At 38.3% G+C, this 72089-nt stretch overlaps 2 protein-coding genes and 1 long non-coding RNA gene across 3 annotated transcripts; all 3 read left to right on the top strand.

Moving 5' to 3' along the window:
• Nucleotides 1-21601: 21601 nt before the first annotated feature.
• On the top strand, nt 21602-24052 carry LOC131254097 (peroxidase RIP1-like). The gene is made up of 3 exons (XM_058255112.1): nt 21602-21814; nt 22518-22712; nt 23490-24052. The coding sequence occupies exons 1-3, from the start codon at nt 21602-21604 to the stop codon at nt 24042-24044; spliced, it is 963 nt and encodes a 320-aa protein (XP_058111095.1). The 3' UTR covers nt 24045-24052.
• Nucleotides 24053-35100: 11048 nt separating this feature from the next.
• Nucleotides 35101-37782, top strand: LOC131254096 (peroxidase RIP1-like). Its single transcript, XM_058255111.1, has 3 exons — nt 35101-35322; nt 36037-36231; nt 37002-37782. Exons 1-3 carry the CDS (start codon nt 35110-35112, stop codon nt 37554-37556), a joined length of 963 nt encoding a protein of 320 aa, XP_058111094.1. The 5' UTR covers nt 35101-35109; the 3' UTR covers nt 37557-37782.
• Nucleotides 37783-53025: 15243 nt separating this feature from the next.
• On the top strand, nt 53026-56201 carry LOC131254095 (uncharacterized). Its single transcript, XR_009175495.1, has 4 exons — nt 53026-53106; nt 54468-54656; nt 54825-54923; nt 55330-56201. It is a non-coding gene; the product is annotated as an uncharacterized LOC131254095 (long non-coding RNA).
• The last annotated feature ends 15888 nt before the right edge of the window (nt 56202-72089 follow it).

Raw genomic sequence — 72089 nt, 5'->3', positions numbered from 1 at the left:
TCCTGGTGGATAGATTCAGGAACTACTATTTACATATGCACTTCTATGTAGGAATTACTACAGGCCAGGCCACCAACTGATGCAGAGCGCTCAGTATAAGTAGGCAATGGTGTCAAAGTTGACGTGGAGGCAATAGGAATCTATAGGCTTAAGTTGAAGTCTGGTCATTTTTTGAATTTAGTAAATACATTCTGTATGCCGTCTATAAGGCGCAATTTAGTTTCAATTTCCTGTTTGGATAATTTGGGATATGCGTTCCACTTTGGAGATAAAAGTTTTAGTATTTACACTACCAAAAAATCAAGCAAAGGCTATAGACATTGACAGCTTTTAGCTACGGATTAAATCCATAGCAATATAGCTACGGATTTAATCCGTAGCTAAAGCCTAAGTGATATGTAGCTAAAGCATACCTCCTCACCTAAACCATATTAAACATAGATGGTGCTTAAGGGGATCCATGGGGTCCATTGAAATATATGTGTTTGATCTAAGCCATCCAACAATTCTGATATATAATTTTAGTGCATGAGCCCAAAAATTATTTAGATTAAATGTCTAAGTGGACCACACCATAAGAAATAATTAAAATTAAATTTCTACTGTTAATATGTTGTGTGGTCTCCTTACATATTTGATCTAACTCATTTTTTGTATAAGCACTTAAAATAATAATTTAAAATTAATTGACGGAGTGGATATATGAAATACATCACAGTGGGCCCCACAGTCCTAAAACGCAACGTCCCCAAGGAGCCGTCCGTCACCTACCCCCCTCCATAATCCAAACCCCCTCCCAAAATAAAAAAACCCATCCTCATCCACCATTTTCTCCCGCGCGCAGAGACGAAAACTCTCTCCATCTCTCTCTCTCTCTCTCTCTCTCTCTCTCTCTCTCTCTCGCACTCAGTCTCTCTCTCTCTCTCTCGCACTCAGTCTCTCTCTTTCCCTTGCCCTCTCTCGATCTCCCGCTCTCCCTCACCCTCTCTCCCTGTCTCTTGGCCGCATGCACCCATCTTCCCAAAACCCAAACCTAAAACTCTCTCTCTGTCTCTCTCGCGCGCACCCTCTCCTCTCTGTCTCTGCCTCTCTCGCACCCTCTCTCTCTCTCTCTCTCGCACCCTCTCCCTCCTCTCCTTCTCTCTCACTTCCTCTCTCTGATCTCTCCACCCTACCACGCAATCCACATCCAGTCGGTGGTGGTAGGGTCATCACACAATCCTCGTCCTTTCTCGCTCTTGCCATCTCCTTCTCGCTCGCGACCTCACGACCAACAGCTCTCTCTCTCGGCAGCGGCAGTGGTATTTTCCTCTTCCTCTTCTCTGTCTTCTTTTTCTTTTTCTAATAGGGCTTCGAAATTAAAAATCTCTAATTGGAGATTTTTGAAATTCCAAATCCCTAATTGGGGCTTTTTGAACTTTCAATCCCTAATTGGTATTTCTGATTTTGTAATTCCTTATTTCTGGAGGAGCTCTATCCCAAATTGGGATTTTGGATGGTTGATCATCATTTACCGTGTCTGGAGGTGAGGAACTCGAAATTGAAAATCCCTAATTAGGGTTTTTTTTTTGTTCTCATCATGGATAATGGATTGCTTATGATTGTAACGAATCACTTTCAACAGATGATCCTAACCCTCCATATATGGCTTACAACTTAGATAGAAGATGGCTAGCTTTTAGGTGGATAGGATCATCTGACTGGTGTGATTCTTTCATGGTGTCCCATAGGTTGTAAGTTTGTAACTATGGACAGTCCAGATTCATTCCTTGAAGACAGTTGCCTAAGCAGAAATTGTTGATAGCACTATATGATGGCTGATAGATGGATTTTTATGATAGTGGTTGGTTTAGTTAGTTGATTTTGTCATAAGAAGCTCAGATATAGTTTAATTTTAGTTGCAAGAATTCAAATGCAATTTGGATATATCTGCAGCTTTGATCCCACCTCAAAATGACCCAATCCCCCTTTTCTGCTGGAAATATGTTGATTTTATGGTTTTTTATAGCATTTTTATGGTTGAGGATTATTTTTTTTCCTTTTTTAATTCGATTTGATGTTGATTTCATCAAATCTGATGGTTTAGTTCTGAAATTCTTTATTCTTATTTATGAAGAAGGCAAGGTAGTAACTCCCAACTATGTTCTTATTTATGAAGACAATGACGGAGATCGAATGCTTGTCGGCAATGTGCCATGGGAGTATGTCTATTATATTTGATTTTGCATTTCTGTTATGACGCTGTGTGTTTTCCGCTGCATCTCGATCATATTTAAAATAAAAATGCAACTCATTCATACATGTGTGACAGTGTGAGTTAGGATGATCATCAAATGACTGAAATTCTAACTCTCCATTCTTGTAGGATGTTTGTTAACATCGTGAAAAGGTTGTATATCATCAGTGGCTCTAGGGCACCACTTCATGATTTCCCTTTTATTAAAGCTTGCTGCAAGTGAAGTTAAATTAGCAAATCTTGAGAAAATTATATTTTAGTTGTTTGTTTGTTTTTAGTTGGAAATCTATGTGTGGACTGATCAGATTTTAAGCTTAAAAAAAGAATATAATCTGCCCATTCTAAGGTTAGAAAAATCTATTAAGATCCTGCAATGCTTTGGACTGAATATTGATTCTGGATCAAGCTCCTAGATTTAATCTCCATTACTTGTGTATGCATGTAAATGTAAACGGACACTTCTCCTATTTGTTAATAAAAATTCTAAGCATGTCATAGTGAGACATTTCTATGCATCATAACCGCTGAAACTTGAATTTGGGGACTACTAAATGGACTCCATTTTTGCTTGCTTTGTTGTCCCAATAAATCTTTGTGGTGGGCTGAGTTTCATGGGTGCACTCCTGCTGAATTTTAGGGCAACTTGTATAGAATGACAGTCCTAATAAAAAACATGACTAATCTAGAACACTTGGTGTATATTCCATGTCACTTATTATCCAAATAAAGTGTTATTTCTGATCTCATGAAATTCCCGCCTGAATTCATCTTTTGTTGCAAACTGCTCTAGAAAGTAGAAATCAACTATTGTTTCTAGCTTTCTATGCATTGATTATCTATAAAAATATGTTCTTTGTTATTATTATTATTTATATGGGATATGATTGTAGGATATGCATTTCTAATATATTAACTGTAGAAATTAGATAATTTATATTTTTAATCCTGTTTCATCATCAACAAGGGCAATTAAACGAAAATACTGAATTGACATGTCACCCCTGTCATGTGTACTATGGAAAGGTCTCTTTAATCCTATACTGGTTCCACCCGCACACCCCCCCCCCCCCCCCCCCCCCCCCCCCCCCAAAAAAAAAAAGGTCAATGGCCCCCATTTGGTTAGCGGAGAATAAATTTGGGCTAGGATTACCTAGCAAAATAAAAAATTAGAGTGAACATGATTTAAGATGAGTCCTACTGGATGGACAGTGTCAATTCAATTGACACATGACCATAACCCATATATGTGCAGTAAAGGGATGACCATAACCCAAATTTAAGGAGCTCTAAGTTATTCATTAGTGGGGCCCATCAGTGTTATGTACTGCAGCATGATCATCAGATGGTCCACGTGTAGCCATTGATGAGTTTCAAATATCATCATTTTTTCCATATATAATGTGGCATACTTAGTGTTAGGCCTGACCTGATTTTTGTTCCGTGGTTAATTTGCTGGGATCTACCTGGTGAACAGCCTGGATCCCGCTTATAGGTTTGGAAAAGGGGAGCTACCTGTTGTTGGAGCCTGCATTGAATTATAGTCAATGTTCTTGCCATTATATAAACTGGAATAAGAATTCCAGCAGTCCTCAACAATAGCAGCTATTTGTCAGAGAAAAAAGAGATGATCAAAACATTATAATTCAAGGACGAATGCTAACATCGGATGTTATCTGCACTTCCATCAGGTGGGTCCCATCACTAACATGCCCTGGCCTAAAAATCAGGCCAGTCAGCTCATCAGGTGGGCCATACATGCCCTGGCCCAACAACTGCATTCCCCTGGTGATACTCAAACTGGATGGTCAGAATTTTCTAACATGATCTTGACCTTTAGCTTGACTCCACCGTATCAACAGTTCCTATTACTGGTTGGCTACTTGTACCATGAAAGGTCACCAAATCACTGGTTGGCTGCAAGGCACATGCAAAGGTTACTTTCGAAATTTGATTTTTGCAGTGTGATTACAGTTTGTGGTGCATGCTTCTTTAGGATTTGTTGACCCACTTGGCCAATTGGGGATTCCATTATAGCTTTGTGAAGCTTTTATTTTTTTTGCTAAATGCAGCATTCCAAAATTGCTAGTTAGATTGCACAAGGATTTGCAGGTGAGAATCATGAACATGGTTTTGGAAGAAGTGGGCATCTATAGAAGACCCAGTTCCAAGTAGTTGTAGGATGGAGGAGTTTAAAATTCATCAAGACTCCTCTTCTAATCCAGCACATTTAAAGGTTCTATTCCTTTTTTAAAATCAATGCACATTTAAAGGTTCTATTCCTTTTTTAAAATCAGTGCACATTTAAAGGTTCTATTCCTTTCAGGTGGATGTTGCATGTGGGATGACTGGAGCTGCATATTTCAGATTCAAGCATTTGGTACGTCTCTTGTCAAGAATGCACATGTGTAGTTCTTCAAACAATACATTATGTGATATCGTGTTCATGATATCTATGTTGTAATTGCAGTTATCTATAATAATAATAATTTTTTTCATTATAGTGCATTCACAATTGTTATCATTGTGATTACAGTTATTCATTATGTGACAAGTTTTTAGGTGAGATGAACGAGTTTCAAAACAAAACAGTCTGCGGTTTGGAGAAGAGATCGATTCCTAGGATGCATGTGTCTTTCAAGGGTCATTTGCACCTTGGAAGCATACAATAAAAGGTAAGGAAAACCCTCAAGTTCTCTTTCTTGAATCATGATTGGAGTGGCCTGGCCATTTGGACAGGCCGTATTTATGAACCGCTACTCGAAATTAATGGAGCAAACCCGGATGTGCGTCGGAGCTATCCGGATGAGCGGGGGTCCCTGGAAGGTGGGAACCGCTGTTATGACCATGATGAAGCTGTCCATTTCCTATGGACAGCATTGGAGGGGCCTGGCCATTTGGACAGGCCGTGTTTATGTATTTGATCGAAATTAATGGAGTAGACCCGGATGTGCGTCGGAGCTATTCGGAAAAGCGGGGTTCACTGGAAAGAGGAAAGAGCTATTATGACCATGATGAAGTTGTCCATTTTTTATGGACAACATTGGAAGGGCCTGGCCATTTGCGCTGGATGGCCGTATTTATATCTGTATTTGAAGGGACCATACCCTTAACCTAAAATAAAACCTATGACCTAAAACCTTAACCTATAACCTAAACCTCAACCTTAACCTAAACCTAAACCTTAACCTAAAACCTAAAACCTAAACCTAAACCTAAAACCTAAATGTATTCTCAAATCCCTAAACCTAAACCTACACCTAATCCTAATCTTAACTCCCTAACCTAAACCTATACCTAAACTTGAAAACACAAACATAAACCCGATCCCGAACCCAAACCCGATTTCTTAAACCTAAACCTTAACCTATTCTCAATTCCCTAAACCTATATCTTATAACCTAAACCTAAACCTAAACCTAAACCTATAACCTTAACCTAAACTTAAACCTTAACCTAAACCTATAACCTTAACCTAAAACCCAAACCTATAACCTAAACCTAAATCAAAACATATAACCAAAACCAAAAACAAAACATATATCCTAAACCCAAACGCATTCTCAAATCCTATAACCTATAATCAAAACCTAAACCTAAACCTAAACCTAAAACTTATAACCTAAACCAAAACCTATAACATAAACCAAAGCCAAAACCTATAGCCTAAACCCGAACCCATTCTTAAATCCAAAAATCAATAACCTAAACCGTTAACCTATAACCTAAATCAAAACCTATAGCCTAAACCAAACCTAAACTTAAACCTAAACCTAAAACCTAAACCTAAACCTATAACCTAAACTCAAATCCCTAAACCTAAACCTAAACCTAATCCTATAACCTAAACTCAAACTAAACCTTAACTTATAACCTAACCTAAACCTATACTTATAACCAAAAACTATTCTCAAATTCCAAAACCTATAACCTAAACCTATAACCTATAACCTAAACCAAAACCTATAACCTAAACCAAAACCAAAACTTATAACCTAAATACAAACCCATTCTCAAATCCCAAAACCTATAACCTAAACGTAAACTTTAACCTAATCCTATAACCTAAAATCAAATCCCTAAACCTTAACCTATAACCTAACCTAAACCTATACTTATAACCTAAAACTATTCCCAAATCCCAAAACCTATAACCTAAACCTAACCTTTCCCAAAACCTATAACTTAAACTCAATTCCCTAAATCTAAACCTACACCTAATCCTAATCTTAACTCCCTAACCTAAACCTAAACCTAAACTTGAAAACCCAAACCTAAACCCAATCCCGAACCTGAACCCAATTTCTTAAACCTAAACCATAACCCATACTCAAAACCAAAAAGCTATAACCTAAACCTAAACCTAAACCAAAACTTATAACCTAAACCCGAACCCATTCTCAAATCCCAAAACCTATAACATAAACCTAAACCTTAACCTAAACCTATAACCTATAACCAAAACCAAAACCTATAACTTAAACCAAAACCAAAACCTATAACCTAAGCCTGAACCCATTCTCAAATCTCAAAACCTATAACATAAACCTAAACCTATAACCAAAACCAAAACCTATAACCTAAACTTGAACTCATTCTTAAATCCCAAAACCTTTAACCTAAACCTAAACCTTAACATAAACCTATAACCTATAACCTATAACCTAAATCAAAACCTATAACCAAAACCAAAACCAAAACCAAAACCTATAACCTAAACCTGAACCCATTCTCAAATCCAAAAATCTTTAAGCTAAACCTATAACCTAAACCAAAACCTATAACCTAAACCAAAACCAAAACCTATAACCTAAATCAAAACCAAAACCAATAACTTAAACCCGAACACATTCTCAAATTCCAAAACCTATAACCTAAACCTAAACCGTAACCTAATCCTATAGCCTAAACTCAAATCCCTAAATCTTAACCTATTAACCTAACCTAAACCTATACTTATAACTTAAAACTATTCTCAAATTCCAAAACCTATAACCTAAACCTAACTTTTCCCTAAACCTATAACCTAAACTCAATTCCCTAAACCTAAACCTATTTCCCAAATCCCAAAACCTATAACCTAAACCTAACCTTTCCCTAAACCTATAACCTAAACTCAATTCCCTAAAGCTAAACCTACACCTAATCTTAATCTCAACTCCATAACCTAAACCTAAACCTAAACTTGAAAACCCAAACTTAAACCCAATCCCGAACCTGAACCCGATTTCCTAAACCTAAACCATAACCCATTCTCAAATCTAAAAGCCTATAACCTAAACCTAGACTAAAACCAAAACCAAAACTTATAACCTAAACCTGAACCCATTCTCAAATCCAAAAACCTACAACCTAAACCTAAACCTTAACCTAAACCGTTAACCTATAACCTAAATCAAAACCTATAACCTAAACTAAAACCAAAACCTATAACCTAAACCCGAACCCATTATCAAATCTCAAAACCTATACCCAAAACCAAAACCAAAACCTATAACCTAAACTCGAACCCATTCTCAAATCCCAAAACCCAAACCTAAACCTAAAACCTAAACCTAAACCTATAACCTAAACTCAAATCCCTAAACCTAAACCTAAACCTAATCCTATAACCTAAACTCAAATCTCTAAACCTTAACTTATAACCTAACCTAAACCTATACTTATAACCTACAACTATTCTCAAATCCCAAAACCTATAACCTAAACCTAACCTTTCTCTAAACCTATAACCTAAACTCAATTCCCTAAACCTAAACCTAGACCTATAGCCTAAACTCAAATCCCTAAACCTTAACTTATAACCTAACCTAAACCTATACTTATAACCTAAAACTATTCCCAAATCCCAAAACCTATAACCTAAACCTAACATTTCCCAAAATCTATAACCTAAACTCAATTCCCTAAACCTAAACCTACACCTAATCCTAATCTTAACTCCCTAACCTAAGCTTAAACCTAAACTTGAAAACCCAAACCTAAACCTAATCCCGAACCTGAACCCAATTTCCTAAACCTAAACCATAACACATACTCAAATCTAAAAACCTATAACCTAAACCTAAACCTAAACCAAAACTTATAACCTAAACCCGAACCCATTCTCAAATCCCAAAACCTATAACTTAAACCAAAACCTATAACCTAAACCCGAACTCATTCTGAAATTCCAAAACCTATAACGTAAACCTAAACCTTAACATAAACCTATAACCTATAACCAAAATAAAAACCTATAACCTAAACCAAAACCAAAACCTATAACCTAAGCCTGAACCCATTCTCAAATCCCAAAACCTATAACCAAAACCAAAACCTATAACCTAAACCAAAACCAAAACCTATAACTTAAACTTGAACTCATTCTCAAATTCCAAAACCTTTAACCTAAACCTAAACCTTAACATAAACTTATAACCTATAACCTAAATCAAAACCTATAACCTAAACCAAAACCCGAACCCATTATCAAATTCCAAAACCTATACCCTAAAACAAAACCAAAACCTATAACCTAAACCCAAACCCATTCTCAAATCCCAAAACCCAAACCTAAACCTAAACCTAAACCTAAAACCTAAACTCAAATCCCTAAACCTAAACCTAAACCTAATCCTATAACCTAAATTCAAATCCCTAAACCTTAACTTATAACCTAACCTAAACCTATACTTCTAACCTAAAACTATTCTCAAATCCCAAAACCTATAAACTAAACCTAACCTTTTCCTAAACATATAGCCTAAACTCAGTTCCCTAAACCTAAACCTAGACCTATAACCTAAACTCAAATCCCTAAACCTTAACCTATAACCTAACCTAAACCTATACTTATAACCTAAAATTATTCCCAAATTCCAAAACCTATAACCTAAACCTAAGCTTTCCCAAAACTTATAAGCTAAACTCAATTCCCTAAAGTTAAACCCACACCTAATCCTAATCTCAACTCCCTAACCTAAACCTAAACATAAACTTGAAAAATCAAACTTAAACCCAATCCCGGACCTAAACTCGATTTCCTAAACCTAAACCTAAACCATAACCCATTCTCAAATCCAAAAACCTATAACCTAAACCAAAACCAAAACCAAAACTTATAACCTTAACCCGAACCCATTCTCAAATCCCAAAACGTATAACCTAAACCAAAACCAAAACCTATAACCTAAACCCGAACCCATTCTCAAATCCCAAAACCTATAACCTTAATCTAAACCTTAACCTAAACCTATAACCTATAACCTAAACCCGAACCCATTCTCAAATCCCAAAACCTATAACCTAAACCTAAACTGAAACCTAAACTTAACCTAAACCTATAACCTATAACATAAATCAAAACCTAAACCTAAACCTAAAACCTAAACCTATAACCTATAACCTAAATCAAAACCTATTACCTTTCCCTAAACCTTAACTTAAACTTATAACCTATAACCTAAATCAAAACCAAAACCAAAACCTAAAACCTAAACCTATAACCTATAACCTAAATCAAAACATATAATCAAAACCAAAACCAAAACCTATATCCTAAACCCAAACACATTCTCAAATCCTATAACCTATAACCTAAACCTAAAACCTAAAACCTAAATCAAAACCTAAAACCACAACCAAAACCAAAACCTATAGCCTAAACCCGAACCCATTCTCAAATCCAAAAAACCTATAACCTAAACCTAAACCTTAACCTAAATCAAAACCTATAACATAAACCAAAACCAAAACCTATAGCCTAAACCCGAACCCATTCTCAAATCCAAAAAACCTATAACCTAAACATAAACCTTAACCTAAACCGTTAACCTATAACCTAAATCAAAACCTATAACCTAAACCAAAACCAAAACCTATAACCTATAACCTAAACCCGAAGCCATTATCAAATCCCAAAACCTATAACCTAAACCGAAACCAGAACCTATAACCTAAACCCGAACCCATTCTCAAATCCCAAAACCCAAACCTAAACCTAAACCTAAACCTAAAACCTAAAGCTAAACCTATAACCTAAACTCAAATCCCTAAACCTAAACCTAAACATAATCCTATAACCTAAACTCAAATCCCTAAACCTTAACTTATAACATAATCTAAACTATACTTATAACCTAAAACTATTCTCAAATCCCAAAACCTATAACCTAAACCTAACCTTTCCCAAAACCTATAACCTAAACTCAATTCCCTAAACCTAAACCTAGACCTAAACCTAAACTTATAGCCTAAACTCAAATCCCTAAACCTTAACCTATAACCTAACCTAAACCTATACTTATAACCTAAAACTATTCCCAAATCCCAAAACCTATTACATAAATCTAACCTTTCCCTAAACCTATAACCTAAACTCAATTCCCTAAAGCTAAACTTACACCTAATTCTAATCTCAACTCCCTAACCTAAGCATAAACCTAAACTTGAAAACCCAAACTTAAACCCAATCCTGAACCTGAACCCAATTTCCTAAACCTAAACCATAACCCATTCTCAAATCCAAAAACCTATAACCTAAACCTAAACTAAAACCAAAACTTATAACCTAAACCCGAACCCATTCTCAAATCTCAAAACCTATAACCTAAACCAAAACCAAAACCTATAACCTAAACCCGAACCCATTTTCAAATCCCAAAACTTATAACCTAAACCTAAACTTTAACCTAAACCTATAACCTATAACCTAAACCAAAACCTATAACCTAAACCAAAACCAAAACCTATAACCTAAGCTTGAACCCATTCTCAAATCCCAAAACCTATAACCTAAACCTAAACCTATAACCTAAACCAAAACCTATAACCTAAACCAAAACCAAAACCAAAACCTATAACCTAAACTTAAACTCATTCTCAAATCCCAAAACCTTTAACCTAAACCTAAACCTTAACATAAACCTATAACCTATAACCTAAATCAAAACGTATAACCTAAACCAAAACCAAAACTTATAACCTAAACCCAAACCCATTCTCAAATCTAAAAACATATAACCTAAACCAAAACCTATAACCTATACCAAAACCAAAACCTATAACCTAAACCCGAACACATTCTCAAATCCCAAAACCTATAACCTAAACCTAAACCGTAACCTAATCCTATAACCTAAACTCAAATCCCTAAACCTTAATCTATAACCTAACCTAAACCTATACTTATAACCTAAAACTATTCCCAAATCTCAAAACCTATAACCTAAACCTAACCTCTCCCTAAACCTATAACCTAAACTCAATTCCCTAAACCTAAACCTACACCTAATCCTAATCTCAACTCCCTAACCTAAACCTAAACCTAAACTTGAAAACCCAAACTTAAACCCAATCCCGAACCTGAACCCAATTTCCTAAACCTAAACCATAACCCATTCTCAATTCCCTAAAGCTATAACCTATAACCTAAACCTAAACCTAAACCTAAACCTAACCTAAACTTATAACATTTTTCTAAACCTTTAACTTAAACCTAAACTTAAAACCTAAATGTATTCTCAAATCCTAAAACCCAAACCTACACCTAATCCTAATCTCAACTCCTTAACCTAAACCTAAACTTGAAAACCCAAACTTAAACCTGATCCCGAACCCGAACCCGATTTTCTAAACCTAAAACTTAACCTATAATCAAGTTCCCAAAAGCTTTAACCTATAACCTAAACCTAAACCTATAACCTAAACTTAAACCTTAACCTAAACCTAAACCTTAATTATAACCTATAGCCTAACCTTAATCTAAACAAATAACCTAAACCTAAACCAAAACCTATAATCATATGGTGAGACCATTTCTTTTGTGTCAATTTCATTCCTCTTTGAGTTTTTTTTTATAAATTTATTAAGAAAAAAAAAGGTGGTTATACATGATGTATTTCTTTCACTGTCTTTCTTTTCCTCAATGGGTATTCTAATTTATGAGTGACATGACTGTTTGTAGGATGATGGAATATACAAAGCTATTGAAATTTCAGGGTGAAGTCGAGCACATTTCTCTAATGAAGACAAAGATTTGTATTTTCAGCATTATTGTAATTGTAACTGTAATCGATTGTAATTGTAATTAATTGAACGAATGAATGATGTAATTGATTGAATAAAGGATTGTAATTGAATAAATGAATGATTGTAATTGTATGAATGAATAATTGTACAGGTGGTAATTGAATAAACAAATGATTTAATTTTTCAATATACAAAATAGCTACGGATATTGACCGTAGCCACTAATCAGACTGGTATAGCCTTTTTAATTTTGACATATTGCTACGGGCTTTCAGCTACAAATAATATCCATAGCAGTTTGAAGTTTTTACTACAGATATAATTGCTACGGATTATATCTGTAGCTGTTTAACCTATAGCTACGGATTAAATCCGTAGCCACTAATCAGACATGTGTAGCCTTTTCAATTTTGGCCTATTGCTATGGACTTTCAGCTACAAATAATATCCATAGCTGTTTGAAGTTTTTGCTACAGATATAATTACTACGGATTATATCTGTAGCTATTTAACCTATAGCTACGGATTAAATCCGTAGCCATAGGTTCCAGACCTATTGTTATGGCACCTACGACGACGGTCATGTTATGGACTAGCTACGGACTAAAACCGTAGCTATAGGTCTATAGCTACAGATTTTATCCGTAGCCTTTGCCCCCTTTTTTTGGTAGTGTTACTTTAATTCGATTAAAGTTGGAACTGGCTCTTTAGTAAACAACTTATACTAGTTAGACTTGATTGCCTCTCACGTTTATAATATTAATTCCTTACATGGAAATGTAGTGGGATCCAAGTGAAGACTAGACTATGAGAATTCTTCCATATTGTGGCACAGGCGGCTATGCCATATATCTCGTGAGAGATTAGACAGACTTGTGCAAGAAGAAATTTTGCATTCTCTAGACTTCTCTGACTATAAAGTATGCATTGATTGCATAAAAGGGAAACAGACTAGAGCGAGAAAGAAAGGTGCAACCAAGAGTGTAGATCTATTAGAAGTTATACATACAGATATCTGTGGACCATTTCCTACAGCCTCATGGAGTGGCCACAAATATTTTATTACCTTTATAGATGACTACTCTTGTTTTAGGTACTTATACCTTATCAGTGAGAAATCCAATGCCCTGGATGCTTTTAAAATCAATAAGGCCGAGGATGAAAATCAACTTGATAAGAGAATTAAAATTTTCAGATCTGACCGTGGTGGTGAATACTATGGCAGATATGACGAATCAGGACGCAATCCAGGGCCATTCGCTAAACACCTGCAGGATTGTGACATTGTTGCTCAGTACACTATGCCTGGTACTCCAGAGCAGAATGGAGTTACTGAGAGACGTAATCACAACCTTATGGATATGGTGCGAAGTATGCTCAGCAATTCAACATTGCCAGAATCTCTGTGGGGTGATGCGATTAAAACTGCAGTTCGTATATTAAACAGGGTTCCCAGCAAAGCAGTAAGCAAAACTCCTTTTGAGTTGTGGAATGAGAGAAAACCAAGTCTCCGATATCTACATGTGTTGGGGTTGTTCTGCTGAGGCCAAAATTTATAACCTGCATGAAAAGAAGCTTGATCCTAGAACTATAAGCTGTTTCTTCATTGGATACTCAGAAAGATTAAAAGGCTATCGATTCTACTGTCCTTCCCACTCTATCAGGATTGTTGAGACTGGGAATGCCAGATTCAATGAGGACACTGAAAACAGTGGGAGCACGAATATAAGAAATTTTGTATTTGAGGAACAAAGGACTGCGACTCCTGTCATAGTCAATCCAGATCATATGAACATTAATGATGCAGTCGATTCTGCAGTCACTACAGAGCACCACGTAGAACCTCATATCACAAACCACTGATGAGGAAAATCAAGATCAGACCCAACAAGCTGAAATATTAAGAAGATCTAAAAGAGAGGGAAGGCCTGTAAATCGAGACGATTACATCGTATACTTACAGGAACACGACTTTGACATAGGGGTGGAAAAGGATCCGAAATCCTTTACACAAGTCAAACAAAGTGTTGATCCTTCTCATTGGTTTAAAGCCATGAAAGATGAGTTGAAATCCATGCAGGACAATAAAGTATGGGATCTTGTAGAGTTACCCACTGGAATAAGGCCGATTGGTTGTAAATGGATTTTTAAAACCAAACAGAACTCCAAAGGTAATGTCGAACGATATAAAGCCAGACTTGTTGCCAAGGATTTTAATCAATGTGAGGGCATTGACTTTAAGGAGACTTTCTCACTAGTATCCAAGAAAGACTCATTCAGGATCATAATGGCTCTTGTAGCTCATATAGATTTAGAGTTATATCAGATGGATGTAAAGACTGCATTTCTCAATGGGGATCTGAATGAGAATGTGTACATGTTGAAGCCCGAAGGTTTTGTAGCTACTGGCTCAGAACATTTGGTTTGCAAACTTAAGAAGTCCATCTATGGGTTGAAACAGGCATTGCGACAGTGGTACCTTAAGTTTCATGAAGTAATTTCTTCATATGGTTTTGTGGAAAACACTATAGATGAATGCATTTACATTAAAACCAGTGGGAGTAAGTTCATTATGATGACTTTGTATGTTGATGACATTCTGTTAGCTAGCAGTGATACCAGGATATTGAGAGACACCAAGAAATTCTTATCTCAAAGGTTTGAAATGAAAGACCATGGTGAAGCTTCTTACGTCATCGGCATTGAGATTTGCCATGACAAAACACTTGGACTGCTCAGCTTGTCACAGAGGGCCTATATTACTAGGGTACTCGAAAGGTATGACATACAAAATTGTGCTTTAGGAAAGTCGCCTATTGTGAAGGGCGACAAATTTAGTTAATTTCAGTGTTCAAAGAATGATTTAGAAAAGAATCGAATGAAAGAATTTTTGTACGCATCAGTAGTAGGGAGCATCATGTATGCTTAAGTCTGTACGCGACCGAACATTGCCTTTGTCACTAGAATATTGGGAAGATATATATCTAATCTAGGAATGCAACATTGGATAGCTACAAAGAAAGTATTACGTTATCTTCAGAGAATGAAAGACTTCAGACTCACATACAGAAGGTCTGATCAATTGGAGTTGATCGGATATTCATATGCAGACTTCGCAGGCTGCGTTGATACTAAGAAATCTACTTCAGGATACATCTTCATGATGGTGGGAGGAGCTGTGTCATGAAAAAGCGTGAAACAGTCTACCAAAGCTTCATCCACTATAGAAGCTGAATTTATTGCCTGCCATGAGGCATCTAATCAGGCACTATAGTTATAGAGTTTCTTCTCAGGTTTGCGGGTACTGGAGCATATCCCGAAACCTTTGAGAATATTTTGTGATAATTCGGCTGTTATTTTCTTCTCTAATAATAACAAGCATTCGTCAAGGTCGAGACATATCAACATCAAGTATCTTATTGTAAAGAAAAGGGTTCAGAATCATCAAGTGTTCGTGGAATTCATCAGCACTAAGCAGATGATTGTAGATCCGCTCACTAAAGGGCTCCCTATCACGTCATTTCAGGAGGATGTAACATCCATGGGAGTCATTGATCCCACAGATATTTTCAGTTAGTGGGAGTTAAGCGTACTTTGATTTTCACAGACACTTAGAGATCTCGTTTTATACAGTTTATTTGGATGATTTTGATATAAAGATTCATTTCTACTTCTCTATATATAAGTGCAAATTTTGAGTAAGTAGAACTACAGTCGTGTCTCATTGGAGACATGTAAAAGCTTCAGGACCTCTTAAGGATAGGCACATAACACACACTAAAGTGTGTAATCCTTATACCACATTTTCTACTTCGTGATCTATGTCGTTAAGATTGAAAGTATTTATGATCGTGCTTAGACTCACTTCGCTTAAATTAAATGTTGTGATGACTACCGCGTTTCGATACTGACTGTCTTGATGGACCAGATTGAATAGCATTACTCATACTGTCCAACTTTTTTCATTGGTTAACCATTTGGATATTTTCTTAATAGATCAAAACTTGTTTTCAAAATAATTCTATATAACTATCATTGACGTTGCTCAATGAGGCCCAAGTGGGAGAATGTAAGAACTCTATTTAGTGGGCCTCACTGATCAACGGTCTGGATTGTCATACAGTTGGACTGGATAATTGATTAGACCAGTGGGCCCCACTTCAGGCGATGCGCTGCACAATCTATCTCCGCAGCTCTACGTACTAGGGCTGGAATGTTATAGCCATCTTACGCAGACAGCAGTTTGAGTTGAACTAGAATACTACAATGTGGAGCATGGGAGAGAGAGAGTTGTGATGGGTTTCAAACTCTCTCTCCACAAACTCTATATTAGAGAGATGGGTCCCCGATCCTACACTACAACAGAATTCGAGTCCCATCTATTGTATTGCAGAAAGGGTGTAAAGGAGAGGAAGATCCTAAGCTCTTCAGGAATTATCGGTATTCTGATATTCTTATCTAGCTTCCATGGCGGCGTCACAACTAGGTAAGCTATCTGACCCCTGATCGCCATGTCCCATGCACAGACAGATCCGTGGGCCTATTCCGCATATAGATTAAGTCCCACATGATTATCCGTTTTCGATGATCTTAGGCTTATTGAAAATGGTGCCTATCTAAATCCCAAGCATGGGTCTCATTCTCTAACATAGATGTTTGCTTGGCCAAGCCCATTAGCCCAATCTAATCATCAAGTGAGCCATTGTTGCACAAAAAACATTGAACGGTTTAAAAATACTTGCGATGCATTACCATTCAACATACACGGAAGCAGATTGGGTGGTGGCAAACTTGGTGGTGTGTTGACATCACCAAGTCTCGTGGAGCCCACCATAATCTACATGTTATATCCACACTGTCTATACATTTTGCAAGATTATTTTATAGCATGGGCCCAAAAATGAGATAGATCCAAAGCTCAAATGGACCATGCCACAAAAAGCAGTGGGGATTGAATGCCTACCATTGAAAACTTCTTGGGTGCCATAGAAGTTTTGGATCAAGCTAATATTTGTGTTTTTCCTTCGTCTCAGTCTACGTGACCTTATGAACATGTTGGATGTCAAATAAACATCATATTGGGCTCTAAGAAGGTTTCAATAGTGGGTGTCATTGTCCCTGTTGCTTTATATGGTGTGAACTCTATATACTTGAGCTCTGAATCTATCTCATTTTTGGGCCATTTGCCAAAATAGTCTCACAAAATAGATAGATGGTGTGCAGATAACATATACATCATGGTGAGGCTTATAGAACTCGGTCATGTCATTGCACCATAGAGGTCACCACACCACGTAATTTGCTTCCAACTTACACATATGGTTTAAAGGATTTTTTAAAATTTTTTATTAATGACAAAAATCATTTTCCTAGTAAATCCGGATCCTCTGCTTGCCACAAGTATAGATTTCCTGCTTGTTGCAATGTGATTGGCCCCATCATCACTGATGGTAATGCAGCCATTGTCCATCACTGTCAATGATGATGTGAACTAATCACATTGCAACAAGCAAAAAATTCCTGCTTGTGTCAAGTAGAGGATCTGGACCCTTTCAATCTCGTTGTAGATCGAAGGTGTCCTTAATTTTTAAAAAATTTTGGATTAATTTTAAACCCTTGGTTGTATCACTCTTCCTGTCGGTTTCGACCGGCAGCTTCTGGGTGGCCCAAGCTGTATTATGCAGAAACTCATCCCATGTACGGTTAGGAGGCTGAGCCCCACCCCTGTGAAATGGCCAGCCTTGCCGTACAACTAGTTGCATCTTATATCTCACGTGCTGACAGTATCACACATGTAGGACAACCACACCATGCATAAGGTGGGCCTCATAAAGAATATCACCTGGATGAGCATCCATTGTACTGTTCAAAATTCCGACAAGTCTCCTTTTCGCTCCAGGTGATCGATCTTCATGGTGGAGCCCATCTAGTGCATGGTCCGGATGTCTCATACCTGTGACACATTGACACATTAGCCCACTTGCAACCACTTGTATATTATCATTCCTCATTGGGTTAGATCACTGACTGTTCAGTGTATGGTCTATCACACACCATATATTCAATCCAAGGCCAGGGAGGGATGGATGTGATGAGGTCGATCACTGTCTTCTTCAAGGATAACTACTCCAAATCCAGTAGCTTCTCTGAATCCTCAAAGAAATTCCTCGAATCTATGATGAAAAAATAAAAATATATATAAATAAATTCTAATAAATTCAAAAATGAATTAATTGATGATTAAAACAAAATTACAACCCTTTAAATAATAATCTCAAACCTGTGAAGAAGTTTCAGAATCAAATTCCAACTCCTTTTTTTTTCTTTCTTTTTAAAAAAAAAAACACAGTTCGAATAATTCATTTCACCGGAAAATATTCAGCCATTCAGGAGGGTCCTTACAAAAAGGAGAGGACCCTTCCTATCGTATAACTCAATCTGCAACAAAAAAAAAAACCCCCACCCGACAAGGGAAGGAAAACGGAGAAAACAAAAGGACCCTATCTACGTAATCCTAATATTCCCCATGCCAGCTTTATCCAGGAGAAGGGCCCAACGCACCAGTCTTGGAAGGACGGCGCATGAATTGTACAATCTATTTGAGCATCCTTCACTCACCATCCTGGCCAATGCATCTACAACCGAGTTCCCTTCTCGGTAGATGTGGCTGAATTGAAGCTCAAGGGAACACCGAAATAGCTGAATTTTCCCCAACTTGTACCAGATGTTCCAAGAGTTGTGGCAAACAGGATTTTCGACCGAAATAGTAATGGTCTTCGAATCAGATTCCACCATAATTTTGGAAAGACCCAGATTAGAGCAAATAGTAATGTCGTCTAGCATCGCTTGGGCCTCAGCAATAGTGTTTATAGTATGGTCGTAGTTTCTGTGAAAGGCCAAAATAATGTTGCCTTGGTGATCCCGGCAGACTCCGCGCCCCACCCCCTGCGTTCGGACCTGGGTTACCCCTGGAAGATCCATCAACGTTTAGCTTCACCCAACCCAAGGGGGCCTCGACCAAGTGACCTTGGTGCATTTTCTTGCGGGGAGGGGGTGGGCTTTATTGATCCTGAGGGCTTGGAGAGTGATGGTGTGAATCATGGAGTTCCTATCCGGGGCCTAGATGCTTGATCCTAAAAACATGACTTATTATGAATAGTAAACTTACTATTTATAGAATTTAGGAGTTGTGTCCAACATGAAAAGTGCTTAGAAAAATTAGTAAAATAACATGGTTAAGCCAAATAGGACACTTACTATTTTTGGTAGAAAACCATGAAGTCTAGCAGGAATCATGTCCATCTATAAATAGTAAGTTTACCATTTATAGTAAGTCACAAATTTTAAAGAGTTTGAGTTGGAGTTTGATTATGAAACTTCTTTTAAGGTTTAGCATCACTATTTAAAGGGTTGTAAATTAGTTTTTATCATTAATCAATTAATTTTTGAATTTCTAGAATTTATTTTTATTTTCTTATTTTTCCAAGTGGATTTGAGGTATTTCCGTGAGGAGTTCAGAGAAGCTCCATGGATTCGGAGTAGTTATTCCCTTGAGTTGATCAGCCTCATCATGTCCATCCCTACGTTAACAACCTTACATAGCAGGGTTGGTTAGCTAAAGTACCTTCTCCTACCCAAAACATATATGGTACGTCCAGTAACTTATTCTAGTTTACAAGATATGCCTGCTTCAGGGTTCTAACAGTCCTTATCACTTTTACGTCCAATGGGGCCTTCTCTGATCCATTTTGGACAAGAAAATGTCTGCGACCCATTCTATATCAACACTAATCACATTTTTCAATCCTAACGGACAGGGCCAATGGTTTGGCAATTCAGACCATTGGGTCTGATGGAGAATGACCCAAATATCTCTCATATTGGACGATCCCAATCGTGAATATTTTGAGCTATTTTCTCAGATTAGACGACACCAACGGTGAATATTTGGCAATATTTCTTTCAATTTGAACCGTTGTTTTGTGTCTTCTAAATAACTATCTGTAGGCTGAAAAACAAGGTCTACAATTGTGCTGTCACGTAGAATTCGACCACACTATTTTACTTTTAACTATCCATTTGATAGCTATTGATTGCGTGGTCAGAACTGCACCATCAATGTGATTTTAAATATATACTCCATCAAAAGTGGGATGTACAACTCACATGATCTAGATGGTCGTACATCAGGGCCATGTGTCAGGAGAACGAGTCACCACCATCACTTTTTTTTATTTTTTTCTTTTTTTTTTTTTGTAGTAGAACGTGGAGCGGAGCCACCAAGTATACTGAAAGAAGAAAATTACATCCAATCAGGGCGGTCCCGACAAAAAGAAGAGAACCGCACGTTTCGTATCAAATCAAAAAACCAAGGCAGAGCAGAATCTACGCACAAAAGACTATGGGCGAATATTTCCAACCCTGGCGAAGTCTAGGGCCAAGAGTCACCACCTTCACTTAAATGATGCAAAACTAACGTAAAAGTCTGCCTCCTCCTCTCTATTATGGAGCATTTAGCCTATTTTATACCTGAATTAGTCATTTTTGTGCCTTGATCTTCGGATCTGTCTCATTTTTGTGCTCATCCTGTAAAATAACCTGAGAAAATGGATGAACACCGTGGATAAAGCCAATACAGCACGGTGGGCCCCACAAAGCCCCTGCGTGGACCGATTCCGTCAGGGCGGGGCCAGGACGCAATCAGCGGAATATCATTTTACTCCACCACACGCTTCCTCGCTAATAGATTTTTTTTTGTTTTTTATGCAAGGATGTATTTATTTATGCATGGTTTCGTCACGTTTGCCGACTCCACAATCGCAAAAGAGCCCTGCCCATCCACAGCAGGCACACGTGCCAATATATAACACGTGTGTGAAATCTCATATTTCCATCAGGTGGGCTACAATTTTAAGATCTTCTGACCATTTCATGCCTAAGATGGCCACCACGCAAAAATAAATGGCCAGCTACAAAAGTAAAAAATTATCATGAGCTTAAGTTCTTTTCTTACATTGTGGCCCATCCAAGGAATGGATCAAGCCGGATTTTTAAAGCACTAGTCTAAGCATTACTCCTACCAGATGGAAAGCTCATACGCGTATCTTTCATAGTTTGATAAAGTAAAGTAGTAGAAATGAATAGATATTGTTTTATATTAGCATCATTGGATCCCACCTCAAGTAATGAGACTGTGTCAATAAGTGGACCATCATTTTCTCACATTAATTAATGAAATCTGGTCTTTAATTAATATTAAAAATAATCTAATCACAACTATATAAACACACTATCTCCAATACACCAAGCATCCATACATTTAGGAACCATTGGGTCTATCAGGTTGTAGGCGTCGCCATGTCTGCTTACCACCCACTCTTTTTCATGGCCTTCATTGCAATCATGGCCATTGCTTTCCATGCAAATGCACAACTTGACCCTGGATTCTATGACAAGGTGTGCCCGCAGGCACTGCCGACTATCAAAGCGGTTGTCAAGCAGGCGGTCGAACGTGAACAGCGCATGGGCGCGTCATTACTCCGGCTGCACTTCCATGACTGCTTCGCCACTGTAAGATTGGACCATGACCTAAAGTACTTGAAGCACCCACATCACATTGTTCTTAGCCACATGGGCTAAGGTCGAGTCAGGGGTTGACTCGTCCAAGTTGGGCTAAGGTCAGGGCGATTTGCACTATTGACTTGTGGGGTCAAGCCAGATTGGGCTTGACTGGTCTGAGTTGACTTGAACGAGTCACATCTGACTCGGGCTAGTTGTCAATCCTGAGCTGTTGATGGGCTAGGCCTGGAGTAGGTTTGTAGGTTTGGACCCAGATCTTGAACTGGTCAGCTGGGCCCTATTTAAAATTTTATTTTTCTTCCCATTGAAAGCCTTACACAGTTCTTGTAAATGTCTTGGTGTAGACAAAATGACCAAACTACCCTTCCTTGGAGGCCATGGACATTGTTGGTCCTTGGTGAGTTTGATGGTGCAGTGCCATATTCATGCACTTAATTATATCTAATAATCTTTGTTGGTTATCAAGATCTCATACGTGTGGGACATGGCCCACGACTATAAGATCTAGGCCATTCTTCTCTGGGCCTACCATGAATATGTAGTGCTTCAGATTCCAGAAGTTTTACGGTCAGATGATGGGAGCATTAGATGATTGGAAAATTTGAAATGCACAGTGTCTTCGATTATTGTTATACTCCGTAAGAAGTATTATTGCTGTGAATTTTTTTCTTAATTATATGTGGTTTGGATGTAGGGCTGTGATGGGTCCATTCTCTTAGACGACACTCCGACGTTCACCGGCGAGAAGACAGCATTGCCGAACATAAACTCCGCTAGGGGATTCGAAGTCATCGACGAAATCAAGGCCGCTGTGGACTCGGCCTGCTATGGGAGCGTTGTATCATGTGCCGATATCTTGGCCGTCGCAGCTCGTGACTCAGTCGTTGCGGTGAGTCACTCAATCAACCATGCGGCCCACCCCGCTTGGATCAATTTTTTTTTTCTAATTATTGATTATAAGCGTAGATTATTAGTTAGGGTGAAAAGCACCCATAATTTTTCTCAGAAAAATGCGTTGTATGGGACACATGGACAGACATTCATCCATCTGGACCATCCATTTAGATTGACCTACTCAGCCAAAATCATAGTTATTGTATGATCCTAACCATCCAATCGATGCTTGCAAAATGATGGCTAGATAAGTTACAACAAGCAAGGTCCTATCATGCATCAAACTAGATGGTCCATCAGTTGCACCCCACCTTTTATGATCATGTAATCCAAGAATAGCTATTATCTAGCCATGGTTTTCTTCCCATCATTGGTTCCAGAAAGCTGACTTTTTAAGGAGAAGGGTCACTGATTGGATGGTTAAGATCATCTGATTGCTATGGTCTTTCCATGATGACCCATGAAGAGTTGTCTAGACTGAATGAAAGGCCCATATTCATGTTTTGGACTGTCCTTGCTTCCAATATAACTTGCACCCTGCACGACTCATTCCGAGTCGGGATGGAGTCATTCTCCCAACCGAGTTTCATAGTGAATCAGCTCGAAATCCAGTCGAGTTGAGTTGACTCATCAGAGTTTTGAGTCAACTCACTGAGTTTTAGAACTCTGGTATCAAGATCACTCCTCCCACATCTAAGTCGTATCTTACACATATAAATACACATTTTTACTCTCCTAAGATATTTATTTCCTCCTTATAATCATCCTGCAGCTGGGAGGCGAAACGTACATTGTACCATTGGGCCGAAGAGACTCGAGAAGCGCCAGCAAGGACGAAGCAGACAACCGCATCCCAGCGCCGTTCTTCGACTTCCCGGCGCTACTCTCGAACTTCCAATCACATGGGCTGACCCTCGAGGACCTTGTCATCCTATCCGGGGCCCACACCATTGGCCTGGCCCGGTGCACGACTTTCCGCAACCACATCTACAATGACACCAATATCGACCCTTACTTCGCCGGCTCGTTGAAGGCCCAGTGCCCGGTGACTGGAGGCGACAACAACACCGTGCCGTTGGATGCTACGACAGCGTCGTTCGACACAGTCTACTACAGTGGGCTGTTGTATAGGAAGGGGTTGCTACATTCCGATCAAGAGCTTTTCAAGGGTGATGGGAGTGCCAGTGATGGCCTGGTGAGGTACTACAGTGCTAACCCAACTGCATTTTGGGCTGACTTTGGTGTGTCCATGGGCAAAATGGGAAAATTGAACCCCCTTACTGGGTCTGATGGGGAGATTCGTTTAAACTGTAGGAGGGTGAATTAATTCCATTCGTCAAGTGGGCCACTATGGTACTTTGGGGCCGTTCATCAAGTGGGCCCATAATGGTCCATTGTTTAGTTTGTCATTCGATGCACTTTTTTGGGTAAACTATTTGTAGGAGTAAATACCCATTTTTTTTACTATATTATATATGTTTTCTTCATTAATGCTTTACTTATTGATCATTGTTATTATATTTACATGGCTTATATTCATGGTTTATACATGAAATGGATACCTTGGGGTCGGATTCCTTGGAAGATTCCATCCAAGTCAATGTATTACTAGGCTTGTTAGGCTTTTTACACCTAAGATTTGTGAAGAGTTTTAATGAAGATTTGATGGACTGCTTTGATTTGTTCATACTCTTTCATTTACCAATATGTAAGTCTCTTATATGGATAATGGTGAGTTGGGTAATTGAGCATGTTCTATTCGAATAAGGATTTTCAACAAATAATCTAAGGTCGTTATGAGTTTAACCTTTTATCAAGATTGCAATGATTGATCAACGTGGCCAGCTAAACTAATTTTGTAAATTATTATTTTTTAACAATTAATTTTCAAATTATCATATGTATTGTTTTATAAAACTAACGGTTCGAAATTGTTTTTAAAATGATTAGTTATAGTTATTGGATATGATGAGCCTATGACAATAAGCCTTAAGACAATATGTAAAAGGATATATGTATGATAGTATCGGATAAGGTGTCATGTACATTAATGCGATGTGCATGTGAAAATGTCCAAACTTGAACGGGTTCCACTCAATCAAAGTTCTTGTGTAGTTATTATGTAAGTATATTATATGCATTGCCTATGATTTAAGTAACTTACAAGGATTATCATTAAAAAATTCTCTTTTATGACAAGAAAAGTGTGGTGCCAAATTCTTATAAGTTTATAAATATATGAAAGCAATTTAAAAATGTTCATAATATTTTATACTCGAGAAAATCTTATTTGCAGCATGGAATATGTAGAAACCCTGAGGTGGCCAGTTTGTGAGAAGAATAAGGAAGAAACAAGAGCGTTGATCCTCTTTTATTTAATATAAAGATACAATTGATTTTAGATTTGTGTTAATTCATGCATGTTTTTAAATAGATTCAGTTCAATTGGTATTGCTTCATACTATGATCAGATGCTTTTATTATTCGATATGATGTACCTTTGATGCCATTGCGAAGTTTATACGAGCATAAGAGTATTAAATACATGCGAGTGTACCTAATAATGTGTTGATTATAAACCCCATGTAGTGGAGCCCATTGGAGTGCCCACAAGTGACATGTTCAAAATTGGTTTACACGTTTTGAGTTCTAAATAATTAAGTCATTTAATAGACTAGTTAGCATACAAGATTCTTGCCCTAATATTCGGTAAGATCCCCTACTTAAATTACTAAAAGATCTCGTACGGTGGGTGAAGCTATATTTGAAACAAGATTATATATATTGTAGAACACACACTCCAAAATAATCTCTCTCTCTCTCTCTCTCTCTCTCTCTCTCTCTCTCTCTCTCTCTCTCTCTCTCTCTCTCTCTCTCTCTCTCTCTCTCTCTCAACACATTTTCTTCTTAGATAGGGTACAGTGACCTTTGCACCATTATTAACTGGGGTTAGCCGACCTTTGTTCATTGTTGGGGGGGCCTCTATCATTACTAAAGCTGCTAAATTACTCATACATTGTTTCACAATTCTCTTGTACAAAGCATATATTTGGAGTTGGTTCAGATCATTATCCAAAACATAGCGTCCAATTCAAATTTGTTTATGCTAGGTAAAGTGTTCACGCAATCGGACGCTAGATATGCCACTACCTACCCAATGTGATCTCATGGTTTTATTTGGCACAATCATAACTGTTTATTTTGTTCCTGCTCATCATAGAGAAAAACTTTGAAACTATAAATGTGGCATACAGTTAATGAAATTAACAAGCCTAAATTCTAATTCTAAGTGTAAATGTATCGTAACCAAAAATCAAGGTAATTTGATTATCAGTGGACAATTATTGGATGGTTAAAAAAGAAAAATATCCAAGGGTCCTATTCATTGCTCGAATGATGGATTAAGTGAAGATGACCTCGTTGGAAACGGCTTGGCTACTCCCCCGCCACAAGCCAATGATTGGTGGTCGGTGCTCTATGGGCCCCACCATGATGTAAGTGTTTCATCCATGCCGTCCATCTATTTTTCTAGATCATTTTATGTTATGGGACTAAAAACGAGGTACATCCCAATCTCAAGTGGACCACATTACAAGAAACAGTGTTGAATGAATGTCAACCATTAAAAACTTTTTGGGACCATAAAAGTTTTGGATCAAGCTGATCTTGTTTTTATTTTTAATTTTTTCCCCTTCATCTGGGTCTGTATGACCTAATCAACAGATTAGATGTCAAATAAACATGACCGTGGGCCTTAGGAGTATTTTAATGGTGGATATCCAATCACTATTGTTTTCCTGTGGGGTGGTCCACCTGAGATTTTTATCCCTCTCATTTTTGGGATAAATCCATAAAATGATCTGTAAAAATGGATGAACGGTATGGATGAAACACATACATCATGGTGGGGCCCACAGGGCACCGACCACCGGCCACCACGGTGCTGGCAGGGGGAGTAGCCAATCCGTTTCCGACCTCGTTTCCTCGCTGAGGTCTTTGGATTGATTTCCCAAGTATGGGGTGTACTAAAAATGTCGTGTGTACCAACAAGCTAACAAAGAAAAAAAAAAAAAATCCAATGGTCATTTTGTAAAAAATTAAGTGTCCACGAATCAGAGGTTAGGATTGCTCCTATTATCTGATATAGACTGTGAATTGGCAACAACCGGGTGTAAGTTTTATTTGAGGTAACATATGCCACGTATGCAATCAAGTTCCTATAATCTCCTCTTTTATGCGAGACGACTTTTGGCTTGAAAGCTTGAGCTTTAAAACCGTGAATGGGATTGATTCATAAGAAAGGCTTTGATTAGGGGTGTACATCGAGTCGAACCGAGTCGAGCTGGCCTTAACTTGACTCGGCTCGGCCACTAGCTGATCTCAGCTCAACTCGGCTCGGCTCGGTCCTCAAGCTTGACTGGCCAGCTCGGCTTGGTTTGGTCAGCAACTCGGGCCAGCTCAGGCCGAGTTCAAGCCAAGATCGAGCCGAGTTCGCCATTGAGGCATTTTCACAAACACCTGGACTACACCTTCAAAATATCACTGTATTTGACATAATAGCAATGGTTTTACAGGTATTTATCAAACACCTTCTAACCAACATAAAAATTAAGAAGAAAAAAAAAGGGTGTTGGTTTCATATACATACCTTCCTTGCCACCAGCCACACTTCTTTGAGTCATTTCATCAAAAACTTGGTGAGCAACATTAATATCTAAGTCACCGAGTCACCGAACAAGCTCGATCCAAGTTCCATTCGAGTTGGGTTTGATCCGAGTCGAGTCAAGGTGGGGTCAACTCGAACTCATTTTCGTGCTAAAAAAACCAGCTTGACTCGGCTCGAATTTAGCTTCGAATCAAGCTTTTTCGAGTCCAGTCGAGCGAGCTAACCGAGCTAGCTCAGTTCGTGTACACCCCTAGCTTTGATACTCTGACAGATTAGGATGAATGATACACCGGCACATAGGAATTAATAAGATATTGCTAATTTGGAAACTAAGGGAAAGTTAAACACCAATGATAGTTTTAAATTTAGCTGTAGTGCGAGCCAAAAGTTAGCGGTTATTTGGGTTTCTGATTAAAAGATCGGTGGACATTTATTGGACGGTAAAAAAAAATAATAATAATCAAAGATTTCATGAAAAAGTGTCCACGAATCAAAGGTTAGGAGTGTTCAATCAATTTGATTTTGGACTAGCAATAGTGTTGGGTTCCACAATGTAGCTGGTTTTCACTTGATTTAATATATTCCAGGTGTACAGTTTGTGAGTGCCAGCGTATCAAACATCACAGGCTTCTTTGATTTAGTTGAGAAAATGTTTTATATTATGGTATGGGACAGGCAGTAACAAATTACACACATGGACTCCAAAAAACTTAAAATAAACTGTCCGTATCATGGTTCCCAATTTAGATGGCTAGTAATCCTAAAATAATTTGATTAGAGTTTTTAAATGACTAATTTATGGGTATTTAATGGATGGTCAACATGAAAAGAAATTAGTGGTCTGAATTCAACAAACCAACTCCATTAATCAGAGATCAGAATCACTTAATAAATCCGATTTTTAAAATAGTAGATATTTAGGAGCGGATCCTGCAACTTGGACTGTTTAATTTAATTTAATATTTTCTTCACTCCAATTTCTCAGTGCCTGTGTATCAACTATCTGGCATTAGCAATGCCAGAGTATCAATTTCCCTTTATGATTTTATAATTATTGACCGACCGAGTCTTCATTTGGGTGCGGGAGGAATGCCCTGGTACACTGGATTGCACTGAACCATGGATGGAGAATGACCCAAATATCTCTCAGATTGGACGATCCCAACCGTGAATATTTTGAGCTATTTTCTCAGATTAGATGATCCCAACCATGAATATTAGGCAATATTTCTGTGGATTTGAACAGTTGTTTTGTGTCTTCTAAACAGCTATCTGTACGTATGCTGCAAAACAGGGTCTACCATTGTGCTGTCACGTAAAATTCGACCACTCTTTTTTACTTTTAACTATCCATTTGATAGCTATTAATTGGGTGGTCAGGACTGCACCATCAATGTCAGTGGAATGTATAATTTGTTGGGTTTTTTTTTTTTTTTAAAAAAAAAAAAAACCACTCTTCTAATGTGTGGCTGCAGCCACCATGAAACAGGAAAATAAAAATTGAAAGAGAGAGAATGAGCTAAACTGCTGAATTTTTTTGAATGCTATGGAAATGATTACACTGGTGCCATTTATAGACTTTTCTCCTAATGTGAAAAGACAAAAAAAATCCTTATCTAGATGCTTGGCAGCTAAAGAAAGAAAAAATTCAAAAAGAAATCCATTATTTATCTTAACACAGCTAGCAATCTATACTTAGAAAAAAATCTAATCTCACAGCTAGCTCACACGGTATGCACAACTAGTTTAAATATCCTTACACAGTTTTGGATTTGCACAAATCCACCACCGTGTCCAATACTCCCTTTCAAACCAAAACTGGCTTCATTCCAAGTATTGAACTAAGTCTCCTGAATGTGTCAGTCGGCAATGCTTTGGTGAAGATGGCTGCCACTTGTTCAGTGGTGTGACAGTATTCCATCTTAATTAATTTCTGCTTTACTTGATTTCTAAGAAAATAATATCTTGTGTCGATGTGCTTGCTCCTTCCATGCTGAACTGGATGTTTGGCAAGTTCGATTTCCAACTTGTTGTCCACGTATATAACAATAGATTCCTCTTGTGGATGCTTAAGCTCCTTTAGCAGATTCCTTAGCCAGATCGCCTCACATACTGTGGATGAAACTGTTACGTACTTAGCTTCACATATGGACAGGGCGATCACACTTTGCTTCTTTGAATTCCATGTGAATGCTGTCGATCCAAGATAGAAAGCATAGCCTGTGGTGCTTTTTCTTTCATCTTGGTCACCACCTCAATTACTATCAAAGTATCCATACAGCATTGCCTCATCATCGTACGAATAAAAGAGACCAAACTCAATAGTCCCTTTGATATACCTCAGTACTCGTTTTGCAGCTAGCTAGTGTGACTCTTTTCGCACTTCCATATATCGGCTTAGAAGCCCAACACTGTAGACTATATCTAGCATAGTAATTGTGAGATACCTTAAGCTTCCGATTAGGCTCTTGAATATGGTTGAGTCGACGTTTCTTCCTCCTCCATCTTTTGTGAGTTTCAGGCCTGTTGTAACAAGTGTATTTATGGCTTTACAATCCACCATCTGAAACTTCTTAAGAAGTTCCTTTGTGTACTTCTTCTGAGATATGTAAATGCCATCGACTTGTTGCTTCACTTCAATGCCTAAGAAGAAGGACATCAATCCACCATCAATCATCTCGAATTCTTTGAACATAGCCTGCTCGAATTCTTCAAACATCATCTGACTGTTCCCAGTGAATAACAGTTCATCAACATATAAACAAGTTATAAGTATATCACTATGGGCATTCTTCTTTATATAGATGACATGTTCATACGAACATTTGACAAAACCATTTTCTTGAAGATAACCATCAATCTGTGCATTTCAAGCATAGGGAGTTTGCTTTAACCCATACAGAGCTTTCTTCAACCGATACACCTTGTGTGCCTCCCCTTGCATGACAAGGACTTCAGGCTGGTCAACGTAAACTTCTTCTTCGAGTACTCCATTTAAGAATGCAGATTTCACATCCAGTTGGTAGATCATCCAACTGTGATGAGCTGCAAGGGAGATTATCATTCTAACAGTGCTAAGGCGAGCAACTGGTGCAAAAACTTCTTCATAGTCTACCCCATATTTCTATTTGTAACATTTTGCTACGAGCCTTACCGTATATCGTTTGACCTTACCATCGACATTCCGCTTGATTTTGTACACCCATTTGAGACCAATGGTCTTCTGACTTTTGGGGAGTGAGGTCAATTCCCATGTTCGATTCTTTTCAATGACATGAATCTCTTCTTCCATAGCCTTTCTCCAACATTCTTCATTTATAGCCACCTCGAATGTGAGAGGCTCGTGGTCTTCACATAGGCAGAGTAAATTCACTTCCTCAGTTTCTATGTAAATGTCGTTGAGGCTTCTCATTTTTATAGGTACCAAGGGTGAAGGAGAATTGGATGGAACTGTGCTAGCTGAATTCTGATTTGATGAAGTGCTTCTAAGGGAGATGGGATGTACTCTTGGACTTTTGCGATCTGAAGGGTGTGATGTGGGTGTCTGCTCCTGATTCACATGTCTTTCTTCTTCATATTCTTTGGCCTCAACCTGACTTTCTTTGGCCGAATCTTCGTGGTTCTACTTCCAGGAATCTTCCTCATAAAGCACTACATCTCTACTTACCACCGTCTTATTGGTTAGTGGGTTATAGAGCTTGTACGCTTTTAATTCTTCACTGTAACCGATAAAGATGCACTTCTTGCCACGATCATCAAGCTTTTTTCTTCTTGCTTCTAGAACTTGAGCGTAGGCGACACACCCAAAGATCTTAAGGTGCACCACGCTCGACTTATATCCACTCCATGCTTCCTACGGTGTTTTGAATCTGACACTCTTGGTCGGACACATATTGAGCAAATAGGTAGTACATGCAACTGCCTCTGTCGAGAAATTCTTTGTCAGACTGTTCTCCTTCAGCATGGTTCTCGTCATGTCGAGGATGGTGCAGTTCTTCCGTTCCGTAATTCCATTTTTTTATGGCGTGTACGCTGCAGTGTGTTGTTGCTTAATGGCATGTTCCTTGCAATATTCTCGAAAAACATTTGAGGTGTACTCCCCACCTCTGTCAGATCAGAGGATTTTGATTTTAAGACCACTTTCTTTTTCAATAAGGGCCTTAAAATTTTTAAAAATAGTAAAAGTAGCAAACTTCTCTTTAATTACATACACCCACAATTTTCTACTGTAATCGTCAATGACGGTAATAAAGTATTTATTACCTCCAAGGGAGATTGGCTCCATTAGTCCATAGATATCAGTGTGAACCAATTGCAACAGTTCTCTTACTCTTCAAGATACTCCACTCGAAAAGAAGTTACCTTTTTGTTTCCCAAGTGTGCACGCCTCACACACTTATTATAGAGCATCAATGGTAGGCAACCCATGCACCATGCTTAATGAAGACACAAGCTTTAGGCCACTGAAATTTAGATGGTCAAAGCGAAGATGCCACATCCAGGAATCATTCTTTTCTTTTCCATAAAAACCTTCTCAAGTATTGTGCTTATATGGAGAGGAAACATACGATTTTTTGCCATCTGGACTTTCACAATTAAACGTCCATATATATCTCTTATGGAAATAAAAGAGTTCTCCATGTGTATGGCATACCTTTTTTTAAGGAGTTGTCTGAGACTCAGTATATTACTTTTCATGTTCGGCACGTAGTATACATTGGAGATATAGTTTAGAACATCATTCTTCTAAAAGATTTTAATTTTGCCTTTACCTTTCACCGACGTTTTTGATGAGTCTCAAAGCATTACATCGCCATGAACTCCTTCTATGAGCTCCACAAAGAATTTCTTGTCGATGCACATGTGATTGCTTGCACCCGTGTCAAGATACCATACATCTTATTGATCACTGTCTTTCTCTTGCGCAAGGAGAAGTGTGGGGCTTTCTTGTTCATGTCCTAATGCTTCGGCATAGTTGGATCGCTCGTCTTGATTCACCGGCTTGCTCCAACAATCAGATGCATAGTGGCCAAGCTTGTTGCAATTATAGCACTGAATGTGCTATGTACTTCATCGTCCACGCATCGATCTGCCTCTACCATTTCCTCTTCCAATAAAATTGATATTTTTCTGCTGGTTTTGGCCATGGCTTTGTTGGTATTTACACCCTCTGCCTCTTGCACGATTGTTAGCAAAACGTCCACCACGTTATGAACTTCCACGTCCACCATTGTTATCATTCAGAGTCAATCTTGACTCCAAAGCTTATTCCATTAGCATGGAACTGACATTCTTCTGCATTCATTGCTCATGAACTGGCAGCGATCCCATCAACTCCTCAATAGAGAGTTTCTCAATATCTTTTGATTATTCGATCGCCACAACCACATGCTCAAACTTGGTTGTGAGAGATCGATGTTTTTTTTTAATAACTCGGACATCTTCAATCTTCTCACCATTTCTTTTTAGATTATTGATAGTTACAAGTAATCGTGAAAAATAATCAGAAATATTCTCAACTTCCTTCATGTGAGTCGCTTCGAACTATACTCTAAGGGTTTGGAGCCGAACCCTTTTGACACGATCAATACCTTTAAAGATGGTGCTAAGGGTCTCCTATATTTGCTTACATGATGTTGCTTCAGTGATCCGTTCTTGGGTGGAATTATCCAACCCTTGATAGATGAGAAAAAGTACTTTCTTATCTTTCTTTCTTTGATCCTTGGTATTGGTCTTTTGTTTGATGGTGTAGGCAGCTTTTTGCTCCATTGTGGGCTCTTTGTACCCATCGGTGATGATCTCCCAAAGATCTTGAGATCCAAATAAGGCTTTTATTTGTATGCTCTAGTTTTCGTAGTTGTCCTTAGACAACTTGGGTATTTGAGATTGTATTGTGCTTGCCATTAAAATATTTCAATATATATGCAGCTAAAGTTCAAGGACCGTCCACTACTTGAGGAAAAAAAAAACTGATAGATTTCACAAATCAAAAAATCTGGGTAGTTTGATGATGGTGATGGACAATATATACGCTACTAGAACTTGCAATAGTTTATAGACCATCCACTACTGAAATGCTAAGAAAGAAGAAGAAAAATGATAGATGTTTCAAGCAAAATCTGGACAGCAGGCTTGATAGATTTTACAAGCAAAAATCCGAACATCCAAAAAAAAAAAAAAATTTTGATGAAGAAGAAATATCTTTGTTGGGTATTTCAGACCCAAAACAGTTCAATAAGAGTGCAATTCAACCTCCTCACGGTTGATTTGTTTTTTGTGTTGGGTATTTCAGACCCAAAATAGGTAGTGCAGGACCTCCTTCTCACGGCTGATGAGGCCTAAGGATTAGATGCTCTGATACCACTTTGTAAGGTTAAAAAAAAAAAAAAAAAAAAAACCACTCTTCTAATGTGTGGCTGCAGCCACTATGAAACAGGAAAATAAAAACTGAAAGAGAAAGAGAATGAATTGAACTGCTCAATTTTTTTAAATGCTGTGGAAACGATTACACTGGTGTCATTTATAAGCTTTTCTCCTTATGTGAAAAGACAAAAACAAATCCCTATCTATATGCTTTCTAAGGGCAGCTAAAGAAATAAAAAATTCAGGAAGAAATCTACTATTTATCTTAACACAGCTAACAATGTATACTTAGAAAAAAAATTTAATCTCGCAGCTAGCTCACACGGTATGCACAGCTTGCTCAAATATCCTTGCACGGTTTTGAATTTGCATAAATTCACCACCGTGTCCAATAAAATTCAGCTGCTCTCGATGGTCATACATCACTGCCATGTGTCAGGAGAACGAGTCACTACCTTTTCTAAAATGCCGCAAAACTAACGTAAGAGTCTGCCTCGTTCACTCTATTACGGAGCATTTAGCCTATTTTTTTACCCTGAATTAATCATTTTTTTGTGCCTTGAGCCTTGGATCTGTCTCATTTTTGTGTGCATCTTCTAAAATGACATGAGAAAATGAATGAACGGTGTGGATAAAGCCAATACAGCACGGTGGGCCCCACAGAAGCCCTGCCTGGACCGATTCCGTCAGGGCAGGTGTAGGACGCAATCAGCGGAACATCATTTCAACTCCAGCACACGCTTCCTCGTTTCCACCACACGCTTCCTCGTTAATAGATTTCTTGTTTTTTATGCAAGGAATGTATTTATTTATGCATGGTTTACTTCGTCACGTTTGCCAGCCCTGCCCATCCACAGCTGGCACACGTGCCAATATATAACACGTGTGAAATCTCATATTTCCATCAGGTGGGCTACAATGTTAAGATCTTCTGACCATTTCATACCTAAGATGGCCACCATACAAAAACAAATGGCCAGCTACAAAAATAAAAAATTATCATGAGCTTAGGTTCTTTTCTTACATTGTGGCCCATCTGAGGAATGGAACAAGCCAGATTTTTACAGCAGTAGGCATTACTCCTACCAGATGGAAAGCTCATACACTTATCTTTCATAGTTTGATAAAGTCTAGTAGTAAAAATGAATAGAAAATGTTTTATATTAGCATCATTGGATCCCACCTTAAGTAATGAGACTCTGTCAATAAGTGGACCATCATTTTCTCACTTTAATTAATGAAATATGGTCTTTAATTAATATTAAAAAGAATCTAATCAAAACTATATAAACACACTCGACCTTCAATACACCATGCATCCATACATCTAGGAACCATTGGTCTATCAGGTGTAATCGTCGCCATGTCTGTTCACCACCCGCTCTTCTTCATGGCCTTCATTGCAATCATGGCCACTGCCTTCCATGCAAATGCACAACTCGACCCTGGATTCTACGACAAGGTGTGCCCGCAGGCGTTACCGACTATCCAGGCAGTTGTCGAGCAGGCGGTTGCACGCGAACAGCGCATGGGCGCGTCATTACTCCGGCTGCACTTCCATGACTGCTTCGCCACTGTAAGATTGGACCGTGGCCTAAATTACTTGAAGCACCCACATCACATTGTTCATAGTGACATGGGCTAAGGTCGAGTCAGGGGGTGACTTGTCCAAGTTGGGCTAAGGTCAGGGCGATTTGCAATATTGACTTGTGGGGTCGAGCGAGATTGTGCTTGACCGGTCTGAGTTGAGTTGAACGAGTCACATCTGACTTGGACGAGTTGTCAATCCAGAGCTGTCGATGGGATAGGCCTGGGGTAGGTTTGTAGGTTTTGACCCAGATCTTGAACTGGTCAGCTGAGCCCTATTTAAAATTTTATTTTTCTTCCCAGTGAAAGCCTTACACATAGTTCTTGTAAATGTCATGGTGTAGACAAAATGACCGAACTACCCTTTCCTTGGAGGCCATGGACATTGTTGGTTTTTTTTTTTTTTTTTTTTTTGTTGAGTTTGATTGTGTAGAGGTTCCATATTCATGCACTTACATCTAATAATTTTTGTTGGTTATCAAGATCTCATACGTGTGGGACATGGCCCACGACAATAAGATCTAGGCCATTCTTCTCTGGGCCTTCCATGAATATGTCGTGCTTCAGATTCCAGAAGTTTTACTGTTCAGATGATCGGAGCATTAGATGATTGGAAAATCACAGTTTCTTGGTTTATTGTTATGCTCTATAAGAAGTATTATTGCTGTGATTTTTTTCTTAATTATATTTGGTTTGGATGTAGGGCTGTGATGGGTCCATTCTCTTAGACGACACTCCGACGTTCACCGGCGAGAAGACAGCATTGCCGAACATAAACTCCGCCAGGGGATTCGAAGTCATCGACGAAATCAAGGCCGCCGTGGACTCGGCCTGCTATGGGAGTGTTGTATCATGTGCTGATATCTTGGCCGTCGCAGCTCGTGACTCAGTCGTCGCGGTTAGTCGCTCGATCAACCATGTGGCCCGCCCCGCTTGGATCCATTATTTTTGCTAATTATCGATTATAAGCATAGATTATTAGTTAGGGTGAACGGCACACATAATTTTCTCGGAAAAATGAGTTGTATGGGATACATGGACAGTCATTCATCCATCTGGACCATCCATTTCAATCGACCTACTCAGCCAAAATCATAGTTATTGGATGATCCTAACCATCCAATCCATGCATGCAAAATGATGGCTTGATAAGTTCTGACAAGCAAGGTCCTATCATCAAACTAGATGGTCTATCAGTTGCACCCCCACCTTATATGATCATGTAATTCAAGAATATCTATGATCTAGCCATGGTTTTCTTCCCATCATTGGTTCCAGAAAGCTGACTTTTTAAGGAGAAGGGTCACTGATTGGATGTTTAAGATCATCTGATTGCTATGGTCTTTCCATGATGACCCATGAAGACTTGTCTAGGCTGAATAAAAGGCCCATATTCATGTTTTGGACTGTCCTTGCTTCCAATATAACTTGCACCCTGCACGAATCATTCCGAGTCGGGATGGAATTATTCTCCCAACCGAGTTTCATAGTGAATCAGCTCGAAATCCAGTCCAGTCGAGTTGACTCATCAGAGTTTTGAGTCGACTCCTGAGTTTTAGAACTCTGGTATCAAACTCACTCCTCCCACATCTAAGTCGTATCTTACACGTATAAATAACATTTTTACTCTACTAAGATATGTATTTCCTCCTTGTAATCATCCTGCAGCTAGGAGGCCAAACGTATGTTGTACCGTTGGGCCGAAGAGACTCGAGGACTGCCAGCAAGGACGAAGCAGACAACCGCATCCCAGCGCCGTTCTTGGACTTCCCGGCGCTACTCTCCAACTTCCAATCACAGGGGTTGACCCTTGAGGACCTCGTTATCCTATCTGGGGCCCACACGATTGGCCTGGCCCGGTGCACGACTTTCCGCAACCACACCTACAATGACACCAATATCGACCCCGACTTCGCCGGCTCATTGAAGGCCCAGTGCCCAGTGACTGGAGGCGACAACAACACCGCGCCGTTGGATGCTACGACAGCATCGTTCGACACGGTATACTACAGTGGGCTGTTGTATAGGAAGGGGTTGCTACATTCCGATCAAGAGCTTTTCAAGGGTGATGGGAGTGCCAGTGATGGCCTGGTGAGGTACTACAGTGCTAACCCAACTGCATTTTGGGCAGACTTCGGTGTGTCCATGGGCAAAATGGGAAATTTGAACCCCCTTACTGGGTCTGATGGGGAGATTCGTTTAAACTGTAGGAGGATGAATTGAGGCCGTTCATCAAGTGGGCCCATAATGGCCCATAGTTTAGTTTGTCATTTGATTCATTTTTTTGGGTAAACTATTTGTTGGAATAAATGCCCATTTTTTTACTGGACTATACATATTTTCTTCATTAATGCTTTACTTATTGATCACTGTTATTATATTTACATGACTTGTATTCATGGTTTATACATGAAATGGATACCATGGGGTCGGATTCCTTCGAAGATTCCATCCAAGTCAATGTATTACTATGCTTCTTAGGCTTTTTACACTTACGATTTGTAAAGAGTTTTAATGAAGATTTGATCGACGCTTAAGATTTGTAAAGAGTTTTAATAAAGATTTGATGGACTACTTTGATTTGTTCATACTCTTCGATTTACCAATATGTAAGTCTCCTGGATGGATCATGGTGAGTTAAGTAATTGAGCATGTTCTATTCGAATAAGGATTTTCAACAAATAATCTAAGGTCATTTTGAGTTTAAACTTTTATCAAGATTGGAATGATTGATCAACGTGGCCAGCTAAACTAATTTTGTAAATTTTTTTTTTTAAACAATTAATTTTCAAATTATCATATGTATTGTTTTATAAAACTAACGGTTCAAAATTATTTTTAAAATGATTAGTTATAGTTACAGGATATGATGAGTCTATGACAATAATTAGCCTTATGTATGATAGTATCGGATAAGGGTGTCATGTACATTGATGCGATGTGCATGATGTCCAAACTTGAACGAATTCCACTCAATCAAAGTTCTTGTGTAGTTATTATGTAAGTATATCGTATGTGTTGCTTATAATTTAAGTAACGTGCAAGGATTACCATTAAAAAATTCTCTTTTATGACAAGGAAAGTGTGGTGCTAAATTCTTATAAGTTTATAAATATGTGAAAGCAATTTAGAAATGTTCATAATATTTTATACTCTAGAAAAGCTTCATTGAAACATAGAATATATAGAAGCCTTGAGGTGGCTAGTTTGAGAGAAGAATGAGAGAGAAACAAGAGCGTTGATCCTCTTTTATTTAATATGAAGGTACGATTGATTTTAGATTTATGTTAATTCATGCAAGTTTATAAACAGATTTAGTTTGATTTATATTGCTTTAGATTATGATCAGACGCCTTTATTATTTAATGTACCTTTGATGCTTTTGCAATGTTTATAAGAGCATAAGAATATTAAATACATGTGATTTTTTGTTTTTTTTAAATTCGAATGTCATATATTTCATTCTAGAAAAAAATTACATTCAGGTCTTCTACGGAAAAAATGACCTGCAGAAGACCTATCATAACAAAAATCGGAGCAACCAGGCCCGAAAAAACTCCAGAAAGGACTTCGGCCTGCCTCTCCCTGAATGCTCCTAAACCAACCTTGTCTAAGAATAGAAAACTTCTCACCTGCAGAGAGAGCTCAGCCCTGCTGGAAGTACAAAAATGAGACTGGGACAAGCTTCCCTCACGAGCAAGCGCATTGGCCATGGCATTACCTTCCCTGAATATATGCTTGAACTCCACCTAGCCTTGGAGGCGGAGCCTATCCGTTATGGCCGTCCAACCTTTCCATTTCCAACCAATATTAGTGCCCTCATTAAATGCTTTAATCACCAACTCAGAATCGGATTCCACCACTACTTTGGAAAACCCTTTATCTAGACACAGAGAGAGCCCATCATTTGTCGCACGAACCTTGGCACCAATGTTCAACATCACCCCATAAGCATAAGAGAAGCCGAAAATGACATCACCCTTGTCGTTTCTGCAGACGCCGCCACCCCCCTGCTAAGCCTGAATTACGCTTGGAAGACCCATTGACATTCACTTTTACCCATCCAGCAGGGTGTTTCTGCCATGAAATAACCGACTGACGTGTAGGCTTTGAGCCATGAGAGACTCCATCCAACTGGTTGCCGAAATTCTGAGAAAACATCCCAGACCTCCTATTAATGATGTCGCCTCTATAGCTGGCCAGCCACCAGGAAACCCTCGCGATCACAGAGTGGGCCACTGGAGTTTTACCATCAAACACTACTTCATTCTTAGATTTCCATAATTCCCAAAAAATATGCGCTGGCACCAAGAGCTGGATGAATATATACCTTTTCGAGTCGAACTGGCCCTCCTCTATTGCACAATTCTAGCTTCCACCACCGCAGCCTGCATATGCCAAAGTATCCCCATACGAATGTAGCCAATTCACCATCCAAAAATAGGTGTGAAATGGACTCTCCGGCTGGGCCGTGATTGGAGCCGTCCTTGCAACAAACACACCTCGAGGCCAAGGAAATACCCTTGGATTGAATAGCCATCTCGACCGGCACTGTGCTATGGAGAAGTCTCCATACAAACAGAGAGACCTTCGGCGGTAATTTCCCGTGCCACACCCACCGCGCCCGGCCCTTTCTGGGAGTCATCGGCCTACAAGCGACCCAAGCTAATTTCATTGAGAAACTACTTGTAGGGGTGAACGGCCAAAGAGGAGCATCCGGGCCATCGGATAAACAGAAGCCACACTGAAAAATGTGATCTATCACTTCTTAAGGGAGCATAGAGAGAACCACTAATAGCGAGAGAGGGTTATATGGTCCCAAAGCCTGGTTAACTTTTAGGGAAAGGATGTCGGCCAGAATATTAGACATCAACGTGTTCTGGAGGGGCCTAGCTTGGTCCAGTTTGATCTCCAAAAGTTGCATTCTCCCGTTCCAATACTCCACTAAAATTGGCTTCAAGAAACAGCTGGAAACTCACGATCTTCTTCCAAAACAGCGAGCAGGGCCCTGCATTGATACCAAAGACCAACGAATCCTGAATTGTGTCGTACTTTGCTGCCATGAACGTTGCCCAAAGGCTAGACTCCTTATGGAACTTTAAAACCCAGGCCATTTTGATTTGAAATGCTTGCATGACTTCAGATAACTTCCTGATTCCTGGCCCTCATTCTTCTTTTGGCATTGATATATATTTCCAACTCCTCTAATGAAGCTTACGCTTTCCATTTGCCCACCCCCAGAAAAAGAAAGTGAAACTTCTCTCGAGCTCCGCCAGGACCTGCTTTGGAAGACGAGTTGCTACCATAGTGTGAATGGGAATACTTCCCAGCACATGTTTAATACAAACCGCTCTCCCTACTTGCAACAAAAACCTGGTTTTCCATCCCCTGATATGCTCGCCTAATTTATCCACCAGGGGCTGAAAGGCGCTCACTTTTAGCTTACCAACAACCAAGGGCACCCCTAGGTAGTGAAATGAAATAGAAAAATAGAAAAATATTTAAAAAATTCAAAATTACTAAAAATAGTATTTTTTTTCCCCTAAATATTCATTTTTGATCTAAAATTGTGCGTTTTCTAATGAAACGAACAGATGCAACCCACGTAGTGGGTCAATTCACCTCAGATGGCCCATTTTAGTAAAGATTGATAGGTTGTGCGCCCTGTAACGATACCCGGATCAAAAGTTACGGTCAATTTAAGGTCCACCTTCTTTTGGCCTAACCCTGCTAGGAAAGTATCTGTGACATGTTCTACATCAGACTCCTCCACTTGAAAAAAACTCATCCTTGAGTTACTCAAGAAACTTGGCTCATGATTCTGAAATAACTTCTGACGCCGATGTTTATTAGTCACTTTCTTGTACTTGGCATTAGGCTCTTGAGCTGACATAATACATGTACTCATGCTTTCCTTGACTTGACTAATATCAATTAGTTCCTTCACTTCTTCCTTTAAGATCTCATATTCTTTCTTATAATGTGGGCAATTAGGTAGACTTACCCTTGAGACAGGATCAATGTGATTTTATATATATCATATGAGAGGCAGTTTATTAGGGAGCTCATCAAGCACAACCGCCTTGAACTCCTGCAATATTGGTTCAAAATCCTCTAGGATAGTCACAGGCTCCACATATTTTTTTCCTTTTCAACTAATGGATATATATCTCTCGTTTTTTCAGATTGTTTAACAAAGGCTCATTCAATTATGAGATATCGTTCCTCCACTTTAGAAGTTTTAGGTTTGCTCTCCGTTCCCATAGGGGCCATATGTTTACCACTGATGAATCTTGTGGCTTGTCGCGATTCTGTTTCGATAAGGTGGTTTATTGTGGACAAATAATATAATTTTTCTACATAACCTTTTACTGATCGGCTATCCTAGTAATAATTTTAGTTTTGTTGGAATAATACCTAATCGTAATTTCGGGAGAGGAATCGCATGTACAATAACTACTTCATCCGCGACCACGTGCGGATTGGCGTTTTCATCTGTCTTATCCGCTCGAGTTGAAGTTGCTCCCACCAATCTGAAGCTTTGCTCGTCAACTTGTAGGCCATGAGTTTAACTTTCTTTTCTTCCACGATATTCATATAGTCGAAGAAACGTTCAACTTTAAGCAACCAATCGAGGAAGTCCTTGAATAGAGTTGGACATTAAAACTAAGAAGATCGACTTTAATCTTGAATCCTTGATTCATCCGATCTATCTGATCAATGCCTAGTCTAGGATGTTGTGAAATCATGTCGTTAGATCCCACCTTCTTAGGAGTGATCCTGTGGTTCACTGATAGCGTCGCCCTACGATCAATATGATTATGAATTCCAGCAATTGTTGATGGTGGATCACCACCATGAACACGGAGCTACCCTGGGGCCTCTGCCAAATGATCCGCCATGCAATTGATGGAAGCCTGCAGCCCTTGCATGGCTTGCCGATTCTCTCATCGTGTTGCTTCGAAAGCTGCCGCTGTTAAAGGTAAATTCCCTGGAGTACCGCCCATGGGATTGTTGCCCTACCCGTCGTTAGAAGTCATCTATCCGAGGAAAAAACCTCGCTTTGATACCAAATTGACGCAGTGAAGGATGTGAGGTCGAGCATCGTCTTCCTCAAAAGGATAACTATTCCGAATCCACGGAACTTCTCTGGACTCCTCACAGAGACTTCTCGAATCCATGAGGAAAGAAAGCAGAAAATAGAAATAAATTCTAATAAATTCAAAATTGATTAATCAATAATTGATAATTGTATAATGTGTCTCCTTACACCATTAATAAAGCTAAATAAATAAACTAAAATTCGTAATTACCAAAAATAGCAAAATTCTAATTCTAATAAAATCCTAATTCTAATAAAACTCTTCTAAAGCCTAATTTCTAAAAATAAAAATTCTAAATAAACTTTCTCTAGAAGAGTCCTAGCATAGTTAAAAGTTATTTCTAAAAAGGAAAAAAATCTAAAACTCTAAAAATAGAAAAATAGAAAAATATTAAAAAAATCGGAATTACTAAAAATAGTATTTTTCCCTAAATATTTGTTTTTGAGCTGAAAACGCGTGTTTTCTGATGAAACAGATAGATACGACCCACATAGTGGGTCAATTCACCTCGGATGGCCTGTTTCAGTATTAACCTCAGATGGCCCGTTTCAGTAAAGATCGATAGGTTGTGCGCCCTGTAACGATACCCGGATCAAAAGTTACGGTCAATTTACGGTCCACCTTCTTTTGGCCTAACCCTGCTTGGAAAGTATCTGTGACATGTTCTACATCAGGATACCATCCGGCAATCCCTCCTAAGAGTGAAGGGAACACAACGACCAATCGACACCATATGATTGAGGCCTCGGCTCAGAACATCCGCACCAAGAATGAAGAGGCTTGGCGAAAGCAGGTCCCCCTGCCTCAGCCCTCTTGAGGACTTGAAAAAATCTACAGATTCCCCATTAATTAGCACAGAAAACCAGCTACTTGCCCAACAGTTTTCAACAATATTGACCCACTTGGAACAAAACTCGAAACGCGTCAAAACTTGCTTTAGAAAAGCCCAATCCACCTTATCATACGCCTTCTCCATATCCAGCTTGAGCACCACGTTTCCACCTCTGGTCTTCCTATTACTATATTTGAACAACTCCTGCGAAAGTGGAATATTTTTCGATATAACGCGGCCTTTGATAAATGCCCCTTGCTCAGGGGAGATCAAGGAAGGGAGAAACTGACTAAGCCTGACAGCTATGATCTTAGAGAAGATTTTATAAAGGCAATTACAAAGACTGATAAGCTAGTAGTTGAATCATTTCCTAGGCGCGACCCCTTTGGGGATTAGATAAATCAGAGATGAGTTGATTGCTCGAGGTAACTCTCCCTCCTAAAAGAAATAAGCTACCACCTTGTGAATATCCTATCCAATAATGTCCCAACATGTCTAGTGAAAAAACTCAGAAAAATTGTCTGGGCCAGTGCACCTTCTAACAGGATTGACTGAATAGCTTGCTTAACCTCTAGGATGGGAGGGGGCACCGTGAGAAGGTCATTCATCTCCTGCATCACTAACGGAGGCACCAATTCCAGCAACTCCGAATTCGGAGTGCATTTTCTCCCTTTAAAGAGATCCTCAAAGTGTCCGATAGCTTCCGTCTTGATGTCCGCCTGGGCTATCACCACCTCGCCAGACTCAAGCTCTATACTTCTGATCGTGGCTCTTCTTTGCCTCTCTGAAGCTGTCGCATGGAAGAACATTGTATTTCTGTTGCCCTCTTCTAACCAACATACCCTAGACTTCTGCTTCCAGAATATCTCCTGTTTGATCTCCAACTAGTTAAGCTGGTCTGAAGCCTCCTGAAATTTGTTTTGCAATGTTGTGAGATGGCTCTGGCTAGACTCGATCTGCTGTAACTGCAGTTCAATTGTTGCTAACTTTGTTTCTGCTACCTTTACCTGCTCAAATATGTTCCCAAAATGTTCCTCGTTCCAAGCTTTAAGCTCTAACGTAACACTTTTCAGCTTAGCGAGCGCGTTGAAGACTATTGAGGGTCAAATATTGCATATCAGACCCCTAGTAATTACCTGATTTTATGAACATGATACTATTTAACGGCCTGGTTTAATCATGTTTATGTTGCAAGGTGGATTTATAAGCGTGGACTGAAAAAGATACTAAACGAATGGAATTGATACTCCAGAATCACCAGGGTAAGGGACGGATTCCAGTGGACTGAGATCGAAGAATTTAAACGCCAGAGATCTGAGAAAATCAGGCCATGCATGTTAAACGGGCCCAAAAATAGTCCAGAATGTGAGATCACAGGGTTCCCACCATCCGTTTGGTTTGAAACTTCATATATAGCTTGAGGACTATAAATTAACTGTACATGTAAAATTTCAGCTATTGGATCCTTATCTAAGTGGCCCAACGGACATACCATCCTATGAATCTCTGATTTGGGGCCCACATGATATCTGGATATGCCTTGGTTTTGGTCCCAACTGTTTAAATAAGATGAGAAAATAGATAAACGAAACGGATTCCCAAGATACATCACGATGGACCCCACATGTACATTGCATGTACATAAGGTACACGTGCACAAGAGATGCACTGGATGAAGAATCCAGTCAAATGGAGGCTTGACTGAGCCTTCCTTTAAAAACGGAAATTTTCGTTTTCACCAGTGTCCGCATGACCGGACGCTGGGACATGTAGTGGGCCCTCGTCGTTCATCACAAGGATAATCAGGACCGTTCACTCGGTCCAAGAGGTGGCCAAGACCCTCTCCAAGATCTCCTTATGTTCCCATACATGCACACACAAACGGATTGTAATCAAATGCAGGACGGACGGCTGAATGGAAAATCTGTGAGCCACATCGAATTTGAGCTGTACTGCGACGTTTCCAACTGGTTTTTCGAGAGGATTGCAATGGACAGTGTGGATTTCCCAACCGACCTCAATCATGGACCCCACCAATCAATCAGCGTAAGCTCTGTTATGCATGCCTTGTTTCAGTGACCGAAACCGACCGATTTTGGGTTATTGTACGCCTATAGTGATGATCGGACGGTCGATCTGGACCGTCCATCGTGTAGGCCTGTCCAAAACTCCCTAATGGACATTTTTCTTTTGGACAGAATCAAAGGAAAGTGGGCAACTTTCGGCTTGTTTTCTTGGCTGTGTAAACAAGATTTACCCAAGGAAATTCTTGGTTGCGTAAAAGGTTTTTTCGTCCGACTTCCACTGCTACAGCTGTCCACCGACTCCAGCAATCACTCCCAGCCGACCAACCTTGCTGGTTCTATATAAAGGAGAGGACAAAAGAAGAAAAGGGGATCCAAGCGGGGACGTGAAGCACAAGAGAGAGATTAGAGTTTTTTTTCTGTTTTAGTTTTTTTTTTTCCGTCTTTTCTTTTAAGTAGTTAATCATGCCTGTGGTTAGCTAACCTCTTAGCTAGGGCTAAGAGGTGAAGCTTATGGCGTGCTGGGTAGTATTCTACTGGTTAATTTATGTTATATGAACTAATTTTGAGTACAATTTGATTATAAGGAGTGCTTTCAATTTTTAATGATTTGTTGTGACTCAAATTACAATGGATCTGTGATAGCTTGAGCATGTTCTAAGCATTGTAGGGTTTGTGAATTTGGGAACCCTGTTGTTCACCATCGTCTCCTGGGCATGGTTGGATGACGGAATCCTTCCTAACATTCACACATCCCTTAGATTGGATGTGGATTGGTTTAATTCTATTGTTTGCTTTGTCTCATGGGCATGGTTTTGTGATGGAATCCATTCTAATTTACATCCGTCTTATCCCTTGAAAACTAGATCAAAAGAAGTTCATATTTGATTTTCATGGTATATATTCCAACTGGATGAAGATGGGACTCGAAGTCCAGTTGAGTTCTTGAATCAAGCGTAGATCTCTCTGATCTCTACAAGTGGATCCTTGGCACCCTAGTTTCCTACCTTTGATTCTTATAATTTCTAGATTAATACTTTCACCATTATTCCCTTATATTCACTTGGTTCAGATTTCATCTTAGTCTAGTTTTAGTTCTACTTAATTTCAGATTATGTATAGGTTTCGGTCCCTTGGGATTCGACCCCGGTCTCACCAAGTTTATTACTACATCACAACCCTATACTTGGGGAGTGAACAAGTTTTTGGCGCCGTTGCCGAGGATTGATGGTTACGTTTTCTGAAATTAAATAGTTTTAGGATTAGTTTAAGATTAGGATTTTTCTAACTTTAGGTTTAGGTGTTTCTGATTTCTAGAAACTAACCTGTTTTCCTGTTTTATAGGATCCTGACATAAACTTCTAAATTGGTAATCCCTTTCTAATTTCTCTACTTTTTCTATTTTTAGAATTAGGGTTTGAGTTTTAGAAATTTTCTAATTCTAGGCTTTCTTTTAATTTTAGAAAATTTTCTATTTTCTAATTTCAGAAAATTTTCCCCTTTTAGAAACTAACATTACTTTCTATTTTAGGATTATGTTTTTTTTTTTTTTTTTAGAATTTTCTAACTTTAGGTTTAGAACTCTCCTACTTATTTTTAAAAACTCTCTAATTTTAGGTTTTATTTTCTCATTTTAGAAATTTTCTAATTCTAGTATTTTTCTATTTTTAGGAACTAGTTTATTTTTAGAAACTTTCCTCTTTTGTTTTTAGAAACTAGGTTAGTTATTTCCCTTTTTAGAAATTCTTTCTAATTTTAGAAACTAACTCATCTTTCCTTTATTTTATTTTTAGAAACTTTCCTTTTTAAGAATTAATTTTTTTTTAGAAACTTTTTAATTTTAGGTTTAGATTTTCTATTTTAGAAACTTTCTAATTCTAGGTCTTCTTTTTAGAAACTAACTTAGTTTCTAGGTTTAGGGAACTTTCCTTTTTAGAAACTAACTTTCTATTTCAATTGTAGGAACTTTCTAACTTTAGACTTTCTATTTTAGAAACTAATTTCTTTTGTTTTCTTTTGCAGGATCTTAACATAGGAACTTCTCATTTGGTACCTTCTTTCTAATGTCTCCTCCTCTTAATTTCCATATTGCTGTAGGATCTTTTCTTTTGTTTTTGTTATGATTAGATTTAGAGTTTGGGTTTCACCATGTATATGCACGAGTAGGAACGTCAGTATGCTGAGAAGAATAATATATATTGGGATGATGATGATAGAATTCAACCTATGTCTCAAAACTTTTCTGAAACTATCATTGAGAACCGATCGGAATATAAAGACTCACCGGTTAAGAATTCCTTACGTGATCATATGCAGGAGAACAATTACACCCCACGGATTAACAAAACAGTACGTGAGTGTTGGGGTTATCACAACTATGGGAGTGAGAATTATTATCATTTATCTGATAAAAAGAAAATAATGCATGATTATATTATGAGTGATAATATGTATTACCAACCATCAGATTCTCCCACCTATGATCCGTATGACTAATCAGTGGAAACATCAAAATTGAAAAAATGAACCAACAACATCATGTTATAATAATTATTCTCTTGGATCCCCTACCTTTGAGATCCAACCAGAAACGATCCAAAAGGATTCAATTCAGAGTAACATGGCCTGTCTTGTGGAAATTAGAAAAACAATGGAAGCACTCAATTCGCGCCTCGATAGGATAGAGGAAGCTCATTCATCCCAACCACAACCCAATCCAGAAATGCAATGCGAGGAAAGTGATCCTCACTCGCTTTTGAAGAAATCTGAAATTTGGAATGAGGAGTTGGATTCCATTAATGAGCATATGGTTCACTTTCCCGATGAGTCGATCTCGATGACAGTCCAAAGGAACGGTCAAGAGACGTGGGTATCTTTCAAATACAGCGATGATGACACACTTCCCTCACATGACACACAAGATTTCAATGATAAGGTAAATGTTAATTTATTCGAACCTCAACCTAATTCAGGAATGTAATGTGAGGAAAGTGATCCCATCCCAAGTGTGCACTACTAGACGGAATTAGACAATGATACATATTGGGATGCTTATTATGAACATGCAACCCAAATTTCTCTATAATCAATCTCAAGTTTAGTCCAGGTCAATGATCAAGTCGTACACGAAGTAGTCGGTCATAATGAGCCACTCCCTTCGCCTGACATGTCTGATTTAAAAGTGGAGGATGAGTCCCTTACAACCGACCCTTCTAACTCTTATGAAACATGTTTAGACCACTCCTCTGAATCGAATGATGATGTGATTCGAACCCTGGAATTTGAAACCACTCAGTTGAGGCCATCATCTGAGTTGTTCATGCTTGACAATTCAACACCTCAATTAAGTAGTTTCAATGAACAGAGTGATCACATCGATGCTTCCCCTATTGATCTTCAATCTGTCTATGTAGGACTGGAGCAAGAGAGCGTACCTCCACCCACTTTCAAGGACGATGGATTCCTTGGGCAAATCATCATGAGCTCCAATGTGGAACATGAGTCACTCCCAGCTGACTTTCTCACATCTTTGAACTCATGTTTGGCACACCTTGTGGATTCCAACGATCTTATGATACAAGAAAAGGTGGATTCCTTGCATGACACTACCTCGGTGGTTGTCATGGACCAAGCACACCCTTACTCTGAAGCCCCTTCTTCCCCATATCTTAATTGTTTACCATTAAGGGAGGAAGACCTGAAAATTGAACCAAAGTCTGAAACTTCAGAATATGTTGAGGCTACATCACTTCCTGAAAACCTTTCTGAATCTTATATGCTTGAAGTCTCTAATTCACCGTGGAATACTAACATTGAAACTTATTCTGTCACAGGTGAATCGTATATACTCTGGATACCTCAGGCAAATCGACAACAAATTTTTGATGAGGTATAAAAGTTTCTCTGGAAAGTCATGCTCCAGGGCGTCCAAGCTTATTACAAAATGGGCTTTTGGATGATCCTGCTGAGAAACTTACTAAGAGACTTATCAAGATATTGGCCGGAAGAGGAACCTTGCGGCATGACTAAGTAGCTTTTTCCCTGCTTTCATAGGACTAAGATAGTTTGCTTGATGTCGTTCTAGGATAGTTGGTTTTATACCGTTAGGTTAGTTTGCTTCCTGCATTGTTTTAGGACAATTTGCTTTTGTTAGTTTCTCTCTTGTGCTGACCCACTCTTAGGCTGATATCTTTGGAAAAAGCTTCTGATTCTTTCGTCCAGGTACTATCTTTCCATCACTTTTCCCTTATTTTCGTTAACTCATGTGCATTGCATGCATACATCTTTTACATTGAGGACAATGTAGATTTTAGGTTGGGGGTGGGAGATTAGGTTACCTAATCAGTAATTTCTTGGCTTGAGCAAAATTTGTGAAAATTTTTAATTTTTCTGAAAATTCTTGTGAATTTGAAGTAATTTTGATAGCCATCTAGGACACGTAGAATTTCAAGATACGTGTTGTTGGTAATTTATGACTCTTGGATTCAGTTATCTATTAGATTTCACAGTTAAGTTTGAATTGTAAACATTGATTGAGTCATGATTTCATATGTCACATCTCACTTACACATTAAGATTTCAGTTTGATACTAAAGGGTTAATTTGGTGATCAGTAAGCATGGAAGGGACTAACTTGGAAAATTTGCCCGTCATGATCAATTGATAAAAAAAAAGAAAAGGGAAGATACCTTTGAAAAAGGTTAGGCGAATGCTCTTCACCATAGGTTTGCTCCCTATACGTGAAGGTTCGATTCCCCACAATTAACATTCGGAAAATATTGGGCGACTGATTTTCACCATACGTTTACTCCCCATAGATACAGATTTGATACCTTTCATTGACATTACTTTTAATGGAAAAATCAAAAGCTGGAAGAATGAAAAGACGAACTATGAGGCAGGTTTTGGTTTTGGTTGTCATGAATTCTCTTGTTGGTTACCAATGATATCCTGAAATAGAGAAATGAATTGTAATAATGTTAAGCCGAGATTACACTATATACTCATGGAACTCAATGTTTAGAATTGTTCAAATTGTTGGATTAATATTTGAACTTGATTATGAAGTTTACCATGAGTTGATTCCAGGAGAAAGTAATGCCCAACATTCATAAATCTTAGAATTCTGGTATCTCGATTATTCTTCATTAATCACTTGTGTTTACAGGAATTGTTTTGTATTTCTGAAATTATTTTTCGCATACCTTGCTCGAGACTAAGAAAATGCTGGTTAGAGGTTGTGTTGAGGGTCAAATATTGCATATCAGACCCTAGTAATTACCTGATTTTATGAATGTGATACTATTTAACGGCCTGATTTAATCATGTTTATGTTGTAAGGTGGATTTATAAGCGTGGACTGAAAAAGATACTAAACGCATGGAATTGACACTCCAGAATCACCAGGGCAAGGGACGGATTCCAGGGGACTGAGATCAAAGAATTTAAATGCCAGAGATCTGAGAAAATAGATATGCCTTGGTTTTGGTCCCGACTATTTAAATGAGATGAGAAAATAGATAAACAGAACGGATTCCCAAGATACATCACGATCCCCACATGCACATTGCATGTACATAGGGTACACGTGCACAAGAGCTGCACTGGATGAAGAATCTGGTCAAATGGAGGCTTGACCGAGCCTTCCTTTAAAAATGGAAATTTTTGTTTTCACCAGCGTCCGCACAACCGGACACTGGGACATGTAGTGGGCCCTCACCGTTCATCACAAGGATAATCAGGACCGTTCACTCGGTCCAGGAGGTGGCCAAGACCCTCTCCAAGATCTTCTTATGTTCCCATACACGCACACACAAACGGATTGTAATCAAACGCAGGACGAACGGCTGAATGGAAAATCCGTGAGCCACACCGAATTTGAGTTGTACCGCGACGTTTCCAACTGATTTTTCGAGAGGATTGCAATGGACAGTGTGGATTTCCCAACCGACCTCAATCATGGAGTCCACCAATCAATCAGCGTAAGCTCTGTTACGCTCGCCCTATTTCAGTGATCGAAACCGACCGATTTTGGGGTTATTGTACGCCTATAGTGATGATCGGACGGTCGATCTGGACCGTCCATCGTGTAGGCCTGTCCAAAACTCCCCAATGGACATTTTTCTTTTGGATAGAATCAAAGGAAAGTGGGCAATTTTCGGCTTGTTTTCTTAGCTGCGTAAACAAGATTTACGCTAGGAAATTCTTGGCTGTGTAAAAGGTTTTTCCATCCGACTTCCACTGCTACAACTGTCCACCGCTCCAGCAATCACTCCCAGCTGACCAACCTTACTAGTTCTATATAAAGGAGAGGAGAAAAGAAGAAAAGGGGATCCAAGCGGGGACGTGAAGCACAAGAGAGAGATTAAAGTTTTTTTTCTGTTTTAGTTTTTTTTTGTCTTTTCTTTTAAGTAGTTAATCATGCCTATGGTTAGCTAACCTCTTAGTTAGGGCTAAGAGGTGAAGCTTGTGGCGTGCTGGGTAGTATTCTACTGCTTAATTTATGTTATATGAACTGATTTTGAGTATAGTTTGATTATAAGGAGTGCTTTCAGTTTTTAATGATTTATTGTGACTTAAATTACAATGGATCTGCAATAGCTAGAGCTTGTTCCAAGCATTATAGAGTTTGTGAATTTGGGAACCCTGTTGTTCACCATCGTCTCCTGGGCATGGTTGGATGACGGAATCCTTCTTAACATTCACACATCCCTTAGATTGGATATGGATTGGTTTAATTCTGTTGTTTGCTTTGTCTCATGGGCATGGTTTTGTGATGGAATCCATTCTAATTTATATCCGTCTTATCTCTTGAAAACTAGATTAAAAGAAGTTCAGATTTTATTTTCATGGTAAATGTTCCAACTGGATGAAGATGGGACTCGAAGTCCGGTTGAGTTCTTGAATCAAGCGTAGATCTCCCTAATCTCTACAAGTGGATCCTTGGTACCCTAGTTTCCTACCATTGATTATTATAATTTCTAGATTAATACTTTCACCATTATTCTCTCATATTCACTTGGTTCAGATTTCATCTTAGTCTAGTTCTAGTCACCACCAAAAAAATGGCCAAAGGCTACGGACTATAAGAGTGATTTGCTACGGATATAAACCGTAGCTATTTTGCTACGGTTTTAATCCGTAGCTAAGCCTACTCAACTTTTACTGTACCCTAAGAGTCTCCATGGGCCTGCCGCAACATGCGTGTTTTATCTAAGCCGTCCATCCATTTGTACAGCCCATTTTAAGGGATGAGCCCAAAAAAGGAGGTAGATCGAAGGGTCAAGTGGACCACACCGTTGGAAATAGTCGATATTAAGTCGCCACCATTTATATTTGTGTGATCTACGTGGTCCTTCGATCTGCCTCTTTTTTTTTATATCACACATATAATTAGATTCTAAAATGAATGAATGGATTGGATAAACCATATACATCATGGTGGGCCCCACGAGCTCATGACAGGACCGTCCATGCAATGGCGGTCCCAATTTCTTTTAGTAAAAAGACCACGCACACGCCTGCCTCATTTTCCCTCTACCTCTCGCCACTTTCCCTCTCCCTCTCCCTCTCCCTCTCGCCCTCACCTTCCCTCTCTCTCACTCCCTTGCCTTCGCTCGCGCTCGCCCTTCCCCACCTCTCTCTCTCTCTCTCTCTCTCAGCGCATCGTCTCCTGCATCGTCTCCAGATCTGGTACGGCATTGTCTCCAGCATCATCTCCAGATCTGGTGCGGTCTCTCAGCGCATCATCTCCAGCACCATCTCCAGATCTGGTGCGGCCAGCAGCCCCCACCCTTAACCTCTTCCCTAACCAGGTACTCATTTCTCTCAAATAGAGATTTGGGGTTTTTATTTCTAGATCTGCAAATCTGCATATTATCATATTTGACAATATTGGAATTAGGGCTTTCCTAAAATCTGTAATGGGAAAGGGATTTAGGCTTTCGTAAAAATCACTTTTTTTATGGTTTATTTTTCTGAATCTATAATGAGAAAAGGATCATCTTTTCCTTTCATTTCGTGGGTGGGTTTTTTTTTTAAAATTTTTTTAATTTTTTAATGATTTTAGGGTCTGATCGTGTTGGGTTTGAGGGTGGGTTCTTTTTGTTGTTCGTTTCAACATTTTCTTTTGGGGGTGTGATGGGTTTTGTGTTTTGGGGATTTGGGTTCTTGGGTTTATGGTAATTTATGCTTTCTTAAGGGGGGGGTTTGTTTTTGGATTTGATGGTTTTTTGTCTATCTGGATTTGGGTGTTTGGGTATCACATTGCTTTTGCTTTTTTCTTTTTTCCCAACTTTGATGTTGAAATCTCTTTTATAATTTGCATTTCCCCCTTTGTTTGTGAAATTTTAAGGAATCCTGTTCCTATAATAAATAAAATAAAAATAGAAAGATTTACTCATTCTTCATGGTTATGAAGTATCTGCCCTTGTTGTAGCAGTAGTTGAACTTGTTGAACATTGTCTCTTGAAGAAGAATTATAGTCTCCATGTAAAAAAAAAAAAACAGAGGCACTTGAGGTACTCTCTTTCTCTCTATTTTTCTCTTTTGATGGCCGGCAACAGCCATGGCGATGGCAGCCATGTCCGCCACTGTCCATGGCCCCCTACATGTTTGAAGAAATGCTTCAACCAATATTCTCGATTGTGTCAAGTACTCTTTCAGAATATGGATTAATTCCACAGATCTCCAGCACATGTTGGCGTCTACCTAGATTCTAGCACGTCCCACACCTTTACATCACGGGCTTTCATTGAATCACAGGCATTTGGATGCACCGTGACCAATTAACCATGGTTAGTTCAATAGAAAGGAAATGGTGAAATTGTCCTAGTATTTATGATATGAGGGAGTAGCCCTCAAGTTGCAGTTAACTTCCATTTGCATTTGACATGATGGTAATATAATTGAAATTGGGAGACTGGTTCCTCAATATGAATACCAAGGTAATTGCAATTTTGTCACTTCCACTTCAAGAACTAATTATTTCAGTTCACATCATTAGTACATACTGTGCCAGTTCTTAATCATATAACATCTATGGTTCAGATCTGCTAGCTGTTAAATTTTAGTAATGGAAGTTCATTTTTTAATGTTCCAGAATATTACAACAAGAACATTATTTAGCAGCTGAATCTAATATTATGCTTGTAATTATTGCTCCTCATCATTGCAGGTTTTTATATACAGAGATTGGACGTCTTCAGAACATTCACAATAGCCATAGATGCAGTGGATACGAACAATTGCAAGTCGATGATTCTACAAGCTTGTTTTTTCTCTCAGGGACAGATTTTCCTGGCCAAGGAAAATGGCAAAATGAGACCGGGCTGGAAATTGCATCTATATATCACACAGATGCCATGTAACTCTTACCATTTTTTTCTTTAAATTATTATTGTGGTGGTCCTGTTAAATCTAGGAAGTTTTCAATTGTTTTCACCACTCATGTCAAGGAGATTTTACTGTTGTTTCTTATTAAAGTTGCTTATTTGTTGATGTTGTTCTATACTTTTTCTTTTTCCTGCAATAGGTGAGGATGCATCAATGACTTCACCATTGTCATCATTGAGTCATGAGCCCCAACCAAAAGAGAATTTGCTGTCTATACTCAAAGCCCCAGGTTCTATGGGTGAGTGTCCAGAAGTGTCCTTGAAGAATGTAGGCAATTGGAGTTAGTTTTTTTACTATCGTAGTGAATTTCATTAGTTATAGGAAGCTCTTTTTTAATGCCTCTATTTTTCTCTTTCACATCCTAAAAGAATTACTTTCCTGCTTCCTATTTCTTGGGTTAGATTAGAGGACTACTGGAAAGCCAGTCTCCTTTGCCTTGGAAGTACCTACTTTCATGCCCCCTATTTCTTGCATTTGTTGCACACAGTCACATAAATGCTACCACAAATATTTAAAAATGGCATGTTTCACACATAGTTTTGCAGACACGTTGATGATGGCTCCTTAAAGAACTCATTATCAAGTCATTCTGTCTAGTTCTGGATTTTCTCATGGATACTAATCATTGCATTTCTGTTCAACAGGATGATGATTTAGATGAATCGATTTACACTCCAGGTTTGTTGGTTTGAGCTAATCCCTTTTTTTCTTTTAGTTTTCTCCATAATCTTTCAAAAAGGGACAAAATCTTCATAATTCATTAATTCTTTTTTCCATATAGATTGCTGATGTGTTGTTGGGAGCACGTCATCTCAAAATTACAAAAGATTACAGTTCTATTTTTTTTCCTCCGATGAATCTATTTTGGAGCAGTTCCATACTTTGTTTCATTTATTTTTCAAAAATAAAAAATACAGTTCATCTAAAAAAAATCATGGTTCACAGTTCCATGTTCTGTATCTTGGAAGAGAACAGTTCCATAGTTCATAATAGTCACTTCTTGGGCCGCAATGGCCAAGAAGTGAAAATAGAAAACTATGGAGGTTCAGTTATCCAAACTAGTAATATGATGGGTTTCGCTATTGATGACCCACACACCAAAGTTCCTCAAGAGTCAAGATTGAAATATTCCAACCCTTCAATACCCAGCCAAGAAGTACACATTTAAGAAAGAAAAAATAGTGATAGATCGAACTCAATAGAAAACTGGCCAAATATCAATGACTAGGATCTGGCAGTCTTGGGTTTTTTTTTTTTGGTTGCATCACATCAACAATTTGAACCATACTTCTTTGCCATTTTACGTCTGCTTATTTATAACATGTGGGCTTTTCTCTAGATTGGTCATAACATGTTCTAGTAGAGGAACCTAGTTCAAATGATGCTGGTTCTTCAGTTCTCATTTTTGGTCCCTTAGTTATTGGACCTTATCATAAAAGCTACCTTCTCCTATGGTCCATCTGCTTTGTATTTTTTCCGGTCAGAGGAGGAAAAGGAGATCCTTCTACTAGAAACTGCAGATAGTTACCTCTTCTTTGGTAGATATACAGGTATTGTAAGTTGTACCTGTTAATTGCTCGCTCCTGCATTTTCTTTTATTGACTGCTCTTTGCATTTTGTAGAAATCTTTGAAGAAGAAGTTGTCACATGAGACTATTTTAGTAGGCTATAGTTTACATAATGATCTACCAGGTATGCAAAGGACCTTGTCACTCTTGAAGAAGGTCTATTTAATCAATTTGTTGAAAATTCTGATTAGTAGTTTTTTTTTATTTTTATTTTTTATTTTCGACCAAAGCGCCTATCAGGTTGTCGCTACTCCCAACAGGGAACTGATCTTCACTAGCATTAATCTCTTTGTGATTCTCACTGTCTAACAGAGATCGGGTAACATAGACCTTGTTAATTCCACAAGCATACACACAGCCCCTCTACAAGCTGCCACATCTCTCAAATTGGCATGTGTGCCAAACAAGAAATCCCCCATCAGGTGGGCTTGCTCGTGTATATGCTCTGTCACCAATAATGGAAGTAGTAGCTGAAAATGGAACTACATCTATGAAACAAATTGCTTATACTTTTTAAACAAAGATATTCGGCCAAGTTTCTTCGGTCATCTATTTGTTAAGTACACTTTGCATAGCCCACATGAAAACTACGGCTTGATCTTTTCGCGAGGGAATATACACTCAGGGCCTGCTTGATGGAATGCTTGGATTCTTGCATGCATATGCTACATTAGTATATGTGATCGCTTGTAGAGAAACTGATAGATGGTTTGGATCTCAAGCATGTACCACAATCCATAATGGTACTATGTGGCTTCTAGAGTTGCTGGGATATACAAGCATCACAAGGATACAAATGAGGTTTGCATAGCCCACATGAAAACTACGGCTTGATCTTTTCGCGAGGGAATATACACTCAGGGCCTGCTTGATGGAATGCTTGGATTCTTGCATGCATATGCTACATTAGTATATGTGATCGCTTGTAGAGAAACTGATAGATGGTTTGGATCTCAAGCATGTACCACAATCCATAATGGTACTATGTGACTTCTAGAGTTGCTGGGATATACAAGCATCACAAGGATACAAATGAGGATTCTGTGGATTTTCTTGCTTTCTTTTTTATTTGTGATGTATGCATTTCTATTCCCCAACTTCTTAGAGGGCATTATTGCAATCTTCTCTTAGGCACTTCACAAATAGCCAAATTGTGGAAATTCATCAACCATGAATTTGTATATCTACATCCAGACTGTCCACATCTTGTGCTCATAGTTGATAGAAAGTATGCTGAAAATTACATCCATCAAATGATTTGAACCATCCATTTTGTGGTTGATGTCATACTTGGGCAGAGTGTTGGACCATGTAAACCAACAATATCTTTGCATCAATACCATGGAGTTTAATAAACTAAATGCGTACCAGGAGATGTTGGGTCATTGTTGCATCTTGAGGAGGCTCAGAGACTTGTTCTTGCTCGCCTTCTCTCCCTTTACGTCACTTTCAAGATAGGGAAGAAGTGGAAGACATAAGAGATGCTTGGGGACCAACACTTCTATATACAGGGGACTCTTAAGAACATTCAGCCCATCAAGGTTCCTTAGCCCTCAAGTCTCTATGCTTTTAGAATGCCCACACTTGCTAAGACCCCACCACATGAGTGTCTATGATCAGCCCATATTATGTAGGATATGATCAAATCATAAGTGGGGCTCACAAACATACTCATTAGTTAAGATCTAACAACTTGATTCAATCTATTTAATCAAATCATTGATCTATGATGGCCCACTAAACGGACAATAGTCTTACATTCTCCTCTTGAGCCACATAGATCGATGCTTTACTTGTAAAAATGAGTTAAGTGTTAACTGACAATAGTCTTGGTATTGATTCCCTAGTGGGGGTGGCTAACGGTGAAGTGTTAACTGACAATGGGGTGTACTATCAAGCTATAAAAAAATTAAATTTTTTTTTTTAAAAAAGAGTTTGGAAATATTTTTTTTTATTCAATTTTCTCATACCATGGAGGAATCTGGGCCATTTTAGGATGCAGTCCCAAAACTCAATCAGATCCAAATCTCAACTGAAACACACAAGATCTTGTTTTTAGCACGATATAACTTTGTGCTTAGCATCTCCAAACTTTAGTGTCAGGTTGATTTTGTCCAAGAGGTTTATATGGTGCCTAGCTTGTTGTTTGGTTTTTGGTTTAGAAACTTGACACTTACACATGCTTCATATTAGTCGAAGCTCGAATTGTTTTAATTTTTAAATCTTGTTAATTTTGAAAAGCTTCTCCATATTTATCTTTTTCATTTGAATGCATTTCAAATTGTATTGGATGGTATCAAGGTTTTATTGATGTTAAGTTTTACCTACTTGTCTCCTCTTTTATTCAACTATGGAATGTGGGTTTTTTTTGTGTGTGTGTGTGGTTTCTTTTGCAAGAATAATACTTGATTTATATTTGATTCCAGGCAGATCTCCTTTTGTCATATGGCTATGAAGATGACTTAAAAGCCCTTATCCCACTTGTCCCTCGACGCTACCAATGCCTTCTCATGTCTGCTACTTCAAGGTATGGTATCTCAATTCTTTGTGTACTAGATTTGAAAGCTCATTCCTTTTCATTCATCACTTACTGCTACCAGCTTTTAAAGTTCATATCTATGTTCTTGTACTACTTTAAAAAAAGTTCTTGGAATACTTTAATGGCTGTCAATGTCAATAGCCTTAAATGGTCATGTAGAAGAAATCAATTATACCTATTTACAAGTGCGGGCATGGTTCGGTGATCCAGCTTGTTGATCTGATGGACCACACCTTGGATGGAATGTGCTCCAACCAATTCTGGTTAATTTTTAACCAAGTTACTGATTAAAGTCAGCTAAGTTGGATGGAGTCGATCTGACTGGGCCAGTTTTTTAGTACACGATAGTTTTTAGGATACTACGTTAGTTGTAGTTTATTAGCTAACTTTGAAACTGTGCACAGGTTGCAAGCTGGGGTGCTTACCTGTTGAAAAGAAATGTATTGGCAATGTCCTTTGCACTGAGGGACTCACACGAGGCACAAGTGCAATTTGCTTTGGAAAGAGGTGTGCCTACCAAGGTACCCTTATTACTAAACTTGTTGCCGCTGCATGCGATTGGAACTTGGAACCGTAGGGAGCAACCTAAATCTAAGTCTCTTCATAACTTTTTGTTGATTTTATGCATGTCTTCTATATTCTAGGACTTATCTAGCAGTTACTAGTTGACCTTCCAGCACTGATACAACTAGATATGGTTATTCATCTGAGATTTCTTTTTGATAGATCTACTTACACTTGTTTACATCAAGAAAATCTTAGCTCCGGAAAACATCTATTAACATCCTTTTGGAACTCAAGACTGCAAAAGATATTTATAAGACACTGATGTGCGATGCTCTTCACACTGTGATTGATTGACCTCATTGGTGGAGCTTGTACTTCCCTTATAATTCTTCTAAAAATGTCAACAGTGACCAGATTTGGTGTTATCTATTAATACCCTTAAAGTATATGGATCTCTAATAACTTCAACTTCCAAGAAGCATTTAATTTGGCAGGGTGCTATTTGCTTTAAAGTACAGGTGGATGTTGTACATTCCTGTATTGATTACTCAGTGAGTATTTCTGGTTTTATGGTTTTACTTGTACATTCCTGTATTGATTACTCAAGCATCTGGTACGTCTCTTGTCAAGAATGCACATGTGTAGTTCATCAAACAATACATTATGTGATATCGTGTGCATGATATCTATGTTGTAATTTCCCTCATATATTTTGCTTAAAATCCATATTTATGCATGATTCTCATGCATTGACATGGATTTGGGCTAAAAAAGATCGAAATGGAAAATTTGAGAAAACAGGGGAGATTTTCTTTTATAAAGTAAGTATTTGGGACCAAGTGGTTATGTATTTGCTCCATTAAATTTGCTCGAAATTAATGGAGCAGACCCGGATGTGCGTCGGAGCTATCCGGATGAGCGGGGGTCCCTGAAAGGTGGGAACCGCTGTTATGACCATGATGAAGCTGTCCATTTCCTATGGACAGCATTGGAGGGGCCTGACCATTTGGACAGGCCGTGTTTATGTATTTGATCGAAATTAATGGAGTAGACCCGGATGTGCGTCGGAGCTATTCGGAAGAGCGGGGTTCCCTGGAAAGAGGGAACCGCTATTATGACCATGATGAAGCTGTCCATTTTTTATGGACAGCATTGGAAGGGCCTGGCATTTGCGTCGGATGGCCGTGTTTATATCTGTATTTGCAGGGACCATACCCTTAACATAAACCAAAACCTGTGACCTAAAACCTTAACCTATAACCTAAACCTCAACCTTAACCTAAACCTAAACCTTAACTTAAAACCTAAAACCTAAACCTTAACCTAAACATATAACCTTAATCTAAAACCTAAAACCCAAACCTAAACCTAAAACCTAAATGTATTCTCAAATCCCTAAACCTAAACCTACACCCAATCCTAATCTTAACTCCCTAACCTAAACCTGTACCTAAACTTGAAAACCCAAACATAAACCCGATCCCGATTTCCTAAACCTAAACCTTAACTTATTCTCAATTCCTTAAACCTATATCTTATAACCTAAACCTAAACCTTAACATAAACCAAAACCTATGACCTAAAACCTTAACCTATAACCTAAACCTCAACCTAGACCTAAACCTAAACCTATAGCCTAAACTCAAATCCCTAAACCTTAACCTATAACCTAACCTAAACCTATACTTATAACCTAAAACTATTCCCAAATCCCAAAACCTATAACCTAAACCTAACATTTCCCTAAACCTATAACCTAAACTCAATTCCCTAAACCTAAACCTACTCCTAATCATAATCTTAACTCCCTAACATAAACCTAAACCTAAACTTGAAAACCCAATCCCGAACCTGAACCCAATTTCCTAAACCTAAACCATAACCCATTCTCAAATCCAAAAACCTATAACCTAAACCTATAACCTATAACCTAAACCTTAACATAAACCTATAACCTATAACCAAAACATATAACCTAGACCCGAACCCATTCTCAAATCCCTAAACCTATAACCTAAACCTAAATCTAAACCTAAACCTTAACCTATAAGCAAAACCTTTCTCAAATCCCAAAACCTATAACCTAAACCTAAACCTAAACCTAAACCTAAACCTAAACCTTAACCTAAACCCATAACCTATAACCTAAATCAAAACCAAAACCTAAACCTATAACCTATAACCTAAATCAAAACCTATTACGTTTCCCTAAACCTTAACCTAAACCTATAACCTATAACCTAAATCAAAACCAAAACCAAAACCTAAAACCTAAACCTATAACCTATAACCTAAATCAAAACATATAACCTAAACTAAAACCAAAACCTATATCCTAAACTCGAACCCATTCTCAAATCCCAAAACCCAAATCTAACCTAAACCTAAACCTAAAACCTTAACCTATAACCTAAACCTCAACCTAGACCTAAACCTGAACCTATAGCCTAAACTCAAATCCCTAAACCTTAACCTATAACCTAACCTAAACCTATACTTATAACTTAAAATTATTCCTAAATCCCAAAACCTATTACCTAAACCTAACCTTTCCCTAAACCTATAACCTAAACTCAATTCCCTAAACCTAAACCTACACCTAATCCTAGTCTTAACTCCTTAACCTAAACCTAAACCTAAACTTGAAAACCCAAACTTAAACCCAATCCCGAACCTGAACCCAATTTCCTAAACCTAAACCATAACCCAATCTCAAATCTAAAAACCTATAACCTAAACTTAAACCAAAACCAAAACTTATAACCTAAACTTGAACCCATTCTCAAATCCCAAAACCTATAACCTAAACCAAAACATATAACCTAAACCCGAACCCATTCTCAAATCCCAAAACCTTTAACGTAAACCTAAACCTTAACCTCAACCTATAACCTATAACCTAAACCAAAACTAAAACCTATAACCTAAGCCCGAACCCATTCTCAAATCTCAAAACCTATAACCTAAAACTAAACATATCACATTAACCAAAACATATAACCTAAACCAAAACCAAAACCTATAACTTAAACTTGAACTCATTCTCAAATACCAAAACCTTTAACCTAAACCTAAACCTTAACATAAACCTATAACCTATAACGAAAATATATAACCTAAACCTGAACCCATTCTCAAATCCCTAAACCTATAACCTAAACCTAAACCTAAACCTAAACCTTAACCTATAAGCAAAACCTATAACCTAAACCCGAACCCATTCTCAAATCCCAAAACCTATAACCTAAACCTAAACCTAAACCTAAACCTATAAGCAAAACCTATAACCTAAACCCGAATCCATTCTCAAATCCCAAAACCTATAACCTAAACCTAAACCTAAACCTAAACCTTAACCTAAACCCATAACCTATAACCTAAATCAAAACCAAAACCTAAACCTAAAACCTATAACCTATAACCTATAACCTAAATCAAAACCTATTACGTTTCCCTAAACCTTAACCTAAACCTATAACCTATAACCTAAATCAAAACTTAAAACCTAAACCTATAACCTATACCTAAATCAAAACATATAACCAAAACCAAAACCAAAACCTATATCCTAAACCCGAACCCATTCTCAAATCCTATAACCTAAACCTAAACATAAACCTATAACCTATAACCTAAACCAAACTTATAACCTAAACCAAAGCCAAAACCTATAGCCTAAACTTGAACCCATTCTCAAATCTAAAAACCTATAACCTAAACCTAAACCTTAACCTATACCTATAACCTATAACCTAAACCAAAACCTATAACCTAAACCAAAACCAAAACCTATAACCTAAACCTGAACCCATTATCAAATTTCAAAACCTACAACCTGAACCAAAACCAAAACCTATAACCTAAACCCGAACCCATTCTCAAATCCCAAAACCCAAACCTAAACTAAACCTAAACCTATAACTTAAACCAAAACCTATAACCGAAACCAAAACCTATAACCTAAACCCGAACCTATTCTTAAATCCCAAAACCCAAACTTAAACCTAAACCTAAACATAAAACCTAAACCTAAACCTATAACCTAAACTCAAATCCCTAAACCTTAACTTATAACTTAACCTAAACCTATATTTATAACCTAAAACTATTCTCAAATCCCAAAACCTATAACCTAAACCTAACCTTTCCATAAATCTGTAACCTAAACTCAATTCCCTAAACCTAAACCTATACCTAATCCTAAACCTATAGCCTAGACTCAAATCCCTAAACCTTAACCTATAACCTAACCTAAACCTATACTTATATCTTAAAACTATTCCCAAATCCCAAAACCTATTACCTAAACCTAACCTTTCCCTAAACCTATAACCTAAACTCAATTCCCTAAACCTAAACCTACACCTAATCCTAATCTCAACTCCCTAACCTAAACCTAAACCTAAACTTGAAAACCCAAACTTAAACCCAATCTCGAACCTGAACCCGATTTCCTAAACCTAAACCATAACCCATTCTCAAATCCAAAAACCTATAACCTAAACCTAAACCAAAACCAAAACTTATAACCTAAACCCGAACCCATTCTCAAATCCCAAAACCTATAACCTAAACCGAAACCAAAACCTATAACCTAAACCCGAACCCATTCTCAAATCCCAAAACCCAAACCTAAACCTAAACCTAAACATAAAACCTAAACCTAAACCTATAACCTAAACTCAAATCTCTAACCTAAACCTAAACCTAATCCTATAACCTAAACTCAAATCTCTAAACCTTAAACTATAACCTAACCTAAACCTATACTTATAACCTAAAATTATTCCCAAATCCCAAAACCTATTACCTAAACCTAACATTTTCCTAAACCTATAACCTAAACTCAATTTCCTAAACCTAAACCTACACCTAATCCTAATCTCAACTCCCTAACCTAAACCTAAACCTAAACTTGAAAACCCAAACTTAAACCCAATCCTGAACCTGAACCCGATTTCCTAAACCTAAACTATAACCTATTCTCAAATTCAAAAACCTATAACCTAAACCTAAACAAAAACCAAAACTTATAACCTAAACCCGAACCCATTCTCAAATCCCAAAACCTATAACCTAAACCCGAACCAATTCTCAAATCCCAAAACTTATAACCTAAACCTAAACCTATAACCTATAACATAAATCAAAACCTAAACCTAAACCTATAACCTATAACCTAAATCAAAACCTATTACCTTTCCCTAAACCTTAAGCTAAACCTATAACCTATAACCTAAATCAAAACCAGAACCAAAACCTAAAACCTAAACCTAAAACCTAAACCTATAACCTATAACCTAAATTAAAACAAATAATCAAAACTAAAACCAAAATCTATAACCTAAACTAAAACCTATAACCTAAACCCGAACCCATTCTCAAATCCCAAAACCCAAACCTAAACCTAAACCTAAACATAAAACCTAAACCTAAACCTATAACCTAAACTCAAATCCTTAAACCTAAACCTAAACCTAATCCTATAACCTAAACTCAAATCCCTAAACCTTAACTTATAACTTAACCTAAACCTATACTTATAACCTAAAACTATTCTCAAATCCCAAGACCTATAACCTAAACCTAACCTTTTCATAAACCTATAACCTAAACTCAATTCTCTAAACCTAAACCTAGACCTAAACCTAAACCTATAGCCTAAACTCAAATCCCTAAACCTTAACCTATAACCTAACCTAAACCTATACTTATATCCTAAAACTATTCCCAAATCCCAAAACCTATTACCTAAACCTAACCTTTCCCTAAACCTATAACCTAAACTCAATTCCCTAAACCTAAACCTACACCTAATCCTAATCTTAACTCCCTAACCTAAACCTAAACCTAAACTTGAAAACCCAAACTTAAACCCAATCCCGAACCTGAACCCAATTTCCTAAACCTAAACCTAAACCATAACCCATTCTCAAATCCAAAAACCTATAACCTAAACCTAAAACAAAACCAAAACTTATAACCTAAACCCGAACCCATTCTCAAATCTCAAAACTTATAACCTAAACCAAAACCAAAACCTATAACTTAAGCCCGAACCCATTCTCAAATCCCAAAACCTATAACCTAAACCTAAACCTAAACATATAACCCAAACCAAAACCTATAACCTAAAACCGAACTCATTCTCAAATCCCAAAACTTATAACCTAAACCTAAACCTAAACCTAAACCTATAACATGAATCAAAACCTAAACCTAAACCTAAAACCTAAACCTATAAGCTATAACCTAAATCAAAACCGATTACCTTTCCCTAAATCCTTAACCTAAACCTATAACCTATAACCTAAATCAAAACCATAACCAAAACCTAAAACCTAAACCTATAACCTATAACCTAAGTCAAAACATATAATCAAAACTAAAACCAAAACCTATAACCTAAACCAAAACCAAATCCTATAGCCTAAACCCGAACCCATTCTCAAATCCAAAAAACCTATAACCTAAACCAAAACCTATAACCTAAACCAAAACCAAAACCTATAACCTAAACCCGAACCCATTCTCAAATCCCAAAACCCAAACCTAAACCTAAACCTAAACATAAAACCTAAACCTAAACCTATAACCTAAACTCAAATCCCTAAACCTAAACCTAAACCTAATCCTATAACCTAAACTCAAATCCCTAAACCTTAACTTATAACTTAACCTAAACCTATACTTATAACCTAAAACTATTCTCAAATCCCAAAACCTATAACCTAAACCTAACCTTTCCATAAACCTATAACCTAAACTCAATTCCCTAAACCTAAACCTAGACTTAAACTTAAACCTATAGCCTAAACTCAAATTCCTAAACCTTAACTACCTAACCTAAACCTATACTTATAACCTAAAACTATTCCCAAATCCCAAAACCTATTACCTAAACCTAACCTTTCTCTAAACCTATAACCTAAACTCAATTCCCTAAACCTAAACCTACACCCACACCTAATCCTAATCTCAACTCCCTAACCTAAACCTAAACCTAAACTTGAAAACTCAAACTTAAACCCAATCCCGAACCTGAACCCGATTTCCTAAACCTAAACCATAACCCATTCTCAAATTCAAAAACCTATAACCTAAACCTAAACCAAAACCAAAACTTATAACCTAAACCTGAACCCATTCTCAAATCCCAAAACCTATAACTTAATCCAAAACCAAAACCTATAACCTAAACCCGAACCCATCCTCAAATCCCAAAACCTATAACCTAAACCTAAACCTTAACCTAAACCTATAACTTATAACCTAAATCAAAACCTATAACCTAAACCAAAACCAAAACCTATAACCTAAGCCCGAACCCATTCTCAAATCCCAAAACCTATAACATAAACCTAAACCTATAACCTAAACCAAAACTTATAACCTAAACCTTAACATAAACCTATAATCTATAACCTAAATCATAACCTATAACCTAAACCAAAACCAAAACCTATAACCTAAACCAAAACCAAAACCTATAACCTAAACCCGAACCTATTCTCAAATCCCAAAACCTATAACCTAAACCTAAACCGTAACCTAATCTTATAACCTAAACTCAAATCCCTAAACCTAAACCTTAACCTATAACCTAACCTAAACCTATACTTATAACCTAAAACTATTCCCAAATCCCAAAACCTATAACCTAAACCTAACCTAAACCTAAACCTATAACCTAAACTCAATTCCCTAAACCTAAACCTACACCTAATCCTAATCTCAACTCCCTAACCTAAACCTAAACCTAAACTTGAAAACCCAAACTTAAACCCAATCCCGAACCTGAACCCGATTTCCTAAACCTAAACCATAACCCATTCTCAATTCCCTTTAGCTATAACCTATAACCTAAACCTAAACCTAAACCTAAACCTAACCTAAACTTATAACCTTTCCCTAAACCTTTAACTTAAACCTAAACTTAAAATCTAAATGTATTCTCAAATCCTTAAACCCAAACCTACACCTAATCCTAATCTCAACTCCTTAACCTAAACCTAAACTTGAAAACCCAATCCTAAACCCGATCCCGAACCCAAACCCGATTTCCTAAACCAAACCTTAACCTATAATCAAGTTCCCAAAAGCTATAACCTATAACCTCAACCTCAACCTTAACCTAAACCTAAACCAAAACCTATAACCTATAACCTAAACTTAATTATAACCTATAGCCTAACATTAACCTAAACCTAAACTAAAACCTATAATCATATGGTGAGACCATTTCTTTTGTGTCAATTTCATTCCTCTTTGAGTTTTTTTTTTTAATTCATTAAGAAAAAAAAGTGGTTATACGTGATGCACTTCTTTCACTGCCTTTCTTTTTCCCAATGGGCATTCTAATTTATAAATGACATGACTGTTTGTAGGATGATGGAATATACGAAGCTGTTCAAATTTCAGGGTAAAGTCGAGCACATTTCTCTAATGAAGCCAAAGATTTGTATTTTCAGCATTATTGTAATTGTAACTGTAATTGACTGTAATTGTAACTGTAATTGACTGTAATTGTAATTGATTGAATGAAGGATTGTAATTGTAATTGATTGAATGAAGGATTGTAATTGAATGAATGAATGATATAATTGATTGAATGAATGATTGTAATTGATTGAATGAATGAATGATTGTACAGGTGGTAACTGAATGAACAAATGATTTAATTTTTCAATGTACAAAATAGCTACGGATATTGACCGTAGCCACTAATCAGACAGGTGTAGCCTTTTCAATTTTGGCATATTACTACGGACTTTTAGCTACAAATAATATCCGTAGCTGTTTGAAGTTTTTGCTACAGATATAATTACTACGGATTATATCTGTAGCTGTTTATGCTATAGCTACGGATTAAATCCGTAGCCACCAATTAGACAGCTTAGCCTTTTCAATTTTGGCCTATTGCTACGGACTTTCAGCTACAAATAATATCCGTAGCTGTTTGAAGTTTTTGTTACAGATATAATTGCTACGGATTATATCTGTAGCTATTGAACCTATAGCTACGGATTAAATCCGTAGCCATAGGTTCCAGACCTATTGTTATGGCACCTACGACGACGGTCGTGTTACGGACTAGCTACGGACTAAAACCGTAGCCATAGGTCTATGGCTACGGATTTTATCCGTAGCCTTTGCCCCTTTTTTTGGTAGTGAGTTCTACTTAATTTCAGATTATGTACAGGTTTCGGTCCCTTGGGATTCGACCTCGGTCTCACCGAGTTTATTACTACATCACAACCCTATACTTGGGAAGTGAACAAAGACCGAGTGATAGGATTCGACCTTGTCCCGTGCTGATTTAACCACCTATAGAAAAGAGTCATCCTTCGACCACATCCTCTGGAATCTGAACGGCTTTAGGCTGCTAGAAGGTGAAGGAGGGAAACTGAGGAGCAACAGATTATGGTCCGAGTTAACGCAAGGTAGATGGTCAATGTGGAATCGCGAAAAAGAGGAGACCCAGGATGCGTTGATAATCATTCTATCAAGCCTTGCCCAAATCTTAGTTGAACCTGACTGATTATTGCACCACGTAAAACACGACCCTGTGTAACCCACGTCAAACAGACCTACATTCTCGATTGCCGCTGAGAATTCCCTGGTGCTATGCCTATCAAATTCACCCCTGCTCCTTCTTTCTGCGGCATCAATGATAGCATTGAAATCTCCGCAAACACCTCACGGGCTATGCAGAAAATTAGAAATATCAACCAAATCATCCCATAGACACCTTCTGATTATCCTTGAGCAGCTGGCATAACCGCAGGTTAGATGGACAGAACGCTGCAAATTCTTCACATGAATATTTACAGTCAAAGATTGGTTAGTCGCTTTAAAAATTGAGCAAGATAACGAATCTTTGTAGAAAAACTAGATTTTCCCTCCCTCCTCATCTTTTGAAAAGGAAAGGTGAAAGCCAAGTGATCGATAAATCGATTCTCACTCTACAGGCATTCCTGATTTTCGGTTCGAGGATCGCCACTATCCAGAGGTTGTGAAGCTTAATCAATCTCTTCAAGGTTCTGATTGTTCTCTTGTTAACAATGCCTCAGGCATTCCAAACGAGGATCTTATCCATCTATGATACAACCTGAATTCACTGCCCTGCGTTTGAGTCTCCTTAATCTGGATCCCAGTCACCCCTGCTATAGAAGATACGAGCCCTCCTCTTTGGCACCTTAACTGCTTTAAGGCTTAGAATCCCTTGGGTTGTTACTTTCTAGACTGCTGTATTCTTCAGATTAGCTTAGCCAGCTTAGAGTACTTCCATCTCCTGAGTCATGTCTGGGTGATCCAGCTGAACCTCCGTAATTGTACCTGCATGTGCTATTCCACCTCCCTGTTGCTGAGTTGTAGCTGCTACGGCATGCTCATTCAAGAATCCCATCTCCCTGTTCGCGTTCTCTTTGCAGGGATTGGTGAAGTAGGGAGATAAATCGATCTCTAAATGCTGATTGTGCAGAAATACATCTCCCCTCAAGGGGAGGAACTCTTCTGATAACAGAGATGTATCCTGCATAGAGTGCGTGATCTGCATATCTCTCCTCTCATCGTCTGAATCTAAAGAAATAACCTCAGCTTCTATTTCTACCTCTCCAGTTCTTTCTTGAGTCTGATTCTCAAATTGGAAGGGTAAGTTCCCCTCAGATCTTGAGCGGCGACACAAACTCTTCCTCAACACCCTATTAATTCTACTTGTCTCTAGTTCCACTTCCGGCTGTTTGACCTGAGGAACAGTTGAGACAGTTGTAATTTTCATTTGAAAAAGTTCCCTAGAAATTTCAAACATACCTCTCTGCATTCTGAGGTTGAGCTACTGAACTGTAGTCAACACCTGAAACTGGAGTAACGATGGGCTGGGGCAATCAATTCCACCGTTCTCTGATGTAAATCTCTTCCTCAATTCTGGCTCATTTTCCTTAGGTTGTTGTAGCTGAGCATCCTGTGTTGAATGAGCATCTTGCACTGAACCACAAACTACATCTGAATTTCGATCCCCGAAAGTGTACACAGCAACGGCATTCACGTGAGCGTCCTTGGTCTTATCAGCAACTTGAACCTCCTTTTCTTATCTTCCATATGAGCCAAAACTTCCTCTACGTCCCCATCTACCTTTTCACATACATGAAGATTGTTGTCCTGAACACACTCGAGAGCCTCAGTTGCCACATCGACTTTTTCACAAACATGTGTCTGATGAAGTTGAGGGCCAATCTGTTTAGAGCTGAACATTCTCTCCACCCATTCTTTCGTGTTCTCCTTCACGACCTAAGTTGCAGGAAGATTGGAAGATCCGATATTAGGGATGGTAGCTCGAATGATAGATTCCATCTCTACATAGATTGGGAAGGATTTGCCTAACACTAGAAGAGTGAGAACCTTCTGCAGATTCAAGCCTAGGCACATGGCCACTCTAATTCGAGCAAAAGTCTGAAAAATACCATACACACTGAACGATCAACCTGAGTCACCCTACCCAACTGACTTCCTAAATCTAGTAAGACCGACTCCATCCCGGCGTGAGCCGGTATACCAAATAACCTCAACCAAAATCCCTCCCCTCCAAACACCTCCTCCAACGTCCATTTAATTGCAGTGTTTATGCCCATTTTACTGTGGAGATCCGAATCCAGCAAGAATTTGTCATAAGCCTACTTCGATTTCCACAATATCAAGAATTTACTAGGGGATATTTTTGTAACTTCACCGATAGATGGGCCGAAACAGGATGCTTTGATAGCACGCCGGAGCCGAAGAATTAAAATGTCCGAGTTGGATACTGTGACACCGACCCCCAATTTCAAAGTCTGCAACCTGGTTTCCACTGCTCACTGATCGGCAATGGTAGCTGAGAAATCCTCTTATGGCACCCTTTGCGGCTGCGAACTTACCTCTACGTTCACTACTCCCACATAAGAGAGAGAATGATTCGAAGGATTCCCCATAATCCTCTGTTCTGCGATGCGCTGGCCCTGAACTTTCCTGATTGGAGACCCCCTTGCTCTGTCCCATCTCACTTCTACTATCCTACCATCTATCCTTTTGTCATTTAGAACATCCATGGCGTTCTTTGCATCCTACTCATATCTAAATCTGGCAAACCCATAGCCTCTCGGTTTGAAAGAGCCAGAGATTGTCGGGATGTACGTATCAATGACCTTCCCGAACTTGCTGAAAATGCGGAACAAGTCTTCAATAGAAGTATTGTAAGTAATACATGTGATTGTACCTAATAATGTGTTGATTATAAACCACACGTGGTGGGGCACATTGGAGCGCCCACACAAGTGACAAGTTCAAAATTGGCTTACACGTTTTGAGTTGTAAATAAGACACTTAAGAGACTAGTTAGCATACAAGATTCTTGCCTTAATATTAGGTAATCCCATGCTTAAATTACTAGAAGAACTCATAGTCCAAGCAATATTTGGAACAAGATTATGTATGTTGTAGAACATACATTTCAAAATAATCTCTCTCTCTCTCTCTCTCTCTCTCTCTCTCTCTCTCTCTCACACACACACACACACACACACACACAAATTTCTTTCTTGAATAAGGTATGGTGATCTTTGCATCATCATTAACAAGGGTCGGCTGACTTTTGTTCATTGTTGTGGGGCCTCCATCATGACTAGAGTTGCTAAAGGCGTAAATTGTTTCATTGTTCTCTTGTACAAAGCATAGTTGGGAGTTTGTTCATCAATATCCAAAATAATAATATAATATGTCATCCTAATTCAAATTCATATATGCTAGGTAAGTGCTC

Source organism: Magnolia sinica, chromosome 8, assembly GCF_029962835.1.
Source record: "Magnolia sinica isolate HGM2019 chromosome 8, MsV1, whole genome shotgun sequence".
NCBI lineage: Eukaryota > Viridiplantae > Streptophyta > Magnoliopsida > Magnoliales > Magnoliaceae > Magnolia > Magnolia sinica.
The sequence above is the reverse complement of the archived record's forward strand: the minus strand, read 5'-3'. Positions and strand labels throughout refer to the sequence as shown.

Bases quoted from the DNA above. Each gene is read 5' to 3' on its own strand.
- LOC131254097 (XM_058255112.1), top strand. From the start codon at position 21,602: ATGTCTGCTTACCACCCACTCTTTTTCATGGCCTTCATTGCAATCATG. The intron at 21,815-22,517 runs GTAAGATTGGAC...GTTTGGATGTAG, and splicing joins TCCATGACTGCTTCGCCACT to GGCTGTGATGGGTCCATTCT. The intron at 22,713-23,489 runs GTGAGTCACTCA...ATCATCCTGCAG, and splicing joins CTCGTGACTCAGTCGTTGCG to CTGGGAGGCGAAACGTACAT.
- LOC131254096 (XM_058255111.1), top strand. From the start codon at position 35,110: ATGTCTGTTCACCACCCGCTCTTCTTCATGGCCTTCATTGCAATCATG. The intron at 35,323-36,036 runs GTAAGATTGGAC...GTTTGGATGTAG, and splicing joins TCCATGACTGCTTCGCCACT to GGCTGTGATGGGTCCATTCT. The intron at 36,232-37,001 runs GTTAGTCGCTCG...ATCATCCTGCAG, and splicing joins CTCGTGACTCAGTCGTCGCG to CTAGGAGGCCAAACGTATGT.